The 72,089-nt window shown below is 35.3% G+C and overlaps 2 protein-coding genes across 5 annotated transcripts; one reads left to right on the plus strand and one right to left on the minus strand.

Annotated features, from left to right (window-relative positions):
- Positions 1-8,992: 8,992 nt before the first annotated feature.
- Positions 8,993-21,215, plus strand: LOC128214465 (uncharacterized). 4 transcript variants are annotated; one of them, XM_052920948.1, is made up of 2 exons: positions 8,993-9,391; positions 18,114-21,215. In XM_052920948.1, the coding sequence occupies exon 2, from the start codon at positions 18,166-18,168 to the stop codon at positions 20,704-20,706; it is 2,541 nt and encodes an 846-aa protein (XP_052776908.1). In that variant the 5' UTR covers positions 8,993-9,391; positions 18,114-18,165; the 3' UTR covers positions 20,707-21,215. The 4 variants fall into 4 exon arrangements, with proteins under 4 accessions (XP_052776908.1, XP_052776911.1, XP_052776910.1 ...); XM_052920951.1 differs by lacking the exon at positions 8,993-9,391 and adding an exon at positions 15,927-16,055; XM_052920950.1 differs by lacking the exon at positions 8,993-9,391 and adding an exon at positions 16,073-16,183.
- Positions 21,216-25,992: 4,777 nt separating this feature from the next.
- Positions 25,993-50,223, minus strand: LOC128215503 (QRFP-like peptide receptor). Its single transcript, XM_052922186.1, has 9 exons — positions 50,012-50,223; positions 48,606-48,787; positions 46,717-46,838; positions 43,448-43,569; positions 39,870-39,993; positions 29,170-29,372; positions 27,591-27,678; positions 27,221-27,405; positions 25,993-26,158 (listed from the first exon to the last, which is right to left on the minus strand). The coding sequence occupies exons 1-9, from the start codon at positions 50,221-50,223 to the stop codon at positions 25,993-25,995; spliced, it is 1,404 nt and encodes a 467-aa protein (XP_052778146.1).
- Between the last annotated feature and the right edge of the window lie 21,866 nt (positions 50,224-72,089).

Genomic DNA, 72,089 nt, shown 5'->3' on the forward strand with positions numbered 1-72,089 from the left:
CGTGAAGATAGCGGCCTGGCGGCCTAGCGGCCTAAAATGGTATCCTATTTCAAAGCATGTATACATGCATTTTCTTCTAAAACAATGACATATTAACTGTTTTTATGCACAAATTAACACTTTGAAGCAATTAGCGATTATCAACATTTTTTTTTAAAAGCGTCGATAAAACAGTCAGCTATTTCAAAGCATTAAACATGCCTGATCTTCTAAAACAATGATATATTTACTGTTTATATGCACAAATTATAACTCTGAAGCGTTTTTCAACTTTTTTTCAAAAAAGTCGATCGAGCACTTCAGCGGCCTAGCGGCCTAGCGGCCTAGCGGCGTGAAGTTAGCGGCCTGGCGGCCTAGCGGCCTAGCGGCCTAGCGGCCTAAAATGGTATCCTATTTCAAAGCATGTATACATGCATTTTCATCTAAAACAATGACATATTAACTGTTTTTATGCACAAATTAACACTTTGAAGCAATTAGCGATTATCAACATTTTTTTTTAAAAGCGTCGATAAAGCAGTCAGCTATTTCAAAGCATTAAACACGCCTGATCTTCTAAAACAATGATATATTTACTGTTTATATGCACAAATTATCACCCTGAAGCGTTTTTCAACTTTTTTTCAAAAAAGTCGATCGAGCACTTCAGCGGCCTAGCGGCCTAGCGGCGTGAAGTTAGTGGCCTGGCGGCCTAGCGGCCTAGCGGCCTAAAATGGTATCCTATTTCAAAGCATGTATACATGCATTTTCTTCTAAAACAATGACATATTAACTGTTTTTATGCACAAATTAACACTTTGAAGCTATTAGCGATTATCAACATTTTTTTAAAAGCGTCGATAAAGCAGTCAGCTATTTCAAAGCATTAAACATGCCTGATCTTCTAAAACAATGATATATTTACTGTTTTATGCACAAATTATCACTCGTAAGCGTTTTTTTTATTTTATTTTCAATAAAGTTGATCGAGCACTTCAGCGGCCTAGCGGCCAGGCGGCCTAGCGGCCTAGCGGCGTGAAGTTAGCGGCCTGGCGGCCTAGCGGCCTAAAATGGTTTCCTATTTCAAAGCATGTATACATGCATTTTCTTCTTAAACAATGACATATTAACTGTTTTTATGCACAAATTAACACTTTGAAGCTATTAGCGATAATCAACAGGTTTTTTTTCCCAAAAGCGTCGATAAAGCAGTCATCTATTTCAAAGCATTAAACATGCATGTTCTTCTAAAACAATGATATATTTATTGTTTTTATGCACAAATTATCACTCTGAACCGTTTTTCAACTTTTTTTTAAAAAAGTCAATCAAGCACTTCAGCGGCCTAGCGGCGTGAAGTTAGCGGCCTAGCGGCCTAGCGGCCTGGCGGCCTAAAATGCTATCTTATTTCAAAGCATGACTACATGCATTTTCTTCTAAAAAATGATATGTTAACTGTTTTTATGCACAGACTATCACTCTGAGGCGATTATCAACATATTTTTGAGAAGGATAGGCATGTATGCTGACTGCTTAATCGACTTTTTTGAAAAAAAAAATATGTTGATTATCGCTAATAGCTTCAAAGTGTTAATTTGTGCATTCAAACAGTTAATATGTCATTGTTTTAGAAGAAAATGCATGTATACATGCTTTGAAATAGGAAACCATTTTAGGCCGCTAGGCCGCTAGGCCGCTAGGCCGCCAGGCCGCTAACTTCACGCCGCTAGGCCGCTAGGCCGCTGAAGTGCTCGATCAACTTTTTTGAAAAATAATTGAAAAACGCTTCAGAGTGATAACTTGTGCATAAAAACAATAAATACATCATTGTTTTAGAAGAACAGGCATGTTTAATGCTTTGAAATAGCTGACTGCTTTATCGACGTTTTTGGAAAAAAACTGTTGATAATCGCTTCAATGTGCTAATTTGTGCATAAAAACAGTTAAAATGTTATTGTTTTAGAAGAAAATGAATGTATACATGCTTTGAAATAGGATTCAATTTAGGCCGCTAGGCCGCTAGGCCGCTAGGCCGCTAGGCCGCTAATTTCAGGCTTCTATGCCGCTAGGTCGCTGAAGTGCTTGATCGACTTTTTTGAAAAAAAATTGAAAAACGCTTCAGAGTGATAATTTGTGCATAAAACAGTTAATTTAAAATTGTTTTAGAATAAAAGGTAAAGAAAAATATTCTGAATATATAACAATTTAAGGCCGCTATGTAACTATATGAATAAAAAACCTTGATTTATCATTGTTTTATAAAAACGCATTAACAATTGCTTGGAAATAGAAAAAATAATTAGGCCGCCAGGCCGCTAGGCCGCTAGGCCGCCAACTTCACGCCGCTAGGCCGCCAGGCCGCTAAATTCACGCCGCTAGGCCGCTAACTTCACGCCGCTTCAACTTTGACTGTGCCCTTTTAAATCAAAAATAGTTTCACGAGTAAGGACGAGGGCAACTACTTGACTTCTTTTCAATCACCATAAAATTATTATGAATCGTTTTATTACGATACTATTTGTAATAACAATATATTTAAATCATGTAAGTCAAAGGTGAAATTAAAATACTGCGCCAATAGTACCTGAATATAATTATAAGCTAATTATTTGCACAGTGGTTCAGGCTTTCTAGAGTCAAACACTATATTAAGATAGCACTGGACATACGACACTGGACATACGACACTGGGCATACGACACTGGGCATACGACACTGGGCATACGTCACTGGACATACGACATCGGATATACGACACTAGGCATACGACACTGGGCATACGACACTGGCATACGACACTGGATATACGACACTGGATATACGACACTGGACATACGACAGTAGACAAACGACACTGGATATACGACACTGGGAATACGACACTTGACGTACGACACTGGGCGCACGACATCAGACATACTACACTGGACATATGACACTGGACGTACGACATCGGACATACGACACTGGACAAACGACACTGGACATACGACAGTGAACATACGACACTGGACATACGCCACTGGACATACGACATCGGACATACGACACTGGGCATACAACATCCTATATACGACACTGGACATACGACACTGGACATACGACACTGGACATACGATATCGGACATGCGACACTGGGCATACGACATCGGATATTAGACACTGGACATACGACACTGGACATACGACATCGGACATACGACATAGGACATACGACACTGAGCATACGAAATCGGATATTAGACACTGGACATACAACATCGGATATACGACATCTGATATATGATATTGGGCATACGACATCGGACATCCGACACTGGACATACGACATAGGATATACGACATTGATCATACGACAGTGGACATACGGCACTGGACATATGACACTGGACATACGACACGGGGCATACGACATAGGACATACGACACTAGATATACGACACAGGACATACGACACTGAGCATACGAAATCGGATATTAGACACTGGACATACGACATGGATGTACGACATCTGATATATGATATTGGGCATACGACATCGGACATCCGACACTGGACATACGACACTGGACATACGACATCGGACATACGACACTGGGCATACGACATCGGATATACGACACTGGACATATGACACTGGACATACGACACTGGACATACGATATCGGACATACGACACTGGGCATACGACATCGGATATTAGACACTGGACATACGACACTGGACATACGACATCGGACATACGACATAGGACATACGACAATGAGCATACGAAATCGGATAATAGACACTGGACATACGATATACGACATCTGTTATATGATATTGGGCATACGACATCGGACATCCGACACTGGACATACGACATAGGATATACGACATTGATCATACGACACTGGGCATACGGCACTGTACATATGACACTGGACATACGACACGGGGCATACGACATAGGACATACGACACTAGACATACGACACAGGACATACGACCCTGGACATTCATAAAATGAATGCCATGCTGGCAAGACATTGGACATGCTCATGTTTTTGGCACCATATTGTTTTTCCCATTAAAGCATCTGAAACACTGATTATAAAAACTCCTCGATAACAGACCAGAACAGAACAGAATATTTATTAGACTTAAGGAAAACAAGCTTATCGTCATAATAACACATATACATACAAAAAAAAACATATATATATATATATATATATATGGCATGCAACACCCAGTTCTTGGTGGACACGTTGTTATCTACATTATAAATTTGACCAAGTAATATAGCATTTAAAATACAGTTTTCTTGCTTTACTGAGTGGAGCTTTAAAAAGTATTTCACCATTCTAATATGGCGTTCAATGTACAATGGGAATCTACCCAACTCTCCATACAAGGCCAAAATATTAGTGGATAACATTTACAAAATTTCTCTTGCACTCTCGGTGAGACTTCCGGATTCATAAATCCCCACACTTCAGAACCGTAGTTTAAAACAGATAACACATATGAGTCGAAGACATTAAACATGATATTAATTTGAACTTTAATATTAAGAACCAGCCCCATAAGTGGGTGCAGTGATCTCGACCCCTTTCCTGCAAGGGTTTTTGCAGCTTGAATAAATGAACCGCCACTCATGGTAAAAACAACACCTAGATAATTAAAAGAACCAACAATTTCTACTTCCTGATTATTATAAAACCATTTATTATTATTGTTGATAACGACATGGCAGAAAAATACACTTAAAAATACTTAAAAATATTCTGGATATAGTCGGGTTCAAAACACACACACCGGTACAGTCAAAGAAAAGTTAGAAAACTGTCAACTAAACGGCACACCAACAAGACTCGTGCACAAATATAAGGATAACTTAACCTTACAGCCTTGTATTGGATCGCGTCACTAACGCTATTCAAAAATGGAGGCTTCAAAGACAATATATAAAAATGTATCAACATTAGTTGAATGGTTCAAGCCGTCAGTATCTTAGGTTTTAACTCCCTTAATGATTTTCCGAACTTAATTTCGTTATACAAAAGCAAATGCATTTTACAGAAACATGAGCAAGTCTCTTTAAGTGCTCTATGAACTTCCTGAACCCTATTTTTAAGCAAAATAAAAACTTGTTCGTGTGAGTTAAAAAGTTTAATGGTTGATTGTTTATCCCATAAAACGGGGATCAACTTTCTTTCGAGAGTGGAAACCTTTACAAGTTTTATGATAAAAAGTGTCAAACACAATCTATGAATAATTCTTAGGCATGAAATTCAATTAAATTTGAGGATTATGGCGTTCATTTGAATAGATTAAATCTCCCCAAACAGAGAGTAACTGACCGAGTTTGAAGCATTTTTCTTATAAATATTTGAAATGTAAAGCCACTTCAGGCAAACTAGGTCATGCTTTTCATTTTACCTTTTAAATATTTTGAATGCATAGTTTTGAAAAAAAACAGTATCAAAAAGATAATACGGTGATTTTCAGTAAGTAAAATAGAACGCTTTGTTATAAAACTTGTTCATTCTCAAAATTCTAAATCCTGAGTAACAGTATTATTACAATGCTAAAGGCAAATATAAAATCATACACACCATCAGCAGCAAAATCAACAATAAAATGTTGTCTTTTCTTATTAGTTCAACGTTTTACCAGTATTTGATTGAAATCAGCCAAGCGAGCGCCAAACAGGGTGATTTCCGCTCAATTACTTTATTCTTATAATTGATGTTTAAGTTGCAGGTTGCTTATGTGAAAAAGAGGCTTAGATTTGCGGTTGCTTTTGAGTTAGGTGTTGTCTTACTAAGGAAATTGGTTTCCGCTTAATTAATTTTGGTGCAATTTGTTTCGTAGGTATGTACCGTGGGATTGCTTTTGGTCCAGTATTCTCAAGGTCAATGCCACTGTTACTATAAATAGGAAACAAATTGTCGTTCAGTAGGGTCAAGGTCAATGTTGCTGTTTTTGATCATTTACTATTGTTAAAATTGAGGTTTCTGGTGAAAATTGGTGTGAACGAAGCTCTTGTTGGTTTTCGGCGAAGGTCGTTGTTATTTAAAATGATATCCGGTCAACAGTTAAATTTTGTAATACATGTATATTATAACAATGAAACTTGGTATACAGCCAATTCATATGTAATTGTACTTTATAATCACATTTAATGCCAAATGGGTCAATGCCAAGGTGATCAATAGTAAAACTAGTAAAACAATATTATGCACCAGTCGATTGTAACGGCGCCCCCCAGGTCCGGGGACTACCTGGGACTTTGACTTTCGGTCCAGCCAAGCACGGGTAAGATCCAGGTCCTGCAGGGACGAACTGCTGGTAAAATCCCCGTCAAACGCCCCCGCACCCCAAGCACCCTATGTCAGGCCTATTCACCGCTATTTTTGGCGTAAAGACAAAACCACCGCATTCGCCCGGCACGGCGGTGCCACCTGGAAGGTAAAAGGCTCATTTCCCCGGCTATCCCAAGTATACCCCCCGGACCTGGACGGCCGTAGTTACAATTGACTGGTGCATTAGCGCAATATTGCATGTAGTGATATAACTTAATTTAAAAATGTCGTCATTTGAAAACACAATTGGAATGGATTTATGTCAACTTACAGTAAATTGGAAGACAGTCTCGACTCAATAACTGTTGGAATGTTTTGCTGTGATTAATTGCGCACAACACAGGTTCATGCTAAAAATGATTTGTAATTTTTATGAAAAAAAATGCCGTTATAGATGGCTTTTTAATTAATAGCTACGTGGCCACAATTTTCCCATGTAAAATAGCTCCAATTTGTCGCTAATATATCTTTATCAGTGTTTAAATCGAATACATTGTTTTGTTTTGATCATTGAAGTCAAATGAGTTTAACATGAAAATGACTAAAATATATTATCATTTGGCAGCAACTGATATTTTGCGCCTGTAAGTTAGTTATAGATAATATTTGGTGTCGATTTGGACGGAGTCAAGGTCACTTCAGGTAGGTTTATATCCAAAACTTAAGGGAAACCTTGTTTCGTCGTATTGTGGAGTTTCTAGTTTTCTTTTTAAGATGCACTCTTACTCTTTAATAAATTTTACCACAGTTAATACAATTGTTTTGATATACCAAAAAGGATGAATAAATGTCGAAATCAATGCTTTTAATGAAGTATACCGAGTTCAATTTGAAAGAAAGGTGCAGAAAACACAGTATTTCTACCTTCTGAGACGATAGTAGATCGCAGTAAATCTTTTATCACTCACCAATAATTGAATAGTTTCGCGTGTTTAGCTATTAAATAAACGGTTGCAATTTTGCCGTTATCAGAAATGAATAGTTACCATAAGTTAAAGGTGTATCACTCAAAATTTATGTTTGATATACATGTATATGTATTGATTCTGAATAAGAGTGTCACTTTAATTAGTACCCATTTTGAAAATTAACTTAAAATTCTGTGAACATTTCACTGACACGCATACATTCCAAAATATTAAAATGATCTGATAAAATGTAACAAAAACGCAGTCAAAGTTTTTCTGTGACAACGGACTTATAAAGATATGTCAGGGAGTTTAACCCGTCTATATTTCAATGTTATCACCCATCAAGGGGTCTGATAACACGTGATAACATCTCATTACCTTGTGTCATTGTTCATAAATATAGTAAATACAAAGTGATTTGTTTGTACAAATATGTACACGATATTCCTGTTTGGGTAAAATATTCTTTATAAATTTTCTTTCTTCACTTCTATTTTTTGTTTTCCAATTCCATGTCGACAATAATGGAGATTTACATTGAATTGAATTCAACATTTGTATGAACTTAAGCTTATTTATGGATATATAAATGGTAACATAAACATTTGAATTCCATTAAAATAATACTTCATACGTAAAGCAAGATGCCGGATTTTTCGTTTTAATGATGTTGCCCGACGTCAATCGGAAAACCTTGGCCATTTTCCAAACGTCGTTTTACATGGAAAATGGCGGAGGTGTTCAAATTGGCCGCGAAAGATGCAGATATGTACGGTGTTATTACAAACGTAAATGCACCAATTGTACGTTATTGGAACCGAGTTTGATGGGCATAGCGGTGAAAACTTAACGTTAGGTACCATTGTTAGTAAAAGAATTCAGATGCACGGTTTTTATTGAGTCTGAGATTAAAGATCAGGGGCGTATCGATTCTTAGATGATTGGGGAAAAGTGCTAATTGGGGCGCAACCCATAGGGTGCCCTTCCTCCACCGCCGCCCACCGAAACCGGTAACATATTTACGTATGTTTGAAATGGGGTGCTAGAGTCCCCTTCGAAGAAAAACAATGACTACTTTAAGTCTAAGAGTGTTTATTTTCGTACGACTTATCACTTTAATGCATTTTTTTCCTACCATATTGATGTAATTTTCATAATATGTTCCGGTTCCGCTAATGAACATGTTTCGAACTTTGAGATGTTGTTAGTTTTGTTATTTATTTTCATTGAGGTACAGATATTAAATTGCGAATGTATTTAGGTTTCCTTTAGAAAAGAAAGGTTGAAGATTGAATAGCAAGCGAACAATATAATTTAAATTAGGAGACAAATCGTATTACATCTCATTTTGGCGCTGTGACTTTACATTTTTACGGACATTTAAACATTCTCACGGCATACGTTTGTTCAGGTGAATGATCAAGTTACATCTGAATGCAAAATCATTTAACTAGATTGACAAATTGTGTCAAAAGGTTTACCAAAATTGCCCCCTCCGTTTTGGATCTTTTTGTCGGCCGCCGATAACATCAAAGTAAATGCAAAACAGTGATATTTGTCTCTCTTAAAAAGTTTTATATTTCTGTCAATCTTTTTATTTTTGGATAATTTCCATCTATATCCCCATTGTGTATTTGACATTCTGCGGTATTTAAGCTTGATAGTTAAATCGAAAATAGAAACGATCTATATCCGAAACTGAACAACATTTGATAGTGAAATTGATATAATTATTAGCATTATTTTTACAGGCCATCGTTGAAGAGAAAGCTGATAAGTGATAGATACGTCTATATGTTTTTACCGAATTTCGCAATCCTAAGGATTCCGCGGATTCGTACCAGGGGTATAAGTGATGTAAATTGTTGAACCCAGTATAAGGTGTCATACTTAAGGAGAAGACGCTCGATATTATAACATTATAACGATCTTCATATGATACAAGTGGCTATTCTACACGGGTTAAAAGCGCATTTGTGTCACCTATGGTGGGCTTAAGGTCGGTTTTGAATGAGTTTATTGAGCCTTAACGAGCTCTTACTGAGCAAACATCATCCTACGACCGGCCGCTAGTACGAATACCACTGTGGACTAACGAACATGGGTGATATAGTTGGATATACAGAGGAATACTTACTTTTTAAAAGGTATGTTTGTAATATTTTGTTTAAATAACTTGGACTTAAATGATAAAAATATTTAATATTTAATAAACAGTAAAACAAGAGAATCACTTGCAGTTTGGATTCGCCCCTCTGTCACAAATGCTTTTTAAGTTGTTTTAGCATTGATAAACGTTTTACGAAGTCTTTAATTGATTAAAGCCAACCTCTCGACTTTAGTGAGAAAATTTATGTATATCCATTCGTAGAGAAACAAATCATTTGTCGCATTAGACCTCTTGAGTGCTTCTTACTTAAATTATGCCTGTTGACGAAAAGTTTTTTGTTCAAAAGCTATTTCACTGAAATCTGTTAAATATAAAACAACTTGAGTGTTTGCAACATTCCCTGCAAAGTTGAGACATTCCGATAGAATATACTGGGTGAGTACCTAAATCGGAACACTTTCGGCACTATTTTTGAAATATTTTAAGTTAGACTTTCACCACAACTACAAAATTTTCCATCAACATACTAGGATTCAAGACCAATTGGTTGATATAAATGGCATTTTTCAAGATACTACCAATCTGCATGAAAGTACTTTATTATCCGCACAATCAAGGACTGCCATTTTCGTCCTTGGAGTACCTAAATATGGAACAGTTTAATTCGTTTTTTATGTATTCTTTTAAAATTATTGCACCATGTTCTTTTTAAAGTAAATTAATAATTATTATTTCCAGTTTGCTTGTTGTTGTTTTCTCATTTTTGTGAGTAAAATTTGATGATTGCAGTAAAATACAGGCCGTATCAGTATGCTGTGATTGTGACAAGCATGAAGTCTTTCAAGCACGTGCCATGTTTTGACATTTGAACATGAAAAACTTTAAATGATAGCAGTATTTGAAATACTTACTGGATAATTGTTTTCTTTGGAACTTGTATCTAAGGCAAGCGTCTGTATTGATTAAACTCGTAAATAAACTGATCTTGATCGGAAAAAAACACTTTTATAATGAGTGTTCCATAATTAGGTACTGTTCCGATTTAGGTACTCACCCAGTAGTGTAATAAAACCTGTAACTGATCGATGCCTTAGTGATCAAGCGATCGAGACTTCAGGTTACGGGATCGAATCCTGCTGCCAATTCAAACTTTGATTTTCTTTCCCCCTATTTTTCCTTGCATTTAATAACTTCAAAACCGCAGCTTCTTGGCCTTTAAGGAAATGCTTAAAAGTATGGCTTTCCTAAAAATTAATTCATCATATACATAAGTCATCATCACATAAATTGTACAACGAAGTTCCAAACCTCTATAATAAGTGCTTAAAATAGCTGTGTTATTATATTTGTTTATTTCGTTTTTAGTCATGATGTAAGTATGTTGCATTTATGAATACTTGTTCAGCTCATTACACCTGGTAAACTTAGTGAATGAATGAGTTGATACACTTCGTCTCCAAAAACGTCATCCGACGATGTCATTTCTAATAAACCGTCGATGAATTACGAGAGGCTTATCAGTTAATTATTGTTTACATGAATGTATCTTTATGACCTCAATACCAAATTAAATAGGCAGTTCTTATCTATGACATTCTCTATATTTATTGACAATAGACAAACAATATTGACAGATAAACCCATGTGCTATGATACAACGCGATTGCCATGGCAACACAAATATTTGGCATTAGTTTGAATAAGAACAGAACAGAACTTATTAAACTTATACAATATTTATCTTCTTCGTAAATATATAATGCATAAACATAATCACAGTGATACATATTAGAACACGAATGTTAAATGCACAGCTGGTAATACATAATATGAACAATAATACCGAGCCATAGTCTAAGACATGATCAAATTAGGCGAGGAAGTAAAAAAAAAAGAAAACCACAGGATTATATTCCAACATTGATGAGTTAGATTGGTGTGGAATACGAATCGAAATGAAATTATTTTAGAAATTATTTTTAAGATATTACAATGGCGTCAATGAATTTGTCTATATTTAGCAGTTCGGAGAATTAGCTTATTTGAAACAAGAATTCTAATATTACAAGTTCAGGTCAGACTTTAAAACCAATCGAGCAGTATGAATAAATGTTTGTAATTGTGAAACTGAACATCATCGATCATGAATAACTGTCAGACCAGATTCTCTGTGGTCCATTTGTGGAATTATAATTAAGCATTGGATTATATTTAAAATATTGATATTCAAAGATTTCCTTTAAACTAAATATTTGCCATGAATTATGAATTGTCCCGACAATTGTCTCTGCTGGAATGTATCTGTTTTCACTGGAGTCTGTAAGTAGCAAACTATGTAAAAATGACACTGTTTTCAAAATCAATACATACACATTTCTAACAAACATAACTTTTCCGTGATACAGCTTTTAACTAAATAATGCATCTATGGAAAATATCAATTACTGATAACAAGATTGTAACCGTGTTAAATACACGCTAAAAACGCAATAATATTATATGATTGGTGATCGCTGAAAGATTTACTGTGATCTACTATCGTCTCATAAGGGAATAATACCGTATTTTTGCACATTTCTTTCAAATGAAACTCGGTATCCTTCATAAGAACCATTGTTTTCGACTTTTATTCATCCTTTTTGGTATATCAAAGCATTTGTATTAATTGTGGTACATCTTATTTGGGAGTAAGAGTGCACCTTAAAGGCTTTAAGGTATCCGACTCTCAATTATATGTATTTTGGATGCATCGTCATCTCCATACTATGTTGGTATCATTTGTAAGGGTGTTATTTGTAGAGAAAAAATATGTAAACATTATACAAGGAATAATAGTGTAATCAGCTAGCAATACTCTTTCAAATAATACCAACAATATAAGAATCAAAATTTGAAAATTATTATCACCAATGGCATGATAAAAATAGCTTGTTTGTGGATGGGAAATCTTCAATTAATAATTTCACTTATGATTTATTTGATTTGCTTTCTTTGTGTTTTTTTTTCAGAAGGAAATAATAGCTAAACACTGTTTTGAAAATAATTTTGAGTTGATTGTGGACATTGCGTTTTTGGTGAAGTTAAGGCGTGGGAATACCGCTACCAATACTGTATATAGCTACTTTTAAGCCTTAAATGATACACAAGTCTAATGAAAAACTGTCATCTGAAATGTTTCTTATACAATTACATTACTTCTGCTTTTCAACTCGTATTCAATTTCTATTAACGTACATATTTTGGTCCGTCTTTTCTTATCACTGTCGCTTCAATGAAAGTGACTATTTACATTTTCCCTGATAACATCTGTGAGAAAACCGAAATGAAAAAGATACCCGAAATTTACTAAATTTTAAATAAAACTATCTGAGGCTCGAATCTAGTTTTAATTTGCTGTTTTCCACAACTCTGAATGGGTTAAACGAAGCAAATGAACAAGGATTTATTAAATCATATTGATTGAAAACCCGGGTACGACCCATGTAAATTGTTGCCTTTAATAGCCCTGGTATGGGTAAACTACTTCTTAAGTAAACTACATCTTTTTAAAATTTGAAATTACCATCTGTTGATAGTTCAGGTATACAGATGTTTAAAAAAAATCTGCCGAATCCGCCGAAATAATGTTTGTTTATATTTGTATCTTTTAAATGATAAATATCTCCCCGTTCAGAGTTTCTAGCTCAGTTTAATATCTCTGTTCGTTTTGATCCGAAGAAATTATTAAAAAGTATAATCGTTTTCCTTTACTCTGAATTTTCAATAAAATCTGCATGTCATTCATACAATACTGCTGTGTTGGAATATTTACTCAAAATCATGAGTAAACATCTTTTTTGGTGTGGCACTGTTGTGAAATAATCAATCTTCGACTCTTTAGAAATAGGACGTAATATATAGTATGGACCAGGACAGGTTACGGTGTACCGGGGGCGTCAAATTATACAGGGTCTGTGTTAAATACTAGTATTCAGTTAAGGTATTCTGTGTACCATTATGTTAATGTTAGTAGGGTTTGTGAATGATGGAGGGTTATGGGAGGATGCTACACCCTGTACTTTAAAAAAAATACACTTCTGCCCTCATGGAGACCATAATGTCCACCCTTCTGTCTTCAAAGATTAAAATGCTTAAGATAATTAAATATTTCTTTTGATTTGATTTAAACTTGTAATTTAAAAAAATGATTATGAATTCAATCAAAGTTTACATATTGAGCTGTTGAAACCTAAAAGTACATAAAAAGGCACAATTTCTAACATTTTTTAATATAACATTGTTTCATAAATAAATAATTTGTGTTGAAGTTGGACTTCTTTAATTATCACCATAACATTTTTTATAAAATTCTTTATGCTTTAATTATACACTGCCCGATACAATTTGACCTTTTCCTTCAACACCCTGTCCCTTTTCTAAAGCACCCTGCCCTTTTTAAAACCTGGTTAAAACTCTTGTTATCTGCATGGTGACCCCATATTATTTGGATGTCATTTGAAAGGGTCTTATGATAACAAAGGGACTATGTAAAATTATGCCGACAAACTAATAACAAAGACACTTTTTGGCCTCCACAGATTGTAAATAACCTTATATTCTGAATCAGTAGAGTTAATGAACAAATCAAATATAAAATGCAATAATGTTAATGACATCCATAATGTTTTATCGGTCATTTATTATACATATTTGTAATCAGTAATCGACCCCCTTTCAAATGATGCAAACTTATATGGGATGACAAGTCATCGAAACTTAAGATTATTACCAATGGCTTAATAAAATGACAAACAGTCTTAATCGAGTTCGTATAGGATTATAGGATCAAGCCAGAAATAATATTACTAAAAAAATACAAAAAATACAGCCGTTTCCACAAGACAGAAATGGGGAAAACACTATTTTCATTATCATATAATGTGCACGAAACTTTCTTGAACAGGTTTCCCTTCTTTAAAATATAATTAATTACTCTAAAACGGTCTTAAGCCTGGATTTGAAGATTTGTTTGTTTAAAATGTCAAACATACCAATCAATTATATCTCTAAACCTAATGACAGTTTAAAAAAACACCTCTTTACTTACACCTGTGAACACAAATGTTGACATCACAGAATTTATCACTCATACAATTTTAAAAAATTAACTCATTCTATTTTATCTTTGTGCTCATTTTATTAAACGGAACAGACAAAATTGAGCAATTTGAAGTCATTGATTATCTGACACACAACTGTGATTAGTTTGGAACGCAATCGATTGAATCCTACTTAAATCCTGATCTTCGGAATAGATTATTGCAAAACGGTTGCTAAAACGACAAATAAAAAGCGGATTTTGATCATTTTATGGCTCATATCGTCCTGTCATCAAAGAAACATACAAATACCCCTTTGCTTCAATTTAAGGGGTCTCATTAACTTTAGAATTAGCAGGTGCTCTGGTCGACCTTTAAAGTGACTCACCCACAGAGGTTGGGTTTGACAACCATGTTTTCAAACTTAATTATATGCTTTCCTTTAGTTTGTAGAGATTAAGCAGTGAAATATCAATGATATTTTACTATTTCAAACAGTGAAAGAACTTCTTGATATTTTTCACTTTTTCGTCATTTTGGCCCGCTCTTAATTCCAAATCAAACGTCAGCGCGCACAGGGCTATAACAGCATTTTAGTTTTATAATTAAAATAAAAAATGTTCGTTTCAGTGTAAGATCGCAGTTTATTTCACATATCGTTTCGTACTCACTCGGTGGAATATATACGATCTTACACTGTATAACACAAACAATTATCATCTATTTATTGAAATTAAGCGATTTTACTTACTTATATGAACAAACAGGAACTCACAGACATTCATTTAAACATTCATGTTTCTAATCCAAACCTAAAATAAACCAACGTTCAACAGTGCTTTGAACAATTCTCGGTAAAAAAGAGCACTTCCTGTCACAATGAATAAAAAAAATAATAATTTCTGACCGGATATTTGTAGTGGTTTTCACAAGCGATTACAGGGGGAGGGTGGCATCCGGTGCCCCTTCCCAAAATCGTCCAAGTTTACTATTTATCTTAATAAAGGAGAAGAAAGGTAATAGAATATGCCCAGAATGCAATATTTCGGACGAGTAAATTGTAAAAAATACACAATTTTTGTTCATAACGTTGAGCTATATATGCTTAAGTTAAATAAATATTTTGTCCTGTTCTCGGAAGACGTGAGCGATTCCCTTTAAAGCAATGAGTACAACGATTAAGATAATTTCATAATTGTTCAAATTATTTTTTATTATTATAGCAGTATTTATGCGTATTTTTCTTTCTAAAATTAACTCCGAAATCAAAGGTTATTATGATTGCTTTAGAAGTTTTGACAGAGCAGCCAGTGTTAACTTTAATAGTGTAAGATGAGTTTGAAGGAATTTAAGTTGAGCTGGTAGTTTAAGGAAATAAATGAACAATCCCTGGTGAACAACACAATAGCCTCACCTGGTACATGGATGTATTCCTCCAGGTTATTTCTGTTTTCTTTATAGTATCGTGTGTCTAGCGCTGTTAAAGGTGTAATTAAACATTACTCTGATAATTTGGTTTTGGAGACTCGATTGTTACTACAATCATTACATTCTTTGTCAGTGAATGCCGAAATTGTTACGAGCAAAATTTGTACATAAGTTTTAGAAATGTCAACGAAATGGGTAATAGTGTCAATTATTTGTCTTCGGGATTAAAGCTGTGAAAAATATCCAACTTGTGTCCCCGTCATTCGCAAATAATCCCCACTAGTTGGATTTATTCGGCATTACAGAATGGATTAATATGAATTGTATGAAAACAAGCTTTAATAATTCTCCATTCTTAACAAAAGTTATGAAGCTAGTTTAGGTTAATGCCTTCATGGCTGATTACTTAAACTTGAAAATATGTGCTTTAGCGTTTAACAAGAACAAGTTATAGTTCATTAACACGGAATAACCCAAGTATCAAACGCATGTACAATCAGTGAAACCAAGGCTCAATTTATAATAAAAAACATTCTTATTGCTTCAATATTTCGCGATAAAACACACTTAATTAAGGTGCTTTTAAGGTGAAACAATGTGTTTTTGCTTACTTTAATCCTTGAAAGATATGATCACCTAAAAAGGAAAAATTAAGGAAATTTTTGCCGTAAGTAAAAGTGTTTTGAATATTTCATGCCCCGGTACAAGTTAATGTTTTTAATTTGTCTACCATTCATGCTTATTTGCATAAAAATATGTTAATGTTATGTGACATCCAATTTGAGAATAATCGTAATTAGTAGCCGGTGGCTAAAAATCTTAAACGAGACGGACAGAATATGAATAAATTGATATTGTAATGTAAATTACTACTTTGTATACAATGACGGTTTTTATTAGCATTGCAAAACCATTTGCGCCGCAGTCACGACTATTTTATAAAAATAATACCTCAATATGTTCTTATAACCTAAAATATATAATAAGACATTTTACATAAAATATTCTTATTATTATTCTTATTATTCTTATTCTTATTATTCTTCTTCTTCTTCTTCTTCTTCTTCTTATTATTATTATTATTATTTTATTATAATTATTATTATTATTATTATTATTATTATTATTATTATTATTATTATTATTATTTTATTATTATTATTATTATTATTATTATTATTATTATTATTATTATTTTATTATTATTATTATTATTATTATTATTATTATTATTATTATTATTATTATTAGTATCATTATCATAAATTTATTATTATTATTATTTTTATTATTATTATTATTATTTTATTATCATAACTATTTTTTATTTTTATTATTATTATAAACTTTGAAACAAGCAAGCGTATTTACACCAATTATGGACCCAAATAGTTTTTGTTACATTCGTGTCTGACTGTTCACAATGGTATGAAGTCGGTCATAATTTAGACATTTACGATGGTAATTTGTACCTTACGCGCTTGTCAACTAAAACATCATCATTCATCGTGCGTTGAAGGTCCAAAATTGTCAATACCAGCAATATGTAACAACTATCTACTGACATAGCTTTAGCCCTTGTCATTGGTTTAATTCTATCAAAAGATAAATAAGATATAAAATATTGATAAATAGAAAATTGATTAAGTTTATCTAGGATCACAAATCTTGTTAGATCCCTTTAAATTCCTGGACCATTGCAGGGCTTTACACTTATCAATCATTTGTAACCCAAAAATGGGACCTTGCGCTACATTGGTATGTTAACTTCAACTTTTCTGATCTGTAAGGAGGATGTGAATTTATTGACTGACACAAGAATGACTGGTATTTATTTTCGTTAACGTTTTTATACAGCGTATTTTATTGATGACATGGGAAAAAAACGGAATATGTTTCTATTCAAAGTGATGGAGAGGGGTAATTAAATTGTTGAACTTTGGCAAAATAACATTTAAAAATCTAGAAGGTTAAGACACAGTTTAATCTTTAATATTGAAGGTTCGTACGTCAATATTTTTCTGGAGTTAATAACGATGTTTGTTTTTTAACTAGAATAAAAAAAACAGTACAAATGTAATACACAATTTGATTGAAAAAAATAATAATTGTTAATCACATGTTTTCATTTTTACATACCAACGTGGTGGCATTTTTATTTTTTCTGACATTCTCTCATTCTTTTGGTATTTGTCTTACCAGCAGGACTAACGACACATCATGGTATAACTGATATTTATCCTTTGTTTGCAGTTTCGGACCATGATGTCGATATGTAGCAACGCCCTTTTGTCTCGGTAACAACATGAGCGCGGACACTGTGCGGCGGACGCTCCCGTTGGTGATATCAAGCGTCGCGTTCGTGGCCTTTATCGTCGGAAATGCACTTTTCGTCAACTGCCTGTTACGGGAGACGTCACTATGGCCTTGGTTTATGCCGTGTTTGGGCCTCGTGTTGCTGCCGTCCGTCATCCTGCAGTTGACATCCGCTGTCATCCTTCTACTGGACCGCGGCGAGCATATGTCTGCGGCGCAATCCGGTGCGACAGCCGTCATCCATATCCTGCAGCTCGGCTTCCTTTGGCGCCACATCGCCCTCTGGCGGGAGGTGGATCCCAGAACGAGGTCGCGTGACGTTACACACTTACACCATCTTCAGCTACTCTTCACCTTTACCTCCATAATTCCTCTTTTCCTCATCCAAACATTCATCGTCATCGAGCACCAACCAACACACTGGGTTCCCTGGACAGCTCTTGGAATATCATTATTCAGTGCAAGTGTTTACATCGCAGAGTTTCGCCATACTGATACTGAAAAACACAGCGATAATAGCACGTGCTCAGTGACAAATTGTGTTCTAAGAATAGTTTGGCGGCTAGGGGAACTTATCGTCAGGAGCATATCTTTGTCTGTGTTCGCTTCGGTATTCAACTTCTGGATATTTCTTATCCTTGGCCTCCACGCGCTTACGATGGCCGTCTGTCTATGTACACCCGTTATGTACGCGGACCCCGGTGGCTCCCGGAAATCTCGTTGGATGCTTGCTGCCACGTGCACGTACATGTACACGACCGTCTTCGTGAATGTTCGTTCAACTAATTCAAGCTTCCGTTACTGTTTCTTCTACGTCATCATGACGCTGGAAAATGCTGCGTTGACGGCTGTGTGGTATTTTCATTGGGATGTTAACTTTGGAATTATTAGTAAAAACGCCGTTATTATCATTTCCGGAAGTGCCTTGGTTATAAGTTTATGTGCTCTTATCATATACAAAACATGTGCCAAGAAAGATGAAGTGCATCATCTGTACACGGTAGATATGCATGATTCGAGCGAATGTATCAACTGTAAACTAAGTGTGTGTTCAAAACATAGCAAAAAGCTACAGCGGCCCTTTAGCGCCGGCTGGGTCACTCAGTATCAAAAGGCCGCCGCCGACGGAAATTATTACAAAAACATGCTCCATGATTCATATCTTGACTCCGACGTCGTTTCGTCGGCGGACCTTCTAAATTCCTCCGGCGAACACTGTCAGATACGTGATATAGACGTTGAAAGCGTAAGACCGCAGACGGTGGCCATTCAAGGGTCAGGAACGTACACACACAAACGGTTCTTTGACTCGAACTCTAGCATTGCTAATTGTAACGACACGGACTCAATAACAAGCGGAAGTGGCGTCTATGACGAGGACTGGAGGCGCAAGCCGGACATCTTTCTGTCGCGTCTGTCAGCCGCCGATGCCCTCAGTCTTGTGAGCAGCTCGACGCATCTTCTTACAGACAGTTGGGATAGTCTTTTGCAACAAAATACAGCTATTCACGAAGGCTCTAAGCATCCGAAAAAAATAGACATACTAAATTCATTAATCCGAAAAGATCTTGATTCGAGTTTCATATCTGACAGTTACACATCACATCACACATTGGACAGCTACCAACTTCCGGTGACGGTTCTGGCGAAAGAACGAAAACAGCGGGTATGGAAACGCATGAGGTCGAAATCGTATTCCACGGCGTCGGATTCCACGGACTGTACAATTTGCGCGTTCATGCGTCAAAACCCCTCCAGTCCGGAGACCTCACGACGCATGTCACTGACCGAGGGCTCGGTCACCGAGAGCTCCAATGTGGGGTCGCGTCACGGTCGGAGGCGCGACCACAGTGCTTACAAACGTGCCAATAAAACTAAAAGACGCAGTCGCTCTGAGGGCCATGGTCACACTAGTTCTGAGCGGTCATATACTCATAAATACGAGAAACATTCATCCAGACAATCACGAAAACATGCAATTACTTCTACCTCCGAATCGTCAGGCCATTTTTCAAGTTCTGCCTCAGTTAAAAAGTGCAAGAGAACAAATATAAATGCAACAGACCATACTCAGCATTCTTCATTCGCATTAAACAATTTAAATTGTAAATATTCTAAGGAAACCATGCAATTATCAGGTTTCTCTGATCAAAATCATAGAAGGCAGCGGTCGGAAGTAGCCAGTGATTCGGGGGACTCAGCTTTCCCAAGGAACACTCCGGTTTCAGACATGGTAAACCCCGTCCGCTCTAAGAGAACTTCCGGTGTTCCATGTGTCGTCAGTACACGAGTTGCCCCCGCGTTCTCGCATGCTCCGCATTCTAAAATATCAGCAATAACTAAACTTCCTGAATCCATAAAGTCACGGGAGCCTAGAGGTACAGACTTACCGGAATTGGATTGCAACCAAGTATTTCCGGTTTCGCAAGATTCCGGGGTTTCGTGGACAAAGGCGCTGACCGCATACTTAGCGGCCACAAACAATGACATAGAAGGAACGAGCGAATCGTCTTGTGAAATGATTATTTAAAATGAACGTGCTTTCGTGTTAAAACCTAAGAATTTTATTTACATAATCAAATCAAAAACTTAATACAAAACATTTAAAACAATGTCGAATGATTTAGAAAAAAAGAAACACTGACATATTTTATTACTACTGAGAAAAAGTCATAACATATACCGTAACAATTATTATCAGTTAACATATTTTAGTGTTAAGATATTTTATTTTATTTTATTTTAATGGTCAGTATAGTAAATTTCGATATTATTTTATATTTCCTTATAGCCACACCCTATTGAATTTGACTGTAATATTGCGCTATTTGTTTTAACGAGGAAGTTTTGTTTTAAAAGTTTATATCTTTGAATCGTTACGGGTATCATAAAGATGATCAAATCTATTGTGCCCTTTGTTTGTATTGTCAACAGATTTGTGAACATTGAATCGGGGGCAACCATCCTCATACCATACACTGTTCGTCACTGCGAATATTTTTTTACCCCGAATACAGGTTTTATAACACATAACTTTAATGTAAGACAACCCACGTCATGAAGTTAATTTTGGCCCATCACGTTTATTTATCGTACAATTTGCTGTTTAATGGCCATTGATGATGATGGTGCTGCTGCTGCTGCTGCTGCTGCTGCTGCTGCTGATATGATGATGATGATGATGATGATGATGATGATGATGATGATGATGATGATGATGATGATGATGATGATGATGATGTATAAACGTTGTCATTTAAACGAAATATTGTATGTTTAAACCAAACATTAAGCGATGTAAAATCAAAACCCTGGAAGATCATTAACAGTGGCATTCACAAAAGAATTTATTTTAGTTTGTCACAATAAACATTCATCGCCCCAGTCGTTCAGTACTGTCAGTGTTTTGTTCTGATTTACCCTTAGAGCATGAAGGGAGACAACTATTTAGCGAACACATGTTCTCGCAATGTATTACCCCCCTTACATTAACTTCATTTCGTGAGTGTAAAACAAAACTATAGTTATTGTAATTGACCGCAGTGATTTGGGATGAAGCGTATAGTTGGTCATATCATTAAGGCTGTTCATAAAAGGTCATGCCAGCATTTAGGAACAAACACAACTGATATGTTGTTTTCAGTTTATTGGCAGAAAAGCAAAATAGCATAAAATATACTTAAACATCATGTTATAAGTTTAAAATAGTTCACGTAACAATATCGAACAATACCGTGTCTCTACTGAGTTTTCCACATGATTATAATTGAAATCCATTTTTTTTATTTTACTTTTATTATGACTTTGTAGTGAAGCAGTATTTTTACGTAAACTGGTATTCTAATAACCGATCAAGGGTCTATGCAAGAGGCATCAATCCGTTAATTCGGATTTTTCAAACCGTGCTGTAATGATAGTTACTGCAACCACTAGACCTTAAGCTGCCAATTGACCCCCTCCCCCCTTCCGGGCGGAATTTTGATGGTGATGATTTTCACAAAGCTAAAGCAAAACGCCACAAAATGAGATATGTTCACGCTCTGAGTGAGGGGGCATAAGTGAGTAACGGACATTTAAATTACTTTACCCTAAGTAGTTATTTAAGTCTTTTCTGTACTATTTCTTTCATGTTTAATCCTTTATGAGATAAAAAGTTGGCAAATCATCGTTCTTAAGTTCTGTGAAGGTTTTCTAATAACTCAAACCTCACGAATGGTGTAAATTACGTTACTGTAAAAATGCAACATCAAAAAACACATTTTTATAGACATAATATGTTACACAGAGTGCTTATACAAATAAAGTTATTTCATTTTGCTTTATATAAGAGGTATGCCTTATTTTAAATACGTTTTAGACGATTTCATCAATAAATCCCTAAACTAGCTTATTGTACAAATAACTCGTGTGTAAATTACGTTAATTATGGTTATATTTTGCATTATAACGATTGATGCTGGAAAATTATAAATACTTTTAACAGAATTAATCATTTCAGTTATGAACACTTTATATTCTGGTTTTATTTATAATTTGAACCCGTGAGTGATAAATCCTACGTGACCATGATTACGTTACTTAGACAAATTGTTTGAATGTTTAAAGTTTCATCATATAGAAAATGGGTTATATCAAACAGAATTGCAAACATTTGAATGTTAAAACATACTAATATAAACACCTATGTATTTCTTCAACATAAATTGTGAAATGGCATGTAAAATATATATTCTTAATTCATACTCAATACAGCGTCAAAATTCATTATAATGCAGTTTACAAACATAAACATAAATTAATAAATAAGTGGAAATCTAAATTTTGTAAGATATATTAGATTTTAAAATTGTGCTAATGGAATGGGCCAGGCAGCTATGGAAGCGTTCATGAACAGCCAAATTGTGAACAAAACTGCCCTTTTCCCCTTGCCAAGTTTTCTGATCCTAAGTAACTGCTGATATAATGCCTTTATAAACCATGTGAGGAAGATGCACATATATTTGACCACAATGCAATACTTCAAAGCCTACCATGAGAACCTGATACATTCGAAGAGCTGGTTGATTACCCTGATTTTGTTCAAGTAAGTTGAATGCAAAAGAGAACTGCGCCAACACTCTTGATATCTGGTCCCGGAACAAGAACTCCTACTGACTGGATGACTTTTATGAGCAACAATGACATAAACTAACTGCCACGTCTACTTCTCGACAAGTGGTACATTGACAAGTTTGCAGAAAAAGCTTTGAGACCGCTGTTGTTCTAAGAGAAATCTTGAAGTCTTGAAGGTGCCAATGTTGAGATATTTCCCGAGGAGGCATTGTTTTCATCCGTACAAGAGGCATACATTAACACGGTCATTGTGTCTCCAGACACAGATGTCCTAGTGGTTTGAGCGAGGTATTCCCGGGTTTATCATTCTGGTGTAGGTAACAAGCGGCGATTTTTCAATGTAAATGAAATTGGCCAAAACAAAGAAGATGTTTGTTCAGTAATATTAGCCGTCCATTGCTTCACAAGGTGTGATACAACAATGGCACCCCTTCAAATACTAGAAAAGGACTAATACCAATTCCATATGGGTTCACTGTCTAAACTAGGTCACCTTCCTGAAGGAATCGACTGCTTTGTCTGTTGAATGGTAAACCAAAATATACGCATATTGAGATATGACACATTCTACAAAAAAGAATCTAGGTTCTCAACGTTTCTCTCTAGATTCGTATAACAGTATCAACATTGTTGTACATCACCACCTAAAATGCATGCATGATCACCAGGTCATCTATCAATTGTACGTCTGGCAACACTCCCATTTAAATTACCCACTACGACTTCGAGATATAGAATAAAGTGGTTGGATAAAAGGGCCACGTAGTATCTAAAACGTGTGGAAAGTGGTAACAGTGTTTCAAAAGAAATTATTTAAAGTGTGTTTACTAGGAAAGAAGTAAATTACAGTGATGTTGCTATATTGCGAGCATATTGGTAAAAAGTATTGCGATCATTAAATGAGGTTGCTTGAATTCATTGAAGATTGTAAAATGTTTTTCAAAATTTTACTATAATTTATTATTTTAAACACGTGTAGACATTTTTTCATGTTAATTATGCATAATTGGTAAAATGTACGCAATTGTCATGTATACGGCACATAATGTTAATAAATGTCAGATTGTTTTAATGTAATGTAATAGACATGTAAAGGAACACATATGTTTTGAGGGTGTACACGTTTCTAGACTGTTTTTCTTTAACATGCTGTGTACAATTATAATTGTAGAGTCCCGTTGCAAAGTTAATGATGTTCTTTTTAATAGTGGTTACATACACTACAATTTACAGATGAAATAGTATTCCCTTTTAGAATGTACTTGATATTTCTAGCCCATTAACATAAAACATTAAGGAGTGTTGTATTATGACTTATCGAGTCAAAACGTCAAGTCATGTAATTGAAAATTGAAGTAAAGTATTTTATATGCAGATTAGTATTTTTATCATATATCTTGAGACTTCAAGGTCATTCATTTTGTTTTTGCAATTAAATATTGCATAACAGATGAGAGTCGTAATGTGAAAAGTGTAAAGTCAATAAATATAGCCCTGTTTACTTTAAAAATTGTTTGTAACGTATTTTTTTACAAAGTAACGTATTCTACATGCACATTCCTCAGAATATGTGATTGTTTTTTCTAAATAATGTTTGAAATTAATTTGCTTTTGTGCCATGAACAAGGATAACTCTATAGATAGGATTGCAAAATGACGACAAATGCTCACTGTTGGCATTATTTGTTTAATATGTATAAACAGGCAACATACTTTTCTGATGATGTAGCGTAATATAAATGTGAGAGTTAACTTGGCATTATGTCCTTTTCATCAGTACTTTCTGAAGTTTGTTGTCTAATTAAAGACTTCTCAACAAATCGATGCAGGTTATTTTGATGCTTGTTTTCGTCATAAAATAGTGCAAGTTTTGAAGTAACGTAAATTACAGTATATTGAGCCATGAAACATAATTTCATTCTTTTCTAGCTGAAAAATTGGTGTGTTTAATTACGTCATATATTATTGAATTTAAACAGTTTTCTATACTTTTTATTTCATAAACTGGTAGTTTTTTACAAGTAAAAGCTATGTTCGAAAGTTAAAAAGTATTTGGTAACGAACTTTAAAATGCTGTAGTTTCCCGAACGCCCCAACGGCCAAGGCGTAAACATGTCTTAAAAAGTTAAAATGTTTGTAAGATGATACACTTTTATAAAATCATGGTCTACAAAGATCGAATTGTATACGTTCAATTACTCGGAAAGTGAATGTAGTAGCTGTTGTGTCCCCTATTGTCAACGAAAGCATTCAATAAGTATCAATGATTTTCGCAATGCCGAACGTATTTCATTGTTATATTTGACTCACTTTCAGATCATACTGTGTCTTGTCATAGACTATTTGGGTTCAAAGTAAGATCACACAATGTTACACCAAATGCTTGTGTAAGTCCGTATACTGACCAGGGATACGTCTAGGATACAAACGTTTCACGAAATTACAAAGGGTCGTACGACAGGAAAAATGAAAGTTTTACTTGCAAAAACATATTCACTTGACCTCAACTAACCAATAAAGCTTTTATGTTCGAAATAGTTTGTATAAATACATAGATATATTAATTCGAAAAAATGACAACACGATGGTTGCGGTAATAAGATATAAGAAGTCCCTTATTGGCGTTTATGCTATAACAGCTATATTGCAAATATTACACTCTCTATCACTTTAATCATTCATGCGCGGAATACGCATGGCGGTCTCAAATACAGGAGGAGCTTTCATCCAGATGAGCGGCAATGTTAGAGGCGATGCCCGTGGCCGTTGAACCGGAAGAGCTCTTGATAGTGGAGCCACCGGCGCTAGCCCTCGGTCCCCTCCCCCCGCGGATCAGGCGGCAGCAGCAGCGGGACCTCGGACAAAACTGCCTGAAATATGTAACAAGTATAAACTTATACATATTTATTATATTGTAAAAATATCAAAGAAGTTAAAAGGACAAGCCAACGCCTTGATTTTTAAAGGAGACACCTCTCGATGGCATATAAAATTGAAGCGTAACACTACGGAGAACCCTAAGTGTCCAACTAAACTCTTAACTTAACTTTGAACATAAAGACAAAGATTCCGAGTTTACTCAAAATTTGAGTCGCATTACGCGACAAAATATGCATTGGTTATAATCTTAAATAGATATCAGGGTCTTTACGACAATGAGTAACATTCAATATGTTGGAAACTCCTACTTGTACGGACACGTGTACGTGTGGACTTCTCTTTGTGGACTACGTCAGCCGGGTATGCGTACTTACACGTTTAACATATCATGTATGGTATGAAGGTGATTTACGCGATATCAGCGAGCCTACAATTTAGTAGAAGGTATCTGAAAGGTAAGCTCAGATTCAACATTTACCTGTACAAAAATCGGCCAGGAAACGTGTACAGTCGAGTTATAACCATGAAGTTTGGAAAATAGGAATACATCCATGCAAGCACAGTTACAACATGAACAGATATGCCATATTTGCGAAAATACGAAAAAATGTGGATAAAATCAACACGTTTATTTGCAAATACTGCGTCTTAAGCCACAATCTGTTCAATAACTTTTTTATGTTTAAAGTTATGATACCAAACCAAGATGTCGATCGAAGAATATGTTTTTCGCCACATACTGGACGCATACATCTTAAAAATCCACTTACCAGGCAAAAGTTGGTACATGATTCTATACTTTTCATTTTAAATTCGCCATTTTGTTTGCCATGAAACATTTTTCTCACTTAATGTTTGCATGAAACGAAATTAAGTCCTCCCCCTTGATGAAAAGAAAGAAGGTATGCTTATCTTTGTCAATCATTTTCATCTTTAGTTGTGAATGCACCGCTGTAGGATTAGTGACGAATTATTCATGTTCAATTTTATACTTTAACTTGTACATTTAGGTACTCTTACTACAAAATACATGACAAAGGGTGACAACTCACGAAGACATTGCCATGAACAGGAAGGGATTCAGGGCACTACTGAGATACGTCAGGGCCTCCGTGATGAGCGGCTGTAGGGAGCCGCGCCGGGCTGCCATGTTGTTAGCGTTCATCGCTTGGACCGTGAGTCGCGCGCCCCAGCAGACGATAAACACGATCACGATCAGGATAAGCGCCTTGATAACCTGGATGCAGAGGTGAAATAAAGAAAAATAAATTAACGGAACGTAGTGAGAACGTGTTTGAATATGAAACATACAACCTTTTTTGAGAAATTGGTAATGTTTGGAAATAAAATTAAATATGGACATATCTTTGCCAAAATAAAACCCGTTGCTTAGATGCTAATTAAACAATATGAATCACATACACGACGTCTCGATGTGATGTCATCCTCTCGTGGTGACGTCTTGGTGTTTATGGAATGACGACCGTTACCGCACTTGACGTAAGTTTCCCTGTTAACAAATCAAGGTACAGTAACTCTCATAGCTACAAAAGTAAATTTCTTCAATATCCGCCCGCAAACACATAATTGCAACAAACGACACTGACTGCCTAACAGTAAAATGCAACATACGACACTGACTACCTAACAGTTGAATTCAACATGCGATTATGACTACCTAACAGTGTAATGCAACATAAGACACTAACTACAAAACAGTGGAATGCAACATACGACATTGGCGACATAACAGTGTATAGCATCATGTAACAGTGAAAACCTTGTAATTCAACAGGCGACACTGACTGTCTAAAGGTGCAATGCAACATACGACACCGAATACCAAACTGTGTATTGCAACATTCGACAACGACTACCTACAAGTTCAATGCAACATCCTACACTAACTACCTAACAATGTAATGCAAAATCTGACACCGACTACCGAACAGTGTAATGCAACATCTGACACCGACTACCGAACAAGGTAATGCAACATCTGACACCGACTACCGAACAAGGTAATGCAACATCTGACACCGACTACCGAACAGTGTAATGCAACAACATAATTATACCGACTACCGAACAGTGTCATGCAACAACATAATTATACCGACTACCGAACAGTGTCATGCAACATCCTTTACCGACAACCGAACACTGTTATGCAACATCCGACATTGACTACCTAACAGTGTAGAGCAACATGCGACATTTGCTACCTAAAATGTTATGCAACATCCTTTACCGACTACCGAACAGTGTAATGCAACATCCGAGACTGATTACCTAGCAGTGTAATGCAACATACGATACAGGCTACCTAACAGTGTAGAGCAACATGCCACGCTTGCTACCTAAAATGTTATGCAACATCTGACACAGATCGACTACCTAGCAGTGTAATTCAACATCTGACACAGATCGACTACCTAGCAGTGTAGAGCAACATGCGACACAGATCGACTACCTAGCAGTGTAATTCAACATCTGACACAGATCGACTACCTAGCAGTGTAATTCAACATCTGACACAGATCGACTACCTAGCAGTGTAATTCAACATCTGACACAGATCGACTACCTAGCAGTGTAATTCAACATCTGACACAGATCGACTACCTAGCAGTGTAATGCAACATCTGACATAGATCGACTACCTAGCAGTGTAATTCAACATCTGACACAGATCGACTACCTAGCAGTGTAATTCAACATCTGACACAGATCGACTACCTAGCAGTGTAGAGCAACGTGCCACACAGATCGACTACCTAGCAGTGTAATTCAACATCTGACACAGATCGACTACCTAGCAGTGTAATGCAACATCTGACACAGATCGACTACCTAGCAGTGTAATGCAACATCTGACACAGATCGACTACCTAGCAGTGTAATGCAACATCTGACACAGATCGACTACCTAGCAGTGTAATTCAACATCTGACACAGATCGACTACCTAGCAGTGTAATTCAACATCCTATACTGACTACCTTTTGACGCCTTGAAGTGTTCGTGACGCGAGGGTTGAGCGCCAGAGCCCACGACAGCTGAGGCCGTACGTTGCCAGCATGATGAGCGCTGGAAGTACGAACAACACGCCGATCAGGTAGCCGAAGAAGAGTGCCTGATAGAGCTCGTTCTTGGATAGCGGCCGGCACTCCCAGTAGATGAACACATCAGGTTTGAAGTACTTCTGAAACGATACAATATAAAATGCATGTATCCATATATGTGTAAGCAGGGTCAAGACATACAATAAAATACAAGATCGTTGTCAACATATCAGCCTCAAGAAATTGATGATCTGATGATAAAACTATTTAAATAGAACAAGTATAGATAAAATAGCTGTCTCAAAGATTGTTAGTAATACTTCAGATCACGTATTCATGAAACTTTCAGAGCGGTGAAGATTAGAAAGTTAACAACGATAACGTTATCAACGTTCTTAAAGTCCTAAACCATCGGTCCAATGACGTTTTTAAGGATTTTAATTCGTTTTGGTTGGATTCGTTCGATCTTGAATGCCCAAGCCAAAATAGCAATTGCAAGATAGCGCCACAGGGTTTATAATGCATTGACGCACGGAGATATGCATCACTCCTTAAATAAACAAATAACAATTAACTACACGGATGAAACTTCATGCATCACGTCAACTTTGATAAATACTCCTCATTTCATAAATTTCAACATACAGCATAAGCTATATTGTCTTGATGACGATAAATCGCATACTTGTGAACCTAAACACATAGATTGAAAATCTTAAACAAAGTGAATGCCAAGTCAATTCCTGACAAAGACAGAATCCTGGTAAATACAACACCACTAACAGAGTACAAGGAAATATGTAGCATGTTTTTGAATTATTTTTAACTAATCTAGGCTTTAGATTTTACAATTTATACGGTCATCTGAGTATAATGGCAAAACATGTTTAGTATTTTATCGCAAAATGCATTTCTATGTTTTAAGATACAGTGTGTATACCACGTGATACATTACGCCATAAATGCTACGTCGGAAGGCAGCATTTTGCTTCGGATGAAGACTTAAAACAAAGACAACTTTTCTTTATCTTCACCATTTTAAATGGAACAAATGGCAGTATATGCCGCTTAAAGTGCCCTGCCTTCTTCAATTACCTTGGTTTGATTAGGTGAATAGTAATACTTCGACAAACCTGTCTCCAAAATAACGCTTTGACAGTGCTCCATCAGGCGGAGGTTTTGTAAAAAGGTTTGTCGAAGTGTTTTAAGAAACTAAACTCTCAAACATAATCTAGTAAAAGACCAAATGCGGGGCTATGTAAGCGGCGTTGACTGCGCTATGTTTCATTAAAAACGGTTAATGAATTGAAAAGTTATCTTTGCCTTACAAATTGCCTTTCGATGAAGCATTTATGACGCAATTTATCACGTGGTATTGTCGGTTGGTAACGCAGAAGACAACTCAAATTGACAAATTATAATGAATACTGGATTTCAACCCTTTATTTTTCTTTCACATTTAATGGAGGAAACAGCGTTTAAACTACATAAAATAGTAATCTTGAGTAGCCCATAGACATAAAAAGAGCGATTTAAATAATTAGAGACCTCTTTAAATGTTATAAAATGTCTCTTCAAGTTAATTGCGACCTTTTTAATTGATTTGAAGACGTGTCTTATTATTTTTTTGCTATCATTTTATAATTATAAAATTGCTAACAAAAATTCAATTATTGCTCTTACAAATTAAATAAAAGAGCTGTTCAAATCAATTGAAGAGAGATCAAATTTGAATAATGATGGCAAGAATTGAATTCTTTAATGATAGCAACACATTATTAGAGACCCCTGAGGTGACTTGAGGTGGTCTTCGATTGATTCCAAGAGGCCTATTATTATATGAATGAGCTCTATAATTCACTTGTTGAGATCACAAATTCGGTTTCATAGAAACCCAACAATATAAAAATAAAAAAATGTGGATATACCTTCAATTCAATTAAAGAGGTCTCTAATTGACTTGGTGAGCTCTACAATTCAAATTAAGAGACCTTCAATGCAGTGGTTTTAGAGCTATATTCAATTGAATTTTAAAGCTATTCAAATGATTTGGAGAGGTCTCTTATTCAATTCACGTTATTAATAACTCGATTGGAGCCCTCTTTGATTGAATCTAAGAGGTATCAAATATTCGAAATTATGTAGATTTGGCGTTCATTTCTGATAGCCATTCTTTTGACATATCATATTTGATAAACGGTCCGCGTATGGTTTGATGCAACACAGTCGCATAACCATTTATTTGTGTAAGTAAGTAACTAACTATTTATATAAAAATATGTCCTGTTAGGGCTTTCTAAACATACAAAATATAATAATGAATGAATTGCAATCACAAAAAAAAAATAATGATAAAATGAAATGTTATTATTTCATTTAAAACATTTTGGTTAGATATCTTACGCAAAATGAGCATTACAATGCATTTTCAATATAACCCATTTTTCCGGGGTTTAACAAGTTACCCCGGTATATTTCCGGGGAATTAGCCTCTCCGAATCCAATGACCCAGATTATATTTTTAACCGGTAGAATCTATATCCCAGGCCGCGGACAAAAAGTAAACACAAATATATATACACAAGAAAAAAGTCGGTGCAAAAAAATAGAAGAAAACTACGCATGCAGAACACCCAAAAATGTTTCATTTACTTCAATGATAACAGGTTAGGTTACATATGTTCAAAAGGCAATATTGTTGATAATACTGTTACGATTGTATTTGTTTTTGTGAACACACTTTACTGTTGTGCAAAAATAGAACGGGGATATAAAAAAGACAATACTATATGTGGGGAAACTCTGGAATCTGTTCTTTCGAATGACATTTGCAAAAGAAACAATTACGCTTAATGCTTCTTTTCTAAAACTCCAATGTTCGCTGTTTAGAAACATATTGGACATTTTATTGAACCATTTAACCTCCATCTATTCGTGGAAATTAGTATTTAAATGCAATATTTTCAACAAACAATATTCAGGGCCGTTATAATTTAAGACGTCGTTATCAATTAAAGTATAAATTTTTATAAAACACACTGTACTTCAATTTATATCGTGCCACGTGGAAAATATCAAGAACAATATTTGCAATTTATGAACAATTTATGAATTGGATCTTTATTATGGACACCATTCTGGGCGCGAACTAATAAACACATGCAGAACGCAGTTCTCCGTAGCTATAAGAGCAGAAATGTACTGCAAAATAAAATATGAAAAAGATCGTTCTATCAGCGTTAATTCGTTAAATGTTAAAAATGTTATGTCGATCTGCGGATGATAGATTTACGGTTACAAAAGTCTGCAGGCCTAGCAGCCTACAGTCTAAAAACGGGCATACCCTTTGCCATCCATGTTTCTGATAATTCGCAATGGAAACTGTCTGTAAATATATTAGAACAGTTCGCATATACATTATCACTTGCCGTTGGTATGACAACCCACTACAGTTTAATACTATTCTACTTACTTTCGAAAGAATTATTAAATATTATCACCTGAGGAAACTGAAGAACACTCACAGGAGATTTTTTTCAGTAAAAAAGGTTGGCGGACAAGCGGCGACATATTGACTATACATCAGCCGTTTTTGATTGAATATGAAGGCCGCCCGTTGTTCACTTAGTATACGTACTTCCGCATCGTTCACGAGTCGTTAGCTGCATTTTATACTCGCATGTTTTGGAATAATAGGTACACGCCAGCTATTCACCGAAACAACCTCCGATGTAATGGACGGTTTAAAACTTCAGAATTTTTGACATTTAACTACGCTGCAAGTAGATCGCATAGTAAATTCAATTAAGCAGTTAAACCTAAGGACTTTACTCTAGGAATCTTAATTGTATATGCAATAATACACTTCACTCGCTCCGCCCTTTCAAATCATTTAGATTTAACACAACATGTTCGAACTATTTATTACAAACTTAATATGATGTCAAAGCAATTATCAGAAAAATAATAAACAACTACACAAATAGTAAAACTATCATCGTTTATGTCCACTTACCCGACCGACCATTTGATATTTAAATTTTTCAACAACAACAAAATTTCCTACCTATAACACTATTTTTCGGCCTTGTTAGTGGAAACAAAAACATATTTTGGTCTTATTGAATATCCATTAACGGAACCTCGGGATTGAAATGTTTCCAACTGTTATTACTGTCAGATTCTTGGCAAATGGTTAACTAAATTGGAAGACTATCTCTATACCTTTTGACAAACAGGATGTAAATGATCTCTTGTGTTGAAAAAAAGGATTCCAAGATGACATATTTTTTTCTTGAAAGAAAATTATGGACGTTATTAAGTTTTGCTTCGCTCTGTAACATTCGAAGGCTATATGTGTTTGGCTTGGTTTAACGAAAGTAGAAAATAATAATATAGTTTAGTGTTTGTTTCAAATAGTTTAGTTTCAATGCATAAAGACATTAGCCCATAAGCATACATCAGATGGAAACTAATAATATATTTACAAACATGTCAAAATATCGGTGGTCATAATATTGCCGCAATTTGCAATCCTTCTAAATCTCTATACAATAGTTTATCAACCGCTTTAACATAGCCGCATCACATTGTAAAATGTTCTTCCAGTATTTATTATAAAATATTAAACTCTTCTTGTAAATAAAGTTGTTTTACAGAGTTCTCCATTAATGAACTTCTAAAACAAAAGATATATTTACAAAACTTCAAATAAACTCTCTCTAGCTTAATACTACCTTGTAACCCCCAAACTTCACAACCATAATTTAACACGATCTATTAGTTTGTAAAAAAGACAAATGGTGACAGACTAATATACCAGGAAGGCTGCACTATATTTGTATATAACCTTAGAGCTTGGCCAACTGGAGTTCCATACGTTTTTCTTAAATAGCAAACGGTTTTGGATACTTTTCCTAAAATGGTATTTTTCACAACCTCCAATTCCTGTCGATGAAACAAATGTGTTATATTTATCTTGACATTTCTTTCTTTTTAAAGACATATTCTTTTTTTGTTGAAATTGACACTAACTTTTGATCTGTTACAAAAGGCTGCAAGTAGCACTAACCCTTTGTGTTAATCACTTTCAGATTCTGATAAAATAAAATAAAAATATCATCTACATTCAACAAGAGAAATATTTGTAACGTTTCTTTATTAACACTATCAGGCATGAGCATAAAATGTTCTTTGATATCGTTTAAGTACATACAAAATAAAATAGGAGACAAAGTTTTACTCTGTAGATAATACATAAGGCGTACACAAACAGTAGAACATTAATGTGAAATGACACGGCCAATTGGCAGACTTATATCAACTATTAAAGTGCAAGTTGCTTTGAAAAATAATTGAAGAGGGAGGAGAGTTCAATGTTCCGCCCGACAAACCCCGCAACAGGGATGTGCTTACGGTTAAGCTTTTATATCGCTAGGTCGAAACGATTTTGACTTACACACTAACTGTTGTTAACATAAACATATTCTGGAAAATCTACTTGAGCATAAATTCATAGTCTCGACGTCTAAAATCTTGGCATTGTAATACCGACTTAATTTAAAATGTGGTGGTGGCCAAATGATATCTACGTATTTTATCTAAAATAAAGCTGTATCTTTGCTGAAAGCATTCCCTTGACGGACGAAAGGAACTAAGGGATATGAATTTGGTAATGATACAAAACAACAGGAAGTCCAGGTCTATCAAGTATTCAAAAGAAATTTATCTTAAAGATGTTTTCTTCTGTAACATCTCATGAGAGATAGCTTTAAATCAATAGCTTGATGTAACTTTCTGTCTTTATTGCACAGGAGTGGGACTGTGAGTTGGTTTTCAGGGGGGGGGGGGGCAACTGAAAAATGTAGGATTAAAAGTTAATGTAAGAGTGGGGTTTGGGATCATCAACAAAGCAAAAACATGCTTATGTAAATCTACAGTAGTGTATATTGGTGTATTCTGTGCATATTCTTTCTACCTTATTGTCGTCAAAAATCATTTTGACATTTTCTTTAGGTAGGGCGAGTGACTCGTTCGCCCAACCCCATCCCTCCCCACCCCTACCCACTTCTGGATCCACATTTATGTGAAAGTAATTGATACAGTAAAAGAAAAAGCTATTGATTCGTTTCACTCTCACTGCTTATGAATTAGGCAATGTTTGAATATTTCATTCTAGATACGAATATTTACGATATGTGAAAAAAACGAAGACAATACGATTAACGGGGAAACAAAACAAGTAATTTGCTTTTTTATATCTTTAGCACGTGATGAGATTATCTGGAGGTCTCAATTGGGTCAACCTGTTAAGAACATGCGAGTAAGGAAAATGTATTTTATAGAAAAAAATCTTTCTCATTCCTTCTTGTGATCAATATTAGTTTAATGAAAATACAGCGACACACACAGATAAGTCGAATCCTACAGAATACAACACATTCTTGGTCAAATTCACAAACTACATAATATTAATAGTTTTATAGTTTTAACCAATGCTTAAAAGCAAATATTTATTCCAACAAAACTATATCAGTGGGAAGGTCTTTACTGCATCGCATTTAACCAATAACTATAAAAGAATTTAAAAGACAACTAAATCCTCGGTGTAAATAAAGTAACTAAACTATTAGTTAAAAAAATAATTATAATCCTTTGTTCATATGTGCATCCCCTGTATATGTATTCAAATGTGTATATGCTATTGCATGTTATTAAATTCAGTCAAAATGCATCGCCGTATATAAAAGAGACGTTTTCTCTCAAAACATAAGAGGTAAATGATGCACATTTATATCGATATATCCATATTGTGAAACCGTTTAATTATTTGCCTTTCAACAGTATGAGACGATGTCTTACCATAACACGATCGCAGACATCATAACTCGAGGTAAAGGCGGACAAATGGACAGAGACCATACGACCCTTCGTTTTGTAGTAGTTGAGAAATTCCAATTATAGACAGAGAACATACAATTCAGGCGAAATACCGTTATCCTCAGTTACATGCTTTTGTCTTTAAAATGATATACAAAAAGAAGTTTTTAAAACCATTTCAGAATCGTATTTTTGACGTGCAATATCACAAAAGTACTTGATCTTGCTTGCTTGCGCGAATGCAGATCATTTGAATTTATGGCTTTAATGAGATTTTACGTCTTCACTACAAAGAATGGAATATATGGGACAGAAGTTACTTCTATAGTAAAGACACATAAACCAACCATTAAGACATGTTTCTGATAACATACATACGTCGATCAGAAGACAGGAGACAGGCATGCATTACAAATTACGTAATACTCTTCCATATCTTGGACCGCTCTTCAACAGTGAAATGCAAAATGATATTGACTTAGAAATATTAACTCAAATGAACTTTTGAACACATATAAAATACTGTACATTGAGAACGAACACAATTCTGAAAATGGATATTGGCTACCATTAATTGACGAGGTAGTGTAGGCGCAAAAGCGTCGATATCCTACTCCTTTACCTTTTTGTGCGCAAACCTGTTCACACTGTCGGAACTGTGTGAAATAAAGAAAATATGGCGCACTAAGATTATCAAACTTGGATACGTCCATACTGTGTTTTTAAAGCTAGCAGTTTCGTATTCCGGCATACTTTTAGAAAACGGTATACAAATAAAACATACCACAACATTAACAAACCATTTCACAAGCTTACGTACTACTGAATCAAATGACATTACTGAGCCAAATATGAGATTTCTAAAGCACAATTAAGGGTAGCTGGCACTGTTTGAAAAAAAGGTGTCTTACGTCCGGTTACCGTTTGCAAGTGGGCTCGTGCCACAGATTTTTGTACTATATGTATGAAACATATAGAGACTGATCTGGATTTTAACTTAAAAACAGACCTAATTGAAAAGCAAGGACATGGAAGCTGTATTACAATCAAATACAAAGTGTTGTTGAATAATCTAACCATAAGGTCACGTCGTCATCGGCTAAACACAACAAATTTACAGACTTCCACAGGCTATGACTTTTCCAATATTTATACTTGAAACCATCTTTTCTGCAAGACTGTGTCAACTTATTTTAACTTTAATGCAAAAATGCACATGTTTCTGTTTTTCATTTAACTTAAATAAAATCACACTACCTTAATTTAATATCAGGGTTATCTTGTTTGAGCAAATTTGCGTTGGCGGAGAAAAGGGTGAACTGGCGTTAAAGTGAAATTATTTGCGTTTTTTACATAAAATAAAATTATTTTTTTTATAAAATAAGAGTCTCCAGTTTAAAAATATCGTTCTTTGTTAGGAATGTTAGGTGGCAAGCTGTCAACGTTTCCTGTGAGAGACTTTAACTGTTATTTGTTAGCAATAGTAGGTGAAACACTGCAAATGCCCCATGACAAGGACTGTTCTTTGTCAGCATTGGTAGGTGAAACATTGCCAATACCCCGTCGACAGGGACTTCAACTGTTCTTTGTTAGCAATGGTAAGTAAAGCACTTCCAATGTCCGTTGAAAGGGTCTTTAAATGGTCTTTGTGAGCAAAGGTCAATGACGCTCTGCAAATGCCCCTTGACAAGTTCTTCAACAGTTCTCTGTTAGCAATGATAAGTTCCACAATACAAATGCCCCTTAACAGGGACTTCAACTGTTCTTTGTTAGCATTGGTATGTTGAACACTGCAAATACCTCTGACAAGGACTTCAAATGGTCTTTGTAAGCAAAGGTCAATGACACACTGTAAATGCCCCTTGACAAGGTCTTGAACAGTTCTCTGTTAGCAATGATAAGTTCCACAATACAAATGCCCCTTAACAGGGACGTCAACTGTTCTTTGTTAGCACTGGTAGGTTGAACACTGAAAATGCCCCTGACAAGGACTTCAAATGGTCTTTCTAAGCAAAGGTCAATGACACACTGCAAATGCCTCTTGACAAAGTCTTCAACAGTTCTCTGTTAGAAATGATAAGTTCCACAATACAAATGCCCCTTAACAGGGACGTCAACTGTTCCTTGTTAGCATTGGTAGGTTGAACACTGCAAATGCCCCTGACAAGGACTTCAAATGGTCTTTGTAAGCAAAGGTCAATGACACACTGCAAATGCTCCTTGACAAGGTCTTCAACAGTTCTCTGATAGAAATGGTAAGTTCCACAATACAAATGCCCCTTAACAGGGACTTCAACTGTTCTTTGTTAGCATTGGTAGGTTGAACACTGCAAATGCCCCCTGACAGGGACATCAACTGTTTTGTGTTAGTAGGGGTAGATTCAACACTGCAAATGCCCCTTCACAGGGAAATCAACGGTTTTGTGTTAGCATTGGTAGGTTCAACACTGAAAATGCCCCTTCAAAGGGACATGAACTATTGTGTTATTACGGATAGGTTAAATATTTATGTGAAAAACTACAGAAACAAGCTCAGTAGTCAAAAATTTAAACATAAATCGTTTAAAGGCACAAGAAACATGGAACAGCAGCAAAAAACTCAACAAACAATACAGTGCATGTAAACTACATAAAAAAAAACTAGGTATGTTTATCAAGGAGTGTTAGGTACCGCCTTGGAACGGTTAGTCAAATGTAAACTTTAACCACTTTACTTGCACGAACTTCACTCGTATCCCAACAATCTTGAATAAAGTTGAGGAAACTTAATAATAAAACAAATAATAATAAACTAATAGGTAAACCCCAAGTTCTTCAATGATTAGGGATCTCAACCCTATCTGCAGACGGAGGAATATAATACAGAGTACCTAATGCAAAAACTTTTCAAGGATACGATGCAGCTATTGTTTGAAACTATGAGCACCACACACAGTTTGCCTTAGAAAATAAAAGGTTTATTACTGTGTGATCAAGAGTTTCATCATAAAAAGCATCATTGTACTAAAACAGGGAACAAATAAAGTAAACCTTAAAAAAATATAAAAACAACATGTTTTAGCTAAACCTTTCTTCCAAATCAATACCTATGTAAAATATTTGAAGAAAAAGACGTCACATGCCGGAACATTCACAGCCAGCCAAAGACGGTTTTAAAGATAACTTGAATCTGCAATTTTTTCTTGAAATCAAAGGACTGAAAGTTTAACTATGTAAGGACTCTATAGTCAACCGTATTTTTTGTCTGAAGAATTCATCATCAAAAACTAGAAGACAACATAACTGTTTTGTGTTACTACGGGTAGGTTCAACAGTGCAAATGCAGTAATCTGTTCTTTGTAACAATGGAAGATTCGACACTGCACATCCCCCTGACAGGGACATACCTGTTCTTTAATGCCATGGTAGATAACACACTGAAAATGCCCCTTGACAATGGCTAAAACTTTTTTGTTAGTAATGGTAGGTTCGAAACTGCATATTCCCTGACAAGAACTTCAACTTTTCTTTTGTTAAATTGTCAATAACCTCTAACAGGTATTTAAAGTATTCTACTTTCAGTTAAAAGTTAGTCACAGCCAATGATCGCATAAGGTTAGAAAATAACTTGCTACACCAAACAAGTGATTAAACAATAACCTGTATTTGTGCCATAATAAATACAATGGATATGAGTAGTCAACTTTACTCTCATACATGCATTATTTAAAACGGAACGTGGATGCGTATAACACGTACCTGATTAAAGATGAACGTACCGTCATAAATATCGTTGGTGTTGCTAGCGCAAACGACGTGGACCACGTGATGAGGATGATTTTCCGTGCACGCGCCCATGTGCATCTATACTGAACCACAAGGGGCCGACAGATGGCATAGTACCTGCGTTTAAAAATACAAAATGAAAAATATTGTAAAAGTTTAATAAACATTAAGAATTGTACAGTTTGTATTTACTAAACAAACTATACACTGGTATTTTAAAGCTGTTATTTTTGTTTCGTCATTTTAACGTTTTTATCATTTAAATCAGAATTAAATTTTCGAGAAAACTGTCATGTAATTTTAACAAGTTCCTCGGAAATATAACATTCGATCATTAGTGTTTTCACAATTTATTTGGCTGAAAACGAGGAGATCATGACGTGCATAATTAATTCAGAAGATTTACAATGTAATGCAACTGCAGCAAAATGTCGTATCTCCATTGTTTGTCTTGCGCTTTTTTTCATTTTATGGTTTAAAAAAGATATGATAATCAAACATAGTTTAACGTAAAACATGTCAAGTCTTTGGGACTATATTGCTTTGAGCGGAACAAAGACATAGAGTACATGAGTTTAGAAAATGGTAAATGTTTGCGTTGAAAGCACGTATTTCTTGTCGTGTGTTTTTATGAAGGTATTCCTTCCTGTTTTTCCAAGATACTTTTTCTAAGGTTAATGTTGCCACGAAATCACCTTACCTACAACCTTTAATGTAACTGGTAGAATAAGACATCAAAACTATTCATATTTATTAGACTAATAGGTTAAGTCACGCATATCCGTTATTGGTCAAATAATCCTTGATTCAAATCTTGCCTTAAGTGATTCCAACTAGTCTGAAGGAAACCAAAAGCTTTTATTTTTAGAGTATCCGAGTATTAAGTTGATTTTTATCATTGCTTACACTTGTTATATGATATTGTGCTGTTCGGTTCTTTAATCCACATGTGTCCATTTGATGTTTTCCTTCTTTTTTCATCTTTGTCAGAGAAACATTTTATATAATTAGTCCTCGCATTTTAATGTTTTGCTTGGTCCAGTTCTCAATCGTCAGCCGCCTACCCTTTGCCGCAACCCGCTGGCGTCCGCTGGTCATCTCAGCGTCTGGCCGTACATCGGAATGTTTCTTGACTGAGTACTAACAGGTTTTCCGTTGGGATTCCCTAAAACGGCACGGGGTTGGACCCCCTTGTTATGGATTGAAGCTCTGACCCGAAAATTGATAATCTTGTAGGTCCTTCGCTGGTTAAGCTATTACCGTGGTATTTGTTGTGTCTGTTTGATGAGGTGTCAATCTTCGAAGTACGTCAGAATGCCGTACAGTACATGTCTTTGCTTTTCAAAAGCTTCCCAATGTTTGTCAAAAGCCTTTCTGGCCGTGTCGCAAGTCAGCAGTGAGGTAATTTCGGCTACTCCGCATGCAGCATCCGAGTTGAGGGGCAGATTTACTATTCCGTTGAGGTAGGAAATACCAGAAGGTATTTCAGAAATTTGTGACGGCCAGACCCTCCAGCCATTTATCGTTTTACTACATTTATCTTCTGATTGTTAAAGAAGCTTAAAGTTTTTTTTAAGGTAATAACCATTTTGCTCCTCGACGGTCGCTATGTATTTCGTTTTAACATCGTCTACGGATATTTAAATATTTTTAGAGTTAACAAGGCAGCAGTTTAACAAAGTCTATCAGTCGCTTATGTCCGCAAACTGTTCTGTTTGGTTGTATCGCAGCGCATTGTCCACAAGCGGGTAACCAAATCGCAAACGCTAGCCGCAAACACACATTACCTTCATTTTCATATCGTCTTATACATTGCTGCTAACAGCCATGAATAAACATGTCTTATAAGTCTTTTACTATCTACAAGTTGATGCCGCATCCGATTAGGCGTATATGTTTATTGTTGCTTTCATCGACAAATCTTAGACTCAGAGGTTCAGAAAACATACACTTCTTTAAACCCTCTGTGAAGTCCTGTATCTCCATCAATTAATAAGTAAGCTAGTATATGAAATTCCATGTATTTGTTGTATTGTGACGTTTTGTGTCTCATGGATACATTTACAGCAATAGTAGGTATCAGTCTCGGTATAATGGTTGCATTAACAACAATAGTAGGCGCAAGTCTCGGTATGATGGAGACATGAACAGCAATAGTAGGTGTCAGTCTCGGTATAATTGAGACATAAACAGCAATAGTAGGTGCCAGAATCTGTGTTATGGAGACATGAACAGTATTAGTAGGTGCCAGTCTTTGTGTTATGGAGACATTGAGATCAATGGTGCAGATATGTCAACCTCTCCTAGCATGTTTAGTATGCTTAAGTGTGTTTCTTGTATGTACTAGCTGGCTTGTTTTATACAGAGCAATGTAATACATCGAACGATGACTTGCCTATTAAGATAAAGTATAAATTACGATAAGATATTTTGATATGTCTCGGCTCATGAACGAGGGATGTAAAGACTTACCCTTCAACAATTATTTAGACTCATCTAAATCATTATCCTGCAGTGCATTACAGTTTTCCCTATGGCAGACAACCCACTTAAGCCATCCAGCAAACACGGAAGTATCATGCTAGATGCCCTTTGTGTTGTAATCCCAGCAACAGGGGATCGTATCATGTCAAAAATGATGTATGACCCAAGCTTTTTGTCCTATTACCTTGTCATAGTTTTAATATCTGTGGTTCCTGTGAAAATAACACCGCTCATTCAACGTCGTTGGAAGCGCATCGTCCATGTAGGGGAGTGGCATAATTGCCCCCTAATGGAGACACTCGGCCTCGTTTTGAGGCAAGGATTCTGTCGCAGCTATGTTTCCATTAGTGTAATATTTGCCAAATGGATATACAGTGATGCTTCCAATGATTCTATTAATTTAGGCTTTAAGCAAGACTTCATCAGTACTATACTCCAACAAGTAAATGCTCGTAAAGTGAAAGAAGAAATAATTCAATCAATCATCAAGTGAATAAAATAAATGTTCCCTTTTTCTTGCTTCCTCAGACTGCTCAGTAATAGACAAGCATGTTAAGAAAACGTTATTTTAAAAGTACTTATTTTACCTTCTGAATATACCAATAAGTAGCAATTAATAAGTCCATTGCACGTTTTAAAGGGACTCGCTGATGTTTTGGTACCTTTTTTCCTGGGTTTGCATCTGAAAACACTTATATTCTTATTATATTACTCTTTGTAACTGAAATTGCATTAACACATACCCTTCAGGTGTAAACAAATATTCCGGTTTCAGAGAGATGCGAACTCATGCCGGTACAGTCAATGAAAAAAGAGAACTAAAAACAAAACCTAACGCCAACAGTGCTTTTCAAAATCGTACACTTAAAAAACAAAATTTGAGCATATATCAACATTCCTTAAAGGGTCCAAGCCATAGTCTCTAATTTTTAACACTTGTTCTGATTTGCTGCACGTTATCTCGTCATGCAAAGAAGTGCAATTTACAAAAACATGAGGGAGCCCCTTTAAACAATGTTTGTACCTGATGCGATTAGTACAGCCAGGATGGCACACATTGAAAAGTGTATACTTAAATGTACTGTACCTTTCAAAACTGATGGTGGTCAAGGTGAGGACAGAACAAATAAGGATGACGTCACGAATATAATACGACAGCTTACACGTCACTTCCGTAAAAATGGAGGCGAGGTAAAAGTGCTCAGTCACCTGTAAACAAACCCGTATATCGATGACAACTGTTTATATACGATTACATTTAGTTTTAATGGCATTTTGCATGTCGACTCAGTATACCATGATTCGTTCAATAAATGTTCGTAATTGTATCCTTGCAACTAGATAATTAAACATGAAAATGTATACATTCCCTGTTCTCAATATTAAAGTATGTATTCGTTACGCCTAATTCAAAGATTGACATGAAACAGATTTGTTCTGTTGTTATGGTAATCTCTGGTGATATAATGTAGACTATCGCCACAACAAGGAGAACATTTCCGTAATTAGACAAGATTTCATCTAGATAAGAAAATCAAGTAATTTTGCGGTCGTTGCATTTATCATAAGTCCTGGATACGTTTTGACAAAGCGTTGGTATGATACGGATTATTACGTTGCGGTACGGCTCAAGTACGGAAATATACGTATTACTACGTCTCTATCCGTGGTTACACGTATCTATCTGGGCCGCCTGTGACTGGGACATAATTCAGGTTTAAATCTACACGGAATGAAACCGGGTGGAAACTCTCACCAATTATAAACATGCAGCGTGGAAGTCACATATAGATCAACCTCTAGCAGTTCATGACAAGAAAAAAACCCATCGGAAGCAGTTGGATATATATTTCGTGACAAGAAATGATCAAGTTAACAGTGCAGTGTCTTTAAAATCCTATTAAAGATATAAATATGGACACATATGGAGTAGAGAAGTATCAACTCGCATGCTTCATTTCGAACACATGAGTGATGATCGAACTCGTGGGGACACAGATACAAGAGGTATGAGTTCACTAAAAAAGAAAGTCGCTATAGTAAGCTAACATTTGATAACAGTGTTGGTTCGTATCCCTGTTGCATCGTAGTGTATACACTGCAAGCGGGAAATAGTTAGAAGAAGTATGAGTTCATTTAAAGATGAAAGTCTCTTATATTAGCTAATGTTCACAAACAGTTTTGGTTTGTGTCCCTGTTGCATCGTAGTGCATATACTACAAGCGGAGAACCAAATCGAACACTTTAGCCGCAAACACTTTTACAGAACGCAGACACGCTACCGATCAATGTACAACAAATGTCATTATATATTTCTGTCCAAAAATTGCATACGCTAATATATTGAGCTTCAGCAATGTGTAAAACGTGCATATGGAGTCCATAGGTTATCATCAGGGTATTTTTGGATACAAATTGACTAATCAATAATCATTTTGGCTTACTCTGACCTACCAAAAAGTTTACCAGTTTTATGCAATTGTTTCTACTGTTCACGAGCAGTTGTGGTTTAGTCCCTCTTTAAATTAAGCGAAATTTAAAAGTAAATCTAACACGAAACAAAAATAAACAACACAAGCATATATAAAGTTACTTTAAGATACGTGTGAACATACATACTCGTGAAACCAAGCTTTTTATTTACCTATATAGATAAGTTGGTAACATTGGATGAAAGGTCAAATTTTAAGCTTTGGTCAGTTCATGCGTTGATGTTTACGTGCAAAAAGAGAAAACACTGGTTTAATTTGTCCTCATTACTACCTTATAAAATATCGATGAAAAGATGGCTTTTTCTAAAGTATGTTCAAAGCACATAGAGTAAAACACGTACACAATGGAATCAGCGGTGTTGACTTATTCCTATGTACACTTATGAATTGTGTTTTAACGTTGTGTAATGGTGTGGTCTTGCAATCGAGTTCAGTTCGAAATCTGCTGCTGATGAGAATTTTATTAGTTTTTATATCTCTTTGTTGCTGTTTTTTATATTTCAGTAAAACTAAATTTACATTTAAAGGAGCTAAACACCATATGATACAATAGCAAGAAAAAGGAAAATTGTCAAAATTTATGTGAAAAACTACAGAAATAAGTTCAGTAGCCAAAAGTTTAAACATTAACCCCGTTTAATGATACAGGGTAAACGCCAAAGACAAAGAACACAAAAACAAAAAAATACAAACAAGAACAATGGTACAGCAGCATAAAACTCCACAAACAACACAGTGCACATATACTTTATAAAAACTAGGCAAAGACTTACATAAATTGACACCGTTGTAAACAATGCATTGCATCTTACTTACAAATGTTTCACTTCGCTTACGATACATGCATCTTTCGCATTATTTGCCCATTTTTCCAATTCGAAATTTACTGAGGTTGTCGCCACGTAAATCCCAGTCAGTTTAAAAATAGCGTTAGTATATTTACCTGTACTCATCAACAGATATGATTTAAACTGATAAACCATTATGTGTGCTATTTTAAACGGGGAATCACAGATGATACAGAAACATAATGGTTGCGTTTGTTATTTTAACCATGTAAAGAGATTTATTATCAGCCTCCTGGACGCTCGCAATGACAATTCTAGGTTGTTTTTTATTGAGGAAATACTATAATTGCCAATTTTTGGATTATCTTGTGCCTAGCCCCTTTAATATTTTGCAAAAAGCTACAGAAACAAGCTAAGTAGCAAAAAGTTTAAACAAAAGCCCGGTGTAATGGCTCTGGGTAAACGCCAAAGACATAGAACATAAAACCGGGTTTATGTTTAAACTGTTTGCTACTGAGCTTGTTTCTGAAGCTTTTTGCATAAATATGGAAGAACAGCACAAAACTCCACAAGCAGCACAGCACATACATACTATTTATAAAAAAACTAGGTATGTTTATCAAGGATTGTTAGGTAATGCCTTGGAACGGTCAGTAAAATGTAATTTTACTTGGGGTTTAAACCAAGGTGTGTGCACAACCTCACTCTTATTCCAACAATCCTAAATAAAGTAAAAACATTAAAGGTAAATTTGATCAAAATTTGCATTAACTTGAGGAAACATAAAATCCGTATAATTGCACATGTTAAACGACTATTGAAATGTGACTGATTTGCAACTTATGGGACTTCACGAACTGCTTAAACTTTACCGTCATCTTAAAAGGAGACATGTCATAATGCTACAATATTGGTGTGGGGATTATACAATTAAAACTACAGGGACGAGTAGTCAAAGTGCTCAGTATATACACCCTGCTTTGAGGCACAAGCCTTAGGCCCAGAAGACATTGAACGAGGGAAATAACCGCAAACAAACCACACATGCAACAGTCAGTAAATATTTCAAAATATACCTTCAGCGGCATGCAGACTATCAGAAGCAGCAAGTCGGAGCAGGAGAGGCTGATGATAAAGGCGAAGGTTGGCGTCCTGTGCTTCTTCCAGAACAACAGCCCGTACACGATCAACACGTTCCCTGCAAAGAAATCACCTATGCTTTTATTAAATGCTTTCTGGTGATTTATACAGATTTATCAGTAAAATATTTTTTTACTGTTTAAAAGAAAGGTGAAATATGTAGATATCAGACGAAAAATGGTGGATAAAATAATCACGTTCATTTGTAAACATTGTATCGTTACGCACGATGTGTTCAATAACCTTTTTATTTGTAAATTTATTATGCCGATTGAAGAATGTGACTTCCGGCACATACTGGACGAATACAATTGTAAAATGTTGTACAAAAATCGGTATTGTTCTGATGATACTTTGTCATATAAATGCGCCATTTTGTTTGCATCCGAACATTTTTCTCACACCAAGTCCGTTGATAGCTTCGCACCTACCATTCAACCCAAAACTGCTGTTTCTATGCTTTGGATATATTTTGAACTTCTATTTGATCTTTATTTGGATATGAGCATGCAGAAACCGCGAAAGAGGAGTCAAAATAGCCGTAGAACGTACATGAAGCATCGACAATAGAAAATCAAACAGTATGATACGGGCAGTTGCCTGGCAGCTGGACCCATTCAAAGTATGTAGACGAGCATTCAATTTCCTTTCCTTGAATGTCACAGTTTTTTCAATAAGAATGCCATATGAATGAAGTAGGTTATATCATATTGCAAACATATATGAATATAGCAAATGAGGTTGCTAAACAATATAGATCGCGGAGAATTGTGTTTCATCCAAAATGAGAACAAAGACATCAGAGCGCTATTCAATATGCGAGGTATGTCAATGTTATGGTCATCAAGTGAAGTCAACACATTTAAAGTCAACTGTTATTTATTCCCTGCACTCCGATAAGCTACGTTGTTCTAATATCGCATTTAGACACAGATTGAATACCACCACTGCGTTTTTTTTTTAAAAAGGTCATACACTATTTTCTGTCAGGTATCTGTACAGGATGACACTGCAGTGTTGCATTTAACAATTCAGTCAATGATTAGTATCACATAAACCTTGATTTAATTATATATAAGCACATGTTATGTATAATTTGTGCCCATGAAAGATCACGCTTTCACTATCCAAATTGAAATAATATCAGTAAGTGGTGTATTAAGTCAGATTGAATCAATCGCAGTGAACTTTAAAGGGATGTTTACAGGAGCACAAACAACAGAGCTACATTTAAGTTTAAAAATGTACTTGTGACGTAAATAACATAAAACTTATGTTTCTAAAATGTTGTCGTAGCGACAATCTAATTCAAAGACGCAAGTTGTCATGAGATTACATCTAAGAAATTACAAAACACCGCATTTTTCTCGATAAATCTAAACAATACGCCAAGTTTATTGCACTTCGTCGATATTAAAAGATTATGCCAAGTTGTAGCGCCAGCCCTACTCATCGAGTATTATAAAAGAATTTGAATGATTTCGCATCATCAAACGAATTTTAATTTCTATGTTTAATTAGACACTGGACACTAAGACAAATAATAAATGCAACCTAGCGGAATGATCATGTAATTGTACTTCAAATAGCACCCAATTTTCAAACTTGGACTTTTGCCGAAGATAGGGACATGAAAGGAAAATACAACTATCACAAGTGTATCCATCGACTTAAGCAGAGTTTAGCCGGTTGATGGCAATGAATAAGAAGTTTTGACCTTTAGTTTTTAATTCAACACTTTTCGGCTTAGTATCTCTAGAGTACAACAAGAAATCTACAAGCGCAAACACACATGTACTACGGAAACGCCAAAAACAACCCTTACCAATACAACCGACAACGAAGATGACCGCGAAGACAGTGACGACAGCTATAAACTCGGGTTTGTTCTTTTCGGACAGTGGGTCGTAGGAGCTCTGCTGAATCTCTTCCGCTACGTCCGCCGGCACGTTATACTCGATACACAAACCCCGGCACTTGCACATGAGCGGTTTAATGTCCTCTTTACTGTAAAGAAAAACAACTTTTATACATACAGAAATATTCTATGTTAGCATTTGCGCTATTTCCATACTTACAATGTAGTTTTTTTTTAAATAAAACAGACATAACAGACACTGAATATATCAATATGTTCGAAACGTATTTGTCTGTAATGAGACTGTAAGATGACGCCATGTACTTTGTCCATAATGTACTTATTTGGTAAATCGGGATCAGTAAGATAGTCTTTATGATTGGTGAAATGCGAATCCGCTTGTGCCGGTCCTTAGGTCACTGACAGTGTCACTTATATCATAGATTTCAATGAACATTATCAATCCAAATGACACTGAAGAAATTCGGATCAAAGTACATGCGCTTGTTTATATATTTTGGTAATATGTTGTATTACATTATATTATACAAAAGTGTCTATGTACTTAAACTGAAAATGAAATGAGTAATTGGAAAGTATATTAATATAAGTGAGATTGAACTTTACATTTATCTTGCAAATGGTTAAAGAGTATAACTAATAACCAGAGCTTCATTAACATATAATGAAAGTTGAATTGTCATATAATATGTCCCGAAGGTTTACCGAATAATTAAAAAATACCTTTGAATCATCCAGATATAGTGAATGGACATGTTGCTCAAACACAAAAAATAAAGGAGCGTCAAGGTATTATCATGATGCCAGGTACATGCAAACTAATTACGCTTTATTTCAGAGTAAAATATGAATCCCATACTTTCGCCTATAACGTACCAGCGAATGATCTCTCTCAACATTCAAACTTTTTTACGCCAATATAAAACATAAACCAAACATACTTCAATTATTTCTTTGGAGATCTTAATTACATGTTTGTGGAAATAGAGACTTCTGACACCTTTTCTTGGAGCCTTGTAATTCCTCGAGTCTTCAGACTCATTAATTGTCAAGTCATTTCGAGACTTCTGACACATTTAGTTTGAGGCTAGTAAATCTTCGAGGGTTCTGACACATTAACTAAGAGTCAAGTCAAACTCGAGCCTTCTGACAAATTTACTTGGAGTCAAGTCATTCCTCGAGACTTCTGACACATTTACTTGGAGTCTTGTAAATCCTCGAGGCTTCTAACACATTCACTTAGAATTAAGTCATTCCTCGAGACTGCTAACACATTTAACTTGAAGTCTAGGCATTCTTCATCTCATATCATGATTGCAATAAATTAGAATCAAACAGAAGTATAAGTATACCTATACTTGTAGAAGAAGTTGTAAGTACCATACTCTTTCAGTACATCACATGAGAGAGTACCCTGCGTGCCCGGGTGTTCTAGGACGATGGAGCTGCTGGCGTTGAATGGATTATCCGTAGCGTCAGGGCTGATTGCCGATTGGTATGATGAAAGCAATAGGCCGTCCATATCATTCTTGTTTGTCTGACTCGAGCTTGAGTTCGACGCCATGGTCTCTGTAACTTTACAAAGAGTTTATTGTGTGTCAAACAAATATCAACTATCGCTCTGTGTAAGCTCGACACATATAAGGTGTTCGCGTTTTTGTGTGGGCCAATGACAATGGAGGATGTTCATTATGTTCTGTTCAATAATTTTACGTAGATCGATTTTGACGAATGCACAAAGAAACACCAAATTAAGTCAGAGTCCAATAATGACGATTTTCCGAGCGAGCTACCTCGGCCTGCTTAAAGTTACTGATTTTCAAGCAATTTGGAGGGTAATGTCAATGGTAAATATTGGTATACTTTACATTATCAATCAAACGTGTGGCATTTGTTTTCAAAGATGGAACGCATCAACGACGAATGGGGGTAACTTCTCTCCACTAGGCAGTCTTGTCCGGAGCATAAGTTGAAAAGCCTTTGAGGTTTTGCCTTCAAACTTGATATTATACGGATATATGTCATTGAGGACTGATGCAGCGCACATGAAGTTTAACTCCGGCTGCAGTATTTTTCGAGTTATTGTGTTTATTTTCATGCTTTTTTTTGCCTTGAGTAAAACTTCAAAGGTCTTTAAGGTAATGACTTCAAACTTCATATACAGATAGATATCATTGAAGAGAATTTTTTTGCTCAATAATTATAACTGTAGCTGCAGTATATGTAAGTTATTGTCCTATCTTAATGTTCATACTTATGGTTAAACCAAAAATGAAAATGACCTTGTGGCTCTTGTACAGCAAAGGAATTGTCAGAAAATTAAAATACCACATTTAAATAATGTTAAAGTCAAAACCATTTTCATCTTAATGGTATTAGACCACTACATTTATTTCCTATAGTAAATTGATAAAATTACTCACTAATTTCTAAAGTGTCATGAACCCAACACCACGTATGGGATGAATGTTTCACTTGTGTACGAAGCATTAGACACCGTTAAAACAATTATCACAAAAAAATGGTTGAACGTGCCGTGCCCACAATGTATTGGATAAGTGACCACATCAGATACGGGAATAATAACAATGCGGTGTAAACAAAACAGTATATCTCTTAGATCCAGTATGTTTACAAACTTGTTTTTAATGACAAACCATTCAGCTTCAAAGCATAGAGATGGAATAAGGTCAATGGTCTGAGATGATAAAACTATGTTTTGATTCAGTGTCATGTGTTCAAAAGGGTAAAAGCTTTAAAGAATGAGTTGTCACTTTCGAATCGGTGTAATATGCCCTTAAATGCTCAGTTTGGAGACCGTCAAATCAAGTTCATCTATATTCTGTAGTAGATAGATTAATTTGCACGTGCAGTTACACTCATTCCTAAATTTTACGGCCCCAAATCTTTTATAAAAAATCCATCTTGTCTGCTTAACATTATGCATAAAGAAGCGTACAGAAATTGTTCCGTTTCTTATTTGACAAATACAATTGGTTAAATGGAACAACTATAAAGTCGGTAATGTGCTAACGATCCGACATTATAAGGATCACTAAATGCGGCTAAATTGTAAACAAAAACATTAGACGAAGTAGATACGTCATGTTCGATGTTATTTTTTTTAAATACAAACCAGTTAGATGTAAAGACTTTATGGTTAAAAAATAGTCCGATATATAACCAAACTTCAATTCAATGAGTTAGAATCATAGGGATTCTAACACCTGTAACAATTAAAAGTCAAATATAGTCAAACTTCTCTTTAAGAGCAACTTTATTTTATGTTTTAAGCTGGATCAATATCTTAGTAGTGTTTGATGGTATCTTGCTCATCAGTTATGTAAATAAAGATGTTTAAACAATTTAATTCCTGTAGTAAATTGCCGTTTTGTGAATATTGATAGAGTTTAATGACCTTTGTATAATATGCTATTCAAATGAAATTGGCGGTGAGTTCCACTTTCTTTTCATATGTACTTTTTAATGCAGATTGGATTTTTTTTTTCAGATAAATATTATTTCCAATACATAAAAACTTTAAAATGCCATTTAGCAAAATGTGAAGCACTGACCCATCAACTGGTTTTAAATTGACTGAATTCATTGTGTTTTTTTTATTTAAATTTAAGAGATAAGCGTAAATCTATTTTTCGAATTCGCCTCCCTGTTCGTTTGGAAAATAAATTTTATTTTTATATTTCTAGCATTAAAAACAGTTTGAAATGGCTAAATTCTACAGTTGGGATGCAAATATGGTCAAATATCATTTACGTTTATTTTTAGGTTTACATGAGCTGACCCTCAAAGGTAAGAGACCGTCAAAAATATCATATGTGTTTCACAGTGTCTGACCATGTGCACGCAAAGTTGAACTGATTTCTAAATTTTCACGACAACCAACACTACAACTTTATATGTGAAGAAAGTTCAACCTGTGTTCTTAACATTAAGCAAGATTAGAAAGATACATGTAATAAGTTGGAAAATGACGTATTTATAATTACTATAAAGATAAAGGTGGTATTATAGTGCTCTTAAAAAGTGTTGTATTAGAGCTTAGATAATATCTGACCTGTCAAACACATTCTCTTGTTTCTCTTGCTGAGTGAGATAAACATGTATTTAATGGATGTATTGTTATCAATTCATTCACTGTTAAAATTTCCCAGAGATGTTCTTCCGAGATATCAGAAAGAATTACCCTTAATATTTGGGTCTTTGTTTATGGAATGGCCATTACTGTAACATAAGATTGGTACATATATATGTATTTATTATTGATAAAGATTCAGTGTTTTATATAAAAACTAGGATTTGTTGTTCAATTGCTTTGGTTAAAAAAGAATAAAAGATGTTTTCGTTGTGTTAAAATCGTGTATTGGACACAGATAAAATGTTTGACATGGTCATGCTTGTATCTTCGTCTCATAATTCGTGTTTTACGAAAAAATGAACATAAAGCGAGTTGTTGTTTTTTGTTAAATTGAAATGTCATACATAAAGATGTCTTCTCTTCATAAGGCGAAAACCTATATGCAATTCCGGTCCTAAGATATTCCTTAAAATTGTTTTTCATTAGAAAATTTTCTATGTTAACTAAAACTCGTACAAAAAAAAACTCTTCCAAAAAACTAAGTAAGGGCATTTGAAAGTAGGTTTAAAATGTCACACTTATCTGTCGTTCATGTCGAAAGACACATACTTACTTATCCTATGTCTTAAAGTGCCACTCTTATTCAAAATCAATACATACACATGTATAACAAATATAAAATTTGAGCGAGAAACCTTTAACTACTTATTAAATAATGCATGTATGGAAAATGTCAGTTACTGATAACAAGTTTTAACCGTGTATTTAATAGCTGTAAACGCAATAATATTCGATGATTGGTGAATGCTAAAAGATTAACTGTGATCTACTATCATCTCATAAGGTAGAAATACCGTGTTTGCTGCACCCCTCTTTCAAATAAACTCGGTATCCCTCATAAAAAATCAAAAAAAATCCATATGCATCCATCCTTTTTGGTATTAAAAGAATTGTATTAATTGTGGTAAATCTCGCCTCTAACTTATTTTGGTAATAGTTCATCTTTAACATTAATTTGTCATTTCCTCTTTTGTGTTCCTAGTAACAAGGTACTTAACTGCTAGATAATAATAACGTTATATAAACGATTATTTGTCTTGAATTAAAATATTAAAATAAATCAAATCAGGTACCAACACGTTCTCCTTAAATATTTAAAATGTAAAATGCATATTTTGTTTATTGTTTCAAAGCCATTTGTAAAACTAATTACAATAAATTCAATTTTTATAACAATAACTGTCCACAACTCACCTTGATTTGCCGTCAGTAATCTCCAACACAAGAAACTCATTAGAAAATGGACAAATACTTTTTCGTTAGACATATAATGCCAACCCATTTCGACAATTACTACAACAGCGCAATTGATCAGACAGGCGTAACGCTCTATGGAATAGCCTTAAATTGAATGCAAGCGATGCTCCGCTGTTGTCTTTAAGTTAGAGAAGAAATGAGAAAATAAAGCCAATCTGATTCGCTGAGCAGCAGCAGAGGACAATTACGTAGCAATAACATACCGTTTGTATTTATATGAATGTTACCGTATATTATGTTTGTCAAAAGGTGTTGTTAAAAATGTTTTGATGTCAAAATAGGTGATATACTGCAGGTCGTATCAGTTCCGAACTGCATGTTTTATAATTCCAAATGACCTATTGAATCCTTTGCTAGCATTATTGTTTCCTGTCCTTATCTCAATAATAAATAATGAATCATGAGAAACACCGGAACAAGCCCTGTAGTCAAATATAAACCATGCAAAGAGGCATAAGGTAAGCGCCACAAGGATACTGAACGGGTGGGGAACGGTGTATAGCGAGTGTATCTAACTAGTAAGTTTGTCAGTTAGTCGAGAGTCGCAACGTTTTAATAAACAAACGTTTAGGGCAATTGCAAGCCCAACTGACACGATATTCATTTTGTAAGGTTACTTTTTGTATGAAGAGATTGAAATGAAAGTAGCTCGCCTACGCGTAATTGTATTTATCCAAGTTATGCATATAATGTGAACATTGCATAGTTTGAAACCGATTGGACTTGAAACTGGATGTTTTTTAAGAAAGTAACTCCTCGTTTTGAAAATAAGATACTCTTTGTAAAACTGAAAATACTATATAGATAGAATGTAATATTGGTCAATAAGGTTCAAGTCTGCTTATTCTTCTTACGTTTTGGGACTTCTTATATGATTTTTCTTGCCTAATTCAACGTATACAAATACTCATATGATACTCATTCGTATCTAGCGTGTGGACGTTGACGCCACAAATAACCTTTCATTGTACGTTGTCAATCAAACCGAGACTGCTAATTTCATTGGGAGGTTTGTAACATGAACGTTTAATCAATTAGGAATGTTTCTTAAGAAAGCTTCTGCATTGATGAGCCCTTTTTGTATTTCCTAAATTTGCGATGTTTTATTTCGTATGAACTATACAAACTAAACAAAACCAGCTTTTAAACCTTTATTTTGGATGTACATTCGATCGATTCCACCTGAAATCAGTCTTAGATTTTCGCATAAATATTAGAAATTACCAAGACATTTTTGTTTCATGTAATTTACTGCAACTGGATTTAAATATCCCCTAGCTCATGGAGAATGCAGATGACGTAGCTATTTCCAATGAATCTATACGTTTTTAAAGTCAGACGGAAATTGCCAGTTTATGCCAAAATTTGCAAATTCAGAATTTCTCTGAAATAGATTGTGGTTACAGACTTAAATATATGTAAGACTCCAAATATGTTTAAAAACATAATGAATGAGACTGTTGAATGTCGAGTGAGAGAAAAGTCAACGTGACTTTCCAGTGTCATCTAGCTCTTTTTCTTTAATTATATCAGGGTGAGCAATCACGTGCCTTAAAGAGGATCTCAAATGGGCCACAATGTCGAAACCTATGTAAACAAACAAGTAAGTGACGTTAATTTCTGATTTTTTCTTTGCCAGCAAAGATATGAAGAATTTTCTTAGCCTATAAAATCTATGCATGCTGTATTTTTGCTTCTACAAGTGTAAAAGGTTTTGATTTGCTTGTATTTTAATGATGCAGAACTTGACCAAAGTTTAAACTTGATTGGATTTGTAGAATGCTGACACTTTGGCCATACATATATACCCATCATAGATCTTCGACCAATACATATCGTAAAATATATTTGTCTGCACTCCACTGCGTAAACAAAATATTGCCTCACTTATACGTAATTTATCTTATGTAAGTGATTTAAACAAGGAATTGGTATATTCTACTTTATATATGCTTATTAGTAATATGTGTTGATCCGAACGTTATATTCGCACACGTGGATTTTTGCAGATTTTGATTTCACTGGGCCATCGCCTCCTTAAAAATCAGCTCGAGTCTAATACAGCCTCAGTTCGCACTACTTATGTAGACTAACCAAAAATATGTGTCATTATTTGTTAAGTATTTACCGTAATGCAATTTTATCTCTGAAACGATTTTTTTCGAAAAGAACCCAGACGTGAATTTATTTTTAAAAAAAGGTTTAAAGTACACTGATTTTGATTACAACGAAACCCTCGTTATTTCAAACACATATTACGATGCATGTACATGTAAGGTAAAATCCCATTTACTGTTTTTTACCCAACTGTGCGCTCAGTTTTGTTGCTGACTGCTGCATCGCGGAAGCACCAGCATATGTTGATCTTGGTACTTTGAACGTTATCGTTTTGGGGGTTTTATGTGCCTGTTGTTAGGCGCCGATACTTAAGCCTTTAAACAATGAGTGCATTCAAATCACGCCCAACGAGTTCTCGGAAATGGAAAGGAACAACATAGAATTATGCTCCGGACAAGTTACGCGCACCCCGAAAAAAAGGGTGCGAATGGAGTAGTTGTTGTTGTTGTAATGGTGGGATGAGAGAAAGATTACTAAATTACTTTTTTACAGCATACATGAACATTGGTAACAGTCGCCATTTTGATTCTCTTTTTGGAGAAGTATGATTCCGAACTCATAGTCTCTGGAGTGCTATGTGCGTACGATTGGATGGAACAACTTTGATCCCAGTTTATTTTCAACTTTTCGACTTGTTATATCAGGGTCACCTGTCCAAAATTAGAGTTATAAGTGCTGCATTTTACTTAGGGTTTTATATGAGACTGTAGTGTTTTTTTTCTTTTTCATATAATAAGGCGCTAGGCTGAGTAAAAACAAAATTTGCAAACATCCACGCGAGTCGATTACAAAATTTCGGATCAAAACGCAGTACTACTAACCTTTAAGTATACACATTTCTGGTTTAAATCACTCTAACGACACATAATTTCAAAACAAGTGTCATTTTAATGACGCATTTGGTTTACTTTATGACATCATTTTAATATCGTGTAATGACTCCTGTTATGACACGACACCAGCATAATGGAATACGGCCGTATTCTTATATAATCAGTGTGTGTGTGTATATTAGAGACTAGACAACAGATGAAACAATTGAACGAAAAAAACGAAAATTGTCAAATACTCAAAAATTGACATCGTTATGTGCAACGCAATCAGTTATACTTAATGATGTATCACATCGCTTATGACACATGCGGTTTGGCAGAATTTGCGCAAATCGCCAAATTGAAATTTACTGGGGTTGTCTACCACATTCAATCCCAGTAAGTTTAAAAATAGCGTCGGTATATTTATCTGTACTCATAAACATTTATAATTAAAACCTGGAAACCATATTGCGCTATTTTTTGATGTGACAGCTACATGCGGCATTTATTCTTTTCATCATGTAAACATATGTATTATCGGCCACCTACAACCTCGCATTCACAAGTTAAGAAAATGCTGTGTTTGACAATTTCGGACCACCTGTTGTCCAGTCTCGTTAATGTTGGTATCAAATAAATATGCAAATCAAGATATCGTTAAATCACTTAAAATAGTATTGGCTTTTTATATCCGAAAAACTATTAACAACATGTTGTTTACTAAGATAAACTGCACACCGATACAAGGACTCCAGCTATTTATGCTGTAGATTGATAGCAACAGCAAAAGAAGATAATACTTAATGGCTGTTAGACGTCCGTTCAAAGGTGCCACTGTCGTGCGAGAAATCCCGATGTCTGATACAGCGCTTCATAACAGAGGAAGGCTGCGATACTATCGCCGTAATTGGCCTCCAAATGACAATATTTCGTATTGAAGATTACCAGTAATTATCTCGAAACAAAATTGATATTTCATGTAGAACCAATTTCACATCTCACATCTCAACTGGCGAAAATAATAGGAATTAAAGGGGAAAATCAGAGACATTAACTATGTCTGATAAGGAAAAACAAACATTCGATTGCATGCAACACTATTTGTTAATGTTTTTATTACGTCTGTTTTGTTAATTCCAATTTGAATCAAAACACTATCCAGACCTGCTTATCATGATTAGCCAGAGTAAGGTCAACAAGTGAATGCAATGGAATATATTGTCCCCTTCTTAATAACAGCGATTTTACACACTCGATTTCTTGTGAAATATATATTTTATTTGATAGCAACTTCTAAATGACGTCAAATAATCATATTATAGTATTTCCATTAACACGTTGCTTTAACGTCGTCTTTTCCAGGATTTTCTTTGAAAGATACGACATCGAAACCAAAACATACGAGCTCCTATATATAATTCCACTGTAACATCTTGAATGACGATAATAGCTGCATTTTATATCCCGGTACAATATAACAATGACACGTTTGATCCGGACTTCCATTTGGTCAACAGTATACATTTATTGAAAAGCTTGTCTGTCGATAGTCAGAAAAAATGCGAGGTCGTGGAAGGACCACTGAACTCTTACCCCGCCTCCGATATGCTGAGTGTCTATTGACCGACAAATTTTATTCATAACATGCCATTTAAAACACGTTTGATTAAGTTGTCTCTATTTTATTTTCTATAATTCAAAAAGTACTATAATATAAATGCTAGAATGCAATGGAATATACTGTCTCCTTTTTATTAGCCACGATTTTAAACACTCGATTTTTTGTGTAAATATATATTGTATTTGATAGCAATTTCTTAATGACGTCAAATAATCATATATACATTTAACGAGTATTTCCATGTTAGTTAACACGTTGCTTTGACATCGTCTTTTCCAGGATTCTCTTGGAAAGAAACGTCATCGAAAAACCGAAACATACGAGCTCCTACATTTGATTCTACAGTAACCTCTTGAATGACGATAATAGCTGCAATTTTATATCCCGGTACAACACACCAATGACACGTGTGATCCGGACTTCTATTTGGTCAACAGTATACACTTAATGAAAAGCTTGTCTGTCGATAGTCAGATTTAGAAGGACCACTGAACCTTTGCCCCACGTCCGATATGCTGAGTGTATTATCTATTAACCGACAAATTTTATTCATTACATGCAATTGAAAAAACTCAATACGTTTGATTAAGATGTCACTATTTTACTTTCTATTATTTAATAAGTACTATAGTATTTCAGTCCCTCCCCGGTATGAACACACTCATTTTTTTCTCACAAAAAGTACTAGCGCGTAGTACAGGTTTAAACTTTTTTTAATTAATTTATGTTTAAAACATAACGAAACGACTTCACCTTGGTTCCTCATAAGTTGATTACCTCGGAGAAAAAAGTAATAAAATATACTCAAAAGGCACAATTTAGAACTAGATTTCTTTCGACATGTTCTTGTGGTATACTCCAAAACCTCCCTGCCAACATTTTAAACCATTGAATTTCCGTTCTGAGAGAGGGGCAAATGTCAAAAGGTTGTGTCCCAATGTTACTCTAACATCAAATTCATGCCCCCCTCTCTGGTACGTATACGTTCAAAAAGTCTGAAAATATGAAAGCTGGCGTTTGCTGCGCGCTCTTGTATTTATAATTTCCCAATTGCTGATGAGGTCATTACAATCATACGCCCAAAGGCCGATCAGAAGGCCTGTTAAACTAAAATGGTTAATCTCATCAAATCAAGAGCCATGCGGATATATTATAAATTATACGTAGATGGCACCTTCTCCGTTTCCGTTTACGTGATTCCCGGAGATGTTAACGTTGTAAAATAGGTTTTTTAATAAATTGGTTAACGGATCCACCGCCTTATTATTTCGAACCCCCTCCCCCCCCCCCCCCCCCTAGAAATCGGATTGGTTTTATATCCTGCGGACGTGGAAATTGAAGTACGTGAAACCTGTTGTCTGTTCCTTTGTAAGATTAGGGGTGCATTTTTAAAACATTGTTTTCAAAATGCCGGCTTTAATGAAGCTGAGGTTATACATGAAATATATTCTCATTTTCAACATACCATCTGCATTAAAACGATTTTTTGTAAGAACTGAAAACTCAACTGTAAGCGATGTAATCGCATCAGCATGAGGTGAAGCAAATAAACACAGTATTTATACGTCATCCGATGCAAAAGACTGGACAGAGATATCACCAGAAATGGCCTGCCAGGAGGTCTTCGAGTTCAGAAACCGGTTCACCATGGCTGATGTCTGTATTATTGGTAAGAATTCGCATTTATACTAGTGTTATTGTTAAATACAAAATGTATATCGGTCTGTGTTGTTTAAATATGCCATATATGCATATTTGTGGTTAAAGTGTTTTCTTGTACCAAACATTAATCACAGTTTAAAAGTACAAAATGAATTTGAGAATTGGCCTGATCCAGTGTAAAGCTTTATAACAACGGACTACAACGTGTTAGTTTTGAAAAATATTTCATTTTTAAAATTGTAGATTCAAAAGCTGGTGAAGCCAAAGAAAAGGAAACTACAACGTATGCCTTCAAAACCAAGATGTCAGTCCTGAAGGTTTACAACAAATTGCCAAATGAAAAGAACATTCTCTCACTGCTCAGTTTGCAAAGGTGTATTAAATAATAGTATAATAACTAGAACTTGTTATAAGCTTGGATGTTGTTATGATATTTTCATATTGTTTACTTACTTCGGTTGATCAGATGGAAAATAATAACATGAATTCATATGTACATTAACTCTTAACAGTTCTATGCTGGCCAGGTTAGCACAGTTAGTAAAATGCTAGTATATCAATTCAAAGGTCCTGGGTTAAAACCGGAAGTCTGCTGGGGCATTAATTGTTAAACATATATGGATACCACCTACTATTCAAGTATAAAACACTTGGATACATTTTACTTAAGCTGCAGAAAAATATCTTAACTTTAAAAATGCATGCCTGAATTTAAATTCATTTGTATTATTTACATTTCAATGATCCATTTAAAAATTGATTGAGTCTTGGAGTAATATATAGTTTATTCATAATATTTTTATACTGTAGGTGTTTCAGTGAAATTTGCTTTTTCTGTTGAGAGGAAGAAGAAGTTCCCAGCAATGAGGAGCCAATTGCTGATCCGACACATGCATATTTCATTGTAAGGCCTCTAAGTGGCAACAGTGTTGCAAATAGGAAAACTCTTGCAGTGAGGTATGTGCTTCAAATAAACAACAACACAAATGACACTAAAACTACAAGTTTAATAATAATATTGACTCTAGGGTCATAATTTTATGGTGAAGTAAATAAAATGCTTACGTCATGATTATATTAATGCAAATTTGGAATTGGTAGGGGAGTCCATTGGACTGTAAAGCCAAACATATGTGTATGACAAAGTGAGCATTTGGACATCAATATTAATTATAAATCGTATTGTGGCATTGCAGACATTGGGTTGACCAGAAAACAAAACATACTTATGCATTTATTCATTTTCAAATGTCATTCATATGACTATGAATATGTCTTTTCTGTTGTTAATATTTCGATCTATGGGTTTTGGCTTTCGCTACCAACACTTTTAAAAATGCATGTATAAAAAGAAAAATGAAAACCTTGACTGGATTCCTTTTTATTCAACCACCCGTCCGACATTTTTTTCAACAAAACATCCGTTAACCAAATAATAAAAAATGGCCTAAGCAACTCTGTTCGTCTATTCGAGAATTTTTTAGTAAAAAGACGGCACAAAGAACAGTCATACTTTAGCATTTCAGCAAACAGCGTGAAATTACAAACAAGAATGCCAGAACAGAATAAAAAGTTAACGTGATCACTTTTAAAAATGACCATGATCTGTTGTGTAATCACTGAACATCGTTTAAAGTATACAAGCATGCATCAACACGTTACAATAAGCTGAAACGACTTCGAGCCGAAGTGATTTTATTTTGCAGCGGATGAAAATTGTTGACAAAAACACAGGCAATATTTGGTTATACTCGCTAGATTAAACATTTGAAAATGAATTAAGGTACAATCATCAATTGGCATATATTAAAATCAATATGAACATTTTGTTGCATCATCTTCTTCAACATTTCTTTTCAAGCATAGCAATGAAAAAGTTAATTCAGACAGACAAAAATATTGTATGTACAAGAAAATTCTGGATTATTTTCAGGCTACCAAAAATGAGGCCCATACTCGATGAATCTTGTTTACCTTCACTGACCAATAAAGCTGTTATATTCGAAATAGTTTGTATTGCTATCAATTTAAAAAAAGCGACCACACGATTCGTGCTTGATCAGATGTAAGTGCTTCCTTATTGGCGTGTATTGTCTAACAGCTTTAGTGCAATGGTTTACATTATTTATCACTGTAATCATTCATGCGCGGACTACGCATGACGGTCTCTACAGGCGGAGCTTTCATCCAGATGAGCGGCAATGTTAGAGGCGATGCCCGTGGCCGTGGAACCGGAAGAGCTCTTGATGGTGGAGCCACCGGTGGAAGCCCTCGGACCCCTCCTCCCGCAGATCAGGCGGCAGCAGCAATGAGACCTCGGACAGAACTGCCTGAAACATGTAATAAGTGTTATAAGAATTTCCAATCAGTTTTTAGGACAAGAGAACGCCTTGATTTTTTAGGCACCGTCTCTCGATAGCATATGAGATAAGGGCCGGGTTATAATCTAAAAAAAATATCGGGGTCTTTTTGACACTCAGCCACATTTAATAGGTAACGAACCTACTTCTTGTACGGACACGTTTACGCGTGCTCTTCTTTTTGTGAACTACGTCATCCGGATATGCGTATTTTGACACGTTTAACAAAACATGTACAGTAGTGAGTTTTGCGATATTAGCGAGCCTACAAGTCCAAGTTTAAAGGGAAATATTGTAAAGGTATTATAAGCTCAAGTGCAACATTTACCTCGGCCTGTAGCTACGCGTGAATGTACACGTAAAAATTGTTTTAAGGGAATGTTGATGTTACGTCAAGAGGGATCAAAGTCTCGTTTGTTCTAGATAAAAGACAAGAACTCTTGAGTAAGAGTCCTGCAGGGGAATAGGTTCAAAGCGGCCTCGGTGATCAGTGTTTGGAATCAGTTTGGCCTCGCAGCTAAGATGAATGAACCAGGTAAGCAAAAACAATTTAAAAGCGTTATTTGGAAATGTATGGAAAAAGGGCGACAACTCACAATGACAATGCCGGTCATGAAGAGGAACGAGCTTTGTCAATATTTGGATAGGTCGTCTATTCTCAAATGTTTACTCTTAAGTAGTGATTGCATCGCTGTAGGATCTGTGCTGAAGTATTCATGTACAATTAAGTACGTAAACATGTACATTTAGGTACTCTTACTACAAAATACATGACAAAGGGTGACAACTCACGAAGACATTGCCATGAACAGGAAGGGATTCAGGGCACTACTGAGATACGTCAGGCCCTCCGTGATGAGCGGCTGCAAGGAGCCGCGCCGGGCTGCCATGTTGTTAGCGTTCATCACTTGGACCGTGAGTCGCGCGCCCCAGCAGACGATAAACACGATCACGATCAGGATAAGCGCCTTGATAACCTGGATGCAGAGGTGAAATAATGAAAAATAATTAAAAGGAAAGTAGTGAGAACATGTTTGATGTTACACATACAACCTTTTTGACAAATTGGGAATGTTTGGAAAACATGAAATATGAATATATTTGCCAAAAAAAAACCCGTTGCTTAGATGCTTATTTACGAATATGATTCACTAACCCGACGTCTCGATGTGACGTCATCCTCTCGTGGTGACGTCTTGGTGTTTACGGAATGACGACCGTTACCGCACTTGACGTAAGTTTCCCTGTTAACAAATCAAGGTACATATTCTCTCAAAGCTATAAAATTAAATATCTTCAATAACTGCCCGCAAACACTCATATGCAACAAACGACTACGACTACACTGACAATCTTACAGTGAAATTCAACAAACGACACTACCTACATAACATGGGAATGAAACTTACGACACTGACTACATAACATGGGAATGCAACTTACGACACTGACGACAAAACAGTGGATTGCAACAAACGACATTGGCGACCTAACAGTGGATTACAACAAACGACATTGGCGACCTAACAGTGGATTGCAACAAACGACATTGGCGACCTAACAGTGGATGCAACAAACGACATTGGCGACCTAACAGTGGATTGCAACAAACGACCTTGGCGACCTAACAGTGGATTGCAACAAACGACATTGGCGACGTAACAGTGGATTGCAACAAACGACATTAGCGACCTAACAGTGAATTGCAACAAACGACATTGGCGACCTAACAGTGGATTGCAACAAACGACATTGGCGACCTAACAGTGGATTGCATCATGCAACAGTGAAAACCTTACGTTGCAATGCAACAGGCGACACTGATTATCTAACAGTGCACTGCAACCTACGACACCAACTACCGAACTGAGTATTGCAACATACGACCCTGACTACCTAACAGTGGAATTCAACATGCGACACTGACTACATAACAGCGGATTGCAACAGACGACATTGGCGACCTAACAGTGTAATGCATCATGCAACAGTGAAAACCTTACGTTGTAATGCAACAGGCGACACTGATTATCTAACAGTGCAATGCAACCTACGACATCAACTACCGAACTGAGTATTGCATCATCAGACACCGACTACCTAACGTTGTAATTCAACATGCGACTCCGACTGCCGAACAGGGTAATGCAACATCTGACACCGACTACCGAACAGTGTTATGCAACATCCTTTACCGACAACCGAACACTGTTATGCAACATCCGACACTGACTACCTAACAGTGTAGAGCAACATGCGACATTTGCTACCTAAAATGTTATGCAACATCTGACACAGATCGACTACCTAGCAGTGTAATTCAACATCTGACACAGATCGACTACCTAGCAGTGTAATTCAACATCTGACACAGATCGACTACCTAGCAGTGTAATTCAACATCTGACACAGATCGACTACCTAGCAGTGTAATTCAACATCTGACACAGATCGACTACCTAGCAGTGTAATTCAACATCTGACACAGATCGACTACCTAGCAGTGTAATTCAACATCTGACACCGATCTACTACCTAGCAGTGTAATTCAACATCTGACACAGATCGACTACCTTGCAGTGTAATTCAACATCTGACACAGATCGACTACCTTGCAGTGAAATTCAACATCAGACACAGATCGACTACCTAGCAGTGTAATTCAACATCTGACACAGATCGACTACCGAACAGTGTAATTCAACATCTGACACAGATCGACTACCTTGCAGTGTAATTCAACATCTGACACAGATCGACTACCTTGCAGTGTAATTCAACATCTGACACAGATCGACTACCTAGCAGTGTAATGGAACATCTGACACAGATCGACTACCTTGCAGTGTAATTCAACATCTGACACAGATCGACTACCTAGCAGTGTAATTCAACATCTGACACAGATCGACTACCTAGCAGTGTAATGCAACATCTGACACAGATCGACTACCTAGCAGTGTAATGCAACATCTGACACAGATCGACTACCTAGCAGTGTAATTCAACATCTGACACAGATCGACTACCTAGCAGTGTAATTAAACATTCTTTACTGACTACCTTTTGACGCCTTGAAGTGTTCGTGACGCGAGGGTTGAGCGCCAGAGCCCACGGCAGCTAAGGCTGTAGGTTGCCAGCATGATGAGAGCCGGAAGTACGAACAACACGCCGATCAGGTAGCCGAAGTAGAGTGCCTGGTAAAGCTCATTCTTGGAGAGCGGCCGGCACTCCCAGTAGATGAATACATCCGGTTTGAAGTACTTCTGAAATGATACAATCGAAACTTTTCGTGATTTGTGATATAATACTCATCAATATATCACATTGTCAAAAACATACATCCAAGCACTGTAAAAAATAGAATTAGATACAGAATTCATTTAAGTTTGTTTGAAAAATATTTATTTCACCACACACACACATATATATGTGTATCCATGTATTAATTTTGATTTAGTACGCGTTAATCTTAAAACTATTTGCGTTTTCTGTTTTTAACGTTATGTAACTCATCGATTTTGAAAATTATGAAATCATATCGTTTCTATGAATTTCATTGCTTAATACCTAAAACACGCAGCTTATTTGCACTTAATTAACCGCACAACACAGTATGCATTCTCATTACAGCGCTACTTTTAGCAAGCAACTCGTGCAAAACGCAGCTCTGCTTAACTATTGCAGCAAATTATGTCGTTTAATAGGGCTCGAGTTGATACGCCCGTGCGGGCATTTATTCCGATGGTATATTCCGACCAACGGTCATAAAAAAGGGGATACCCGTTGTCATCCATGTTTCTAACGAATCGCAATTCAAACTGTTTGAATTAGGACAATACGTTAATATATGTGCTCTTGCCGTTGTTATGACAACCCACAAGAGCTCTTAAATTCACTATTATGCCTTCTTTGGAATAAAAATACTAAAAGATAATTCCTGAAGAAACTGGAGAACAGCCGCAGGAGAATTTTAGAAATAAATTGTTGGCGGAGACTTATTGACTATATGTCAGATAAGTAAAGGCGGACATGAAGGTCGCCCATTGTTCAGGTAGTGTTCATACTTCCGCATCGTAAGTAGTATTTTATACTCGCATATTATACTCGCATCTTGTGGAACAATCGAAACACCTCAGCTATCCATCGATACAATCTCGGATGTAATGTACTGTATGCAATGTCAGAATAATCTACATTTAACTACCCTGCAAGAAGGTCAGGTAGTAATTTCAATTAAGCAGTTAAACCAAAGGAACCTTAATTGTATATGCAATAATCTTATTCATTGGGAATCAATTTGAATTATCAATAAAAATTTCACGTTTAAATTCTTCAATTAATTAAGTGTATTATTAATACTTTTACGAACCACTTCTACTGATGTACCAACCTTCGTCTGAGGTTGCTTTCGGTGGAAAATGTCCGTGGTGTTAGGAAACTACGCCGAATAATGTGCATTCGGATATAAACACTATAATAATTAAGCGATTGGATACAATTTTTAGTCGCAACAAACAAAATGCTTATGGACTTCAATCTATTATTTTGTTAAATAATGTAGATACTTTTCGAAGGGATGTACGTTTATTTTATTACGACACCGGAATATCAATGGGGTACCTACAGAGAGAGAATTTGGTGGTCAAGCTTGTGAACACCATGTTGACGGTCACTTGTGTTAGCAATATGCCTTGGCTTCGCAAGCAATAAAGAAGGCGGTTGAAATCCAATAGAAATAAGATGGGGAAAAGGGGGAATCGCTCGCTCGCTCGCTCCACCCTTTCAAATCATTTAAATTTTACACAACATGTTCTGACTGTTTATTGACTGTATACACTATTTAAAGTCAAAAGCAATTATCAGAAAAGTGATTAAACAATTACAATTATACTAAAAACATCATCGTTTATTTCTACTAACCCGACCTCATTCTTTCTTCACAAACCTACACTTTTTCGTCTTAGTTACGACCGAACGAACGCAATTTCATTCAATAAAAGACCTCCAATCCATAATACGTGTTACAGTGCAAATTAAATAACATAATACATATCTGTAACTAAATAAAAGTTGTTTTTCTTGGTGAACAAGTTTAAGCATTTTGATAGCTTACATGAGTTTATGAATATAAAGGGCAGGGGATATAATATGGCTAACACTTTCCGATGTCATCGGATTATAGAAATGAACAATGTCGGTTTTTCCAAGATACCAAGAAAAAATAATTTTCAATATCATGTCAATAAATCTTGAGCACTTAAAAATACATAATATTCGTCTTCAATAATAAGTATGTCCTGGTCCAAGAAACAAAAAATACAAAAGCAATCATCTCTATCATTACTAACAGATAGGCGGGTTTCAATATGGAGTTTATGACTGGAGGCTCTAAATATAACCAATGGTTTTCGTACAGGAAACGGTAAATTGACATTAAGCTATATTTCAACAGTCAATAAAGACTTAAAGCATTTTTAAGTATCACAACGTATGGAATATTTTTATCATCACGCCTTGTTTGTCTACAGCAATCAGCCATTCTTGTGTTAAAGGGTACATACATATTTTTAAATCTCCAACATCCTCGGCAACCCAAGCACAGCCAAAATCATATGTAAACAGTATTTCTTTGATAGAAGTTATTCAAGTACGCCTTAGCTAAACTATCCATATTTTTTACCATAATATACGAAATTCTAGGGAATCTATCTTCAGGCATTTTTAATAGTCCGCACCAATATTTTACACTTTTAAACATAAACAGTAATTATTGGTAATCTTCCACATTCAACTAAAACAACTCAATTATTTACAGAACTAATTCAGAAAAAAAATTACAAAAGAAAAGCGTTACAGTGTTGATTTCCATAATTTCCTACAAGAAATGTGCATTTTATAAATGAAAAACATGGTAAAATTAGACTATTTTATATTTAAATTGCTCAACAAAAGTGATATACTTTGATATAGGTCGATTTGGTACAAAATTCCGGTTCTCAAAGAAAGAAATCAAGTTATTTTCTACCTATTACACTACTTTTTTGAAATGAGGAATCAAAAAATGTTTTGGCCTTATTAAATATCCATACACGCTACCTTGGGATTGAAATGTTTCCAACTGTTATAACTTTTAGATCTTTGACACTGTCTAACTAAAACGGACGACTCTCTATATAGCTTTTGACAAACAGGACGTAAATGATGTCATGTGTTTAAAAAAAGATTCCAAAATGACAGAATGATTCTTTTTTTCTAGAAAGAAGATAAAAGATTTTATTATGTTTAGCTTAGCTCTGAAACATTCAAGGGTTATATTTGTTGGTTTAAAGAAAGTAGGAAGAAGGGTCGAGTTTAGAGTTTATTTAAAATAGTTTGAAAGTTTATTATCTATGTATAAAGGATATAAGCCCATGAGCATACAACGCATTGGAAATGGAAATAATTACATATTTACAAACATGTTAAAATATCGAAGGTCATAATATTGCAACAATTTGCAATTCTTCTAAAACTATATACAATACTTTATAATCACTTTAACATATTTAACTGCATTGCTTTGTAAACTTTTCAACCAGTATTTTATAACATTTACAACTCTTCTTAAGGTACATGTAGTTCTAGTTGTCTCAAACCTGCGTAGCTTGGCCAGCTAGAGTTTCAAACGTTGTGCTTAAACAACTACAGGTTATGAATAATATTGCTGAATTGGTATTTTTAATACAATCTCCAATTCTTGTGCTTGATATTTCTCATGTCCCCCTTATTAAAGAGCATAATTTCTGTTTTATTGATATTGACACTAAGTTTCCGGCTATTACAATAGTCTTCAAGTAACATCAAATCGTTTTGTAAACCACTTTCAGATTCTGATAAAAGCATATCACCTGCATACAACAAGAGAAAAAAATTACGTATCTAAATTAACACCATCATGGCCATTAAACATAAAATGTTCTTCGGTATCATTTATGTACATACAAAATAAAAAATATTCACCCTGTCGATAATACATTAGCGTACACAAGCAGTAAAACATAACTTTAAAACGACACAGTCAGTTGGCAACGAAACATCAACAAGGGATTTGCATTTAACAAACATAGAAGTGTATCATATAAAGCAAAAGGAAGGTTCGATTATTCATTCGCAATAAATATAATATTATTTCCTGATCTTTGAAAGCATATGCCATTAGTATTATACCTTGGAACTTAGAGATGTGAATAATTATTTGGTCGCACATAATACTACATGTAGTTATGCATGTATATTTACTTTTCTAACATCAATTATTATTTATTTTTTTAATAACAATTATAAAGGTAATTGAAATTATTTTCTTAATATGTGTTCGCTTCAATATTTATGCAAAACACTACAGAAACAAGCTCAGTAGCAAAATGTTTAAACATAAACCCGGTTTAATGGCACTGGGTAAACTCCAAAGACATAGAACATAAAAACAAAAAATCTAAAAATAGGAAAAATGGAAAAACACCACAAAACTCCACAAACAGCACATTGCATACAAACTATATATAAAACTAGGTATGTTTACCAAGGATTGTTAGGTACCGCCTTGGAATGGTTAGTAAAATGAAAATTTACTGGGGGTTTAAACCAGTTTAAAACAACGTTGTGTACATGTTGTGCGATCGGTGCTTCATGTTATTTTGAGTTATCACTCTTCCGCGGGGAAGTTAAACGGGGTCCCGTGTGCAAGTCATAGTGCTATACAATGGTGCTCTGAGGGACAAATTTGAATGAGAGTATTTCTAGGCAGGATGACATCCTGGCAATTGTCATCAAAAATGCTGGTCAATAAGAAGAAGTAGTTCGTAAAATTAATGATAATACTATTAATTTATTACACGTGTAATAATTTAACGTGTATTACTTATTTTTAGTTTAAAATAATTCGCAATGAAGTGTATCATTGAATAAATAATTAATATTTCTAATAGTGAAGTTCTTTGATTGAACTGCTAAATAATTAAAATTACTACGCGATCTAGCTCCACCTTAAATATAAAGAAATAAGACATTGTAAACCAACATCATATTTGATGGATAGTGGCCGAGGTGTTCCGATTGCAGCTAAGGCTCTTCTTTGATTGAACTATGCTTTTATGTACGTCTTTGCGACCGTAACGAATCGCACCATGCGTCACGTATACGTTTTATCATTCACAAAAATAATTCACGTACGAGTTTCACAATCAGAACAATATTTCCGTCGGTGTCTGATCGGCTGTGATCAGGTTTGAGCATTTTCTAATCTGTTTCATTATTTTATAGAACATTGACTGCCAATGTGTCTTAGTTACGTTTTTATAAATAAATGTTATTAACAAAAATATGGAGTTAAGCAGAGAGATTCGAACCTGCAACAAAATGACGTAGCGCCGCCGACCTAGGTTATCGATGCGTCGGTTTAAATCTTGGCTTTGCAATACCGACTTAAGTTGAAATGTTGTAATTGCCAAGCTAACATTTGCCATTTAATCATTTTATTTTATTTTAATTTCAGTGTTCATAAATATGTGAAAGAAAATGTTGTATTTCACCAAAGCGATCTTTAAGGTTTACTTTGAGATTTTTCACGAAAGCGCGCCAAATTATGCTAACGTTTCAGCTTTTATATCGATAGGTCGATGCTATTTTGATTTACACATTATAAACTGTTGTTTAAATAAACATTTGGGAAAATCTTCTTGAGCATACAATCAAAAGTGTCAACGCCGAAAATCTAGGCATTATAATACCGACTTAATTTGAATTTTGATGATGGCCGAATGGTATCTACTTATTTTACCTAAATTCAAACTGAATGTATGCTGAAAGCATTACCGTGAAGGACGATATTAACTGAGGGATATTAATTTGGTAATGATACAAAATAACAGGAAGTCCATGTCTATCAAGTATTAAAAAAAAATATCTTAAAGATGTTTCTGCTCTAAATTCTGATGAGAAGCAGCCTTGAATCAATAGCTTGATGTAACTGTCTTACTCGATTGACCAAGGACGGGTCCATGAGTTGGCTTTTGAGGGAGAGGGGAAGGCGCAACTGAAAAATCTAGGCTTTACGTCTTATATTGGGTTGGGTTCGGGGTCCTGCCCAAAGAAAACACTTGCTTATATTAATATACCGTTATGTACATTAGTGTTTATCACTAGGCATAATCTTTCTATGTTATTGTCGTAAAGAATTACTGAAGCATTTTTTGTAAGTAGGGCGACTTGTTCGCCCCCTCCCCCAACTCTTGTGAAAGTAATTAAAAGTAAATTTAAAACTATTAATTGGCTTTAAAGTCTTTGCTTATGAGTTTAACGCTATTTTAATATTGTATCTCACGTAAACTTACGATATGTTAACAAAAACAAGGACAATACAATTGGCGGGGAAACAAAACACTGAAACTCATTTGCTTT

This window comes from Mya arenaria, chromosome 13 (genome assembly GCF_026914265.1).
Source record: "Mya arenaria isolate MELC-2E11 chromosome 13, ASM2691426v1".
Lineage (NCBI taxonomy): Eukaryota > Metazoa > Mollusca > Bivalvia > Myida > Myidae > Mya > Mya arenaria.

Coding starts and splice junctions, on each gene's coding strand:
- LOC128214465 (XM_052920948.1), top strand. CDS start 18,166: ATGAGCGCGGACACTGTGCGGCGGACGCTCCCGTTGGTGATATCAAGC.
- LOC128215503 (XM_052922186.1), bottom strand. CDS start 50,223: ATGGCGTCGAACTCAAGCTCGAGTCAGACAAACAAGAATGATATGGAC. Junction 29,373..39,869: donor CACCAACGATATTTATGACG/GTACGTTCATCT, acceptor GTATCGTTTCAG/AAGTACTTCAAACCTGATGT. Junction 27,406..27,590: donor ACATCACATCGAGACGTCGT/GTATGTGATTCA, acceptor CTCTGCATCCAG/GTTATCAAGGCGCTTATCCT.